Source organism: Hydra vulgaris, chromosome 11 (genome assembly GCF_038396675.1).
Source record: "Hydra vulgaris chromosome 11, alternate assembly HydraT2T_AEP".
NCBI lineage: Eukaryota > Metazoa > Cnidaria > Hydrozoa > Anthoathecata > Hydridae > Hydra > Hydra vulgaris.
In genome coordinates, this window is record NC_088930.1 from 1,545,259 (window position 1) to 1,617,347 (window position 72,089).

Here is a 72,089-nt window from a genome sequence, read left to right on the forward strand (position 1 = left end):
AATATTCTAGTTTTAATTTTTGTAGTAACAAATTCTTTGGTAAAAATTTGATCTATTGATGTTGCACTATTCTCAGTTACTCGCGTGGGTTTATTGATTACTAAAATTTATAAATTTCCTTATTAATGTTATAGTCAAAAATGCTTAGGGTAATGTCACTTTTAATGTGATCTTTGAATGCATTAATTGTTCTTGTTGGCGGTCTGTATAACGCACGCACAACTATATTTCTTGAGGTTTTGCTAACGATTTCCACAAATGTAAACAATACCTCTTACTAACAAGTTTAGATTTATTTTCAGATGTCTATCGAACGTGAAAACATTAGTTTACTCAATGTCAGTAAATCTGTGGTGTCTAAAGCAATTAAACGTTTCAAGGAGTTGGGCCACACTAAGGACCGTCTTTGTAGTGGAAGACCATGCACTGCCAACACTCCTGCCAACCGCAAATTGATCCGAGACCAAATTCGACGAAATTTTCGCCGTTCAATGAGACAAATGGCCAGAGAAATCGGCATTGATGAGCACAGTGTCCGTCATATTGTCAGAAAAGGACTTAAACTCAAGTCTTTAAAGCTTCAACAAGCCCAGCATCTTGATGACAAAAAATGCGAAATAAGAAAACAAAGATGTCAAAGGTTGTTACAGGAGTGCGATGCTCAATTTCAACGAAAAGTTCTTTTTTCAGAAAATTTCAGAAAATTTCAGAAAAATTTCAGAAAAATTCTTCAGCGTTGAGCAGGCCCACAATGTCCAAAATGATCGTGTACTTGCTTCAAGGTCTTATTTTTGTCGAAAATATCAACGCCAACAACTATGTCACCGACATTCTTTAAGCCGTAGTGATGCCTTGGACCCAACAAACCTATCCGAACCAAAATTGGATTTTTCAACAAGATTCTGCGCCAGCACATCGAGCAAGAACGACGCAAGAATTTTGTAAAAACAATTTTCCGGTATTTTGGTCGCCTCAGCAATGGCCGCCGTATTCACCCGACTTGAACCCACTCGACTACGCCATCTGGGGGATTCTAGAGGCAAAGGTTTGTTTTAACACAAGTCGGTGGAGTTGTTGAAGCGCGATTTGGTGAAAGCGTGGAGCAAAATTGACGAAAAAATTGATCAGTTCCCGCGGCGTCTCAATTTTTGAAAATGAACTTTTGTAATTAAAATTGTATATATTTTTTGATATTCTTAGGTTATTATATTTTTATCGACTAATAAAATTGTAATACAATCCTTTATAACAAAGTTTCCGAATTTTTCCCGCACCCTGTATATATATATATATATATATATATATATATATATATATATATATATATATATATATATATATATATATATATATATATATATATATATATATATATATATCTATATCTATATATGATAAAATTAATTCTCCCTCTCTCTCTCTCTCTCTCTATATATATATATATATATATATTTATATATATATATATATATATATATATATATATATATATATATATATATATATATATATATATATATATATATGATAAAATTAATTCTCTCTCTCTCTCTCTATATATATATATATATATATACATATATATATATATATATATATATAAATATATATATATATAAATATATATATATAAATATATATATATATATATATATATATATATATATATAAATATATATATATATAAATATATATATATAAATATATATATATATATATATATATATATATATATATATATATATATATATATATATATATATATATATATATATATAAAATATATTTCTTTTGAACAATATGCTAAATTTTAAATGTTTCTTTTAAATAATATAAACTGATATACAGAAATGGAAATTAAACAAATTAAATAATAAATACATATTAAAAAATTTTCATAAACTGAATACTATTTTTTTAGAGTTATTTTACAGATATTTTTTAGGGTATTGCTACCAAATATTCGAAAGCACTACATCCCGTTTGTTTCGTTTTTATCATTATTAACTTCCTTTAGTTTTCTTTCTCTTTATCTTTTCTTCTTAATATTTCTATAGAAACTTTATTGTTTTTGTCATTAATATTTATTACTTTCATTACTGCTGTTTTTATAATTACAATTATTATAAATACTATTATTTTTACTGTTTTGTTCTAAATACTAATAAATTAATGAATAAAAGTTATTGTTATTACTATTTTTTAAATTGTTATTATTAATATAACTATTTTGTGTCAGTCATTTGATCAAGATTCTGCATGAGCGACTTCTTTCTCAATCAATTATTCATATTTATTCTTAATAATTATATTTTGATTTTATTATTTATAATATTATAGATATGCTTATTATTTTTATTGTCGTTATTATGAATAATAATATATTATTGTAATTATATGATTGTAAATTTTGAGGAAAATAAATATCTTGTTCTGTTGTTCTTCTTAACCAAAAACTACTCCAGCTTCGCTTTTTTAATAAAGAATGTTTTCAACGTTTAGATTGTTTATTGAAAAAAGCTACAAATCTGTTTATGCTAGTATGAATGAAAACTGTTCATCATCTTTATTTGCGAATACAAAACTATTGATATTAAAAAAATACTTTACCGGATTAATTTTTCTTTTCTTAAAACAATAAAACGCGCCGTGTAGAAATAGGGTCAACCGGAATTGTAATTAATTCAACTGAGTTTTTATTTCAAAATTTTTACATTTAACCTATAAACAACTAAATGGCTATATATATGAGACTGGGACACTAAAAAGCTAAAGCAGTTGTAATAGTTCCAAATAAACTGAAACTGTTGGCATTAACTTATCTAAGTATTTGCTATACCCATTTTACTCAATTCTGGTTATTCAACTAATATTTAAAATTGTTTGGTTTTTCACATTCCTGTTAATTAAAAAGAAGAATTTTTCCTGCTTATAAATCCGCAACTTATGACAATGTATGTTATTAGCCAAATTCATTAGACGCGGTCCGCACACTTATGTTTACAATGTCGGGAAAAAAGTAAAAATGGAAGCTTTTAGTTCTATAAAAGACCAAACACTAAACACTTCGTCTTAATAATTTAATCACTTTCGTATATTTTTAAAATGGTTAAATGGTATTGCGCTTCTGCTTTATGCTTTAATAATTTTAAATCAAAAGATTCAAATGGCCTTTTTATTAAATACTATCGTTTACCGAAATCAGAAAGTGCAAAAAATCTATATGAGATTGTTTAAAACAAGTGGTATGAACTGGGAAAAAGGACACATATGTGGAGCTCATTCGAGCAAGAAAGAGAGAGAAAATCCTAACGATTTACCAGACATTATTATACCAGATGACCAATCTAAAAAAATATGCAAAAAACACTCACTAGCTAAAATAAAACTTGATTTATACAAAAATCCAAGTGATATGTTAAAAAAAAGATACAAATTAGCAAAGAAAAAACTTGAACTAGCCACACAGATAAGAAACAGCGTTTCTGAAAAGTTGTTGCGTAGCTCTCCAAAACGAGATTCTACAACACCAATTATTTACAAAAAAAAAAGCTTTATCTAAATTAGCATTGAATATAAAGCTTAACTCCACTGAAGTTAAGAATACTTTCAATACTTATGTGGTTTATCAATAAAACAATTTCAAATTATTTTAGAATGTGTTACTCCTTATACTCATTTAATACCATATCCAGAAAGTGAAGTTAATGCACTGAGCCGTAGAACTACTGATAAAGCAACAGAATTATTATCTGTTTTAACCATATGTAGGCATGGGCTACATCAAGGTGTAATGGCCTATATAATAGATAAGTCTAAGTCAACAATGCAAAGAATTTTTATTGGATGGGTAATATTTTTAGCTACTATATTTAATGAGATAGATTTGAAACCTGCATCTGGATTTTTGCTTAAAAATATGCCCAAAAGTTTCATTGAAACAGGACATGGTTTGACAGACCTTGTAGTAGATGCAACAGAGTTCAAATTTCAAAGTGCATCAAATTTCGAATTAAATTCTCTGATATTTTTCAATTATAAAAATACTCAAACTGGCATTTCTCCTCATGGTGGAGGATTTTTATTCAGTGAAATTTACCCAGGATCAATCTCAGACTCAGAAATTACTGAAAAGTCAAATGCTACTTTATATGTTGAAGAAGAACACGAAATTATGAGTGATCGTGGATTTTTAATTCAAGATTTTTGTGCAAAGAAAGGCATCTTGTTAAATAGACCAAAGCAAAAAGATAGCAATCAATTTTCTGAACAAGATATTGCTAAAAATTTTGATATTGCTGCAACACGCATTCACGTTGAGCGTTTTATAGGAAGAATACGTAACTGGGGTATCATGAACACTGTTTGGCCAATAAATCAAATTGATATTTTATCATCTACATGGTAAATGTTAGGCCATATTGTTAATTCAACTTTGATAACTTTTTTATAAATTTTCTAAATGGTTTTAACATAACAAAATCAGGTACATAACCAATTATATTTTTTCCAAAACTGAGTAGATCCTTGATTTCAAGATGATTCCATGTTTTTATTTTTTTCCTTTCGTATATTGCATCTACTATTTCTCTGATAATTAATAACAAGGTGTTATTTCGCTAAACTAAAAAACATTTTGATGTATTGGTCTCAGGATGGAAAGATTGTAAAACACAAAACTTTGCACCTTTTTTTTTTTTTTTAAAGTTATAGGTTTGCTGTTTAAAATAATTACAACTCTCGTATTGGTAAAATATACACATGGCGGGGGCAAGAAGAAGACATAATAGTCTTATCGCCAAGCTCCCAAGCACCTGTACACTCAATCTGCAGCTGACACTGAACATAATATTGAGGGATATTTGCTAATGTTGTTAATGGCCCAACACAACCTGCTGCTCGAGTTTTCACTTTTAATAAAATGCCTGATGGACCTAATCCATCAGGACTACAACCATATTTCTCGTCAATTAAACTATCAAAGTATCCACATTTTTCAATTTTTGCTTTTGAAAGAAATTCGAAATTTTTAATTGCCTCATTTTCAAATAATGTCTTTTTATATTTTTTATATTAATCTCTTTTATTTATATTAATCTCTTTTTATATTTTTTAAATGACCTAGGTCTGGTGTAGATGTCCCATTTTTAATAACATCCCAATATAATATAAAATTATGTTTTCCTAAAATCCCCAGTAAATAAGGTAATCAACTAGCTGTAATTTTATGCTTTCTGTATTCGTGCCACTCATTAGTGTTTTGTTTTAAGTTTATGTAATTAACACCTGATGGTTTTGGAGTCACACGGTTATTGATGTCAATATTTACAACACCATTAGCAATTTTCTCTCTAATGATAGTATAAAGTGTATTGTCTTTTAGGCCATCATAAACACTGAGTACATTAGTAGTTTCAATATAATTTGGGAAGATACTAGTGAGATTTTTTGTTTTACCTAAAACAATTTTTTTTCCTGAAGTATTATCATTTGAATTATTAGTGAGTTTATTGATGTAGAAGTTGTTGATTTTAATTTTAGTGTTATCAATGTGAATTATATTTTGATCAAATAATGGGGTTTTGCAATAAACGTGGTCTGATAAAGCAAATGCAGTTTTTTGCGTGTATTTATAGTGTAAGTGTTGACCCACAAATAACCTGCGTCCATATTTTGATTTCATTAATACAGAATAAATATGTTCCTCTACAGGTATTTCTTTTTTTAACTGTTCTTTCAAATTTTTAATAACTAATGGCACATTTCTTTCAAAATAACTTCGATCTGGATCTGCTGGTGATATAACTGTATTGCCATCTCTTTTTTTTGTTTTTGCAGAACTTGGTTTAATTTCATTCAATCGGACCATTAGAATAGATCCTTTTTTCAATCGACGGTGCCAGTTTTGTAACTGTTCTGTGCAGGATAAGGCCAAAATCTTTTCTTTTGTATCTTTTTAATGTTTCAAAAACAATAAAAGTGCAAAAATGTGGCAACACAAACCACTTGGACCAACTGGACAATCGCAATGTCCTTTTTCAGGATTAAACCCATTAAAAAGTAAAACAGCTGGTCTCAAATCTTCGCCAAATGATTTTTTAATCATTGCTTTAACGTATGTAAAATTTTCATATATTAATGTTTTAACTGAAGCTATTTTGCGACTTAGTAGCATTCTAAATGCTTTTTCTTGTTCTCCGCGGCTACCATACTTTTTATAGTCACAGTATCTGTAAAATATATCTTCATTAACAATAGGGTATAACATCTCGTTTGATGACCATTTAGCTGTAATTATAGGTATTTCAAGCGGATCAAGACTGCATTTAAAACGATAATACATGGTTGCTTTTGCTTTTAGTTTATTTGTTAGCTCTGGGTAACGTAAATACATTTTTATTTTGTTTCGTAGTTCCTCTAAAGTTCCTCCTGAAGAATGTCTTATTTCTTTTAACCATTTAACGCATCGCTCTTTATTAAAACTTTCTACCTTTTCAGACATAATAAATAAGGAAATGACAGAAGCAGTGGCAGTAGTTTTTTGCTAAAGTTTTTTATAAACAAAGTTTCCGTCTTTACTTGTTTCCCTACATCGAATTAATGTCGAGACCAGGCCTCTGAAATGAATTTGGCTAATATACATTACTTTTTACAACAAAGTTTTACCTGATAGTAAAAACACATGAAAACCAAACCCATAATGGCGGCACATCCTGCAGAGAAACAGCGCAGTAACCAAAATTTCCCGTAACAATTTTTTAAATAAAAATTATTTCATTTTATAAAAAAACTTAAACTTATTTCAATACATTAATAGTGCATTTGTAACAAAATTAATAAACTGTTCTACCCATTTTACCCCAGCTGACCCTACCCTCTTCAATTGTAAAACAAAATATGTAACGTTTGACACCCATTAAATTAAAAAAAGTAGAAAAAAATTACTTTAAAAATAAGATTATGCAAGATTGTACCACTTGTACGTACTTATGTACCAAGTACATAAATGTGATTTTTGAGGAAAACAAAAATAGAAACATTTTTGTCCGATAAAAATATTTATATAAATGTAATTTAAATAAATAACAAATTCAAAAAACAAACTACAATTTAGACTTGAACGTCGCCCTTCTTTTGAGTTTGTAACGTATGAATGTACATAAAAACTAAAAGCTTTGCATTAGTTCAATCCATTCGTGCTTTCAAAGTTTTTGTAGTAATTTTGTCTTTTTCACTAAAAAAAAGTAAAAATTTATTTTTATTTTGTTTCTCAAAATATTTTCTGTTATTAGAATTTACTAATCTATCCTTTTTACTTTGCAATTGATTGCAGTAGTTTTTAGGCTGTATAGGCTGCTACTTCTAGGTGTGGAAATAAAAAACTTGCCAAAACCTGCGACTTAATGTATATACACTTACCATAGCGTGGGGTAATCGAGCACTTCATGGGGTAATCGCGCACCCGTTAACATATTCATTTTAAAAGACAAATAAAACATTTAGTATTAATGCTTAGTTCATTTTCAAGCTAAAAATACATAAAGTAACTTTAAAAAAGTATAAGTTGTTAATTACAACTCTTTTGGAAGAAAATAAATAACCGATAACAAGTTAATCATATCACGGTGTAGATTCAAAGAATTACGCAAAAAACTATTAACTGGAAACACTAGGGGGTAAGCATTTGTAGTTAAAACTTTCTTAGCATTTTGAATTTTTCTCTAGTACCATACATATATTGAAGTAGACTGTTACAAGTTTTCAAGTCTTATAAATATAAATAAATTGTTTTATAAATTTTTATAAATGAATTGTTCATAAAATATAGGTGTTTAAAGGTGGGATAATTAGCCTAATTCATTAGACGCGGTCCGCACACTTATGTTTACGATGTAGAGAAAAAAATAAAAATGGTAGCTTTTCAGTTTGATAAAGTATCAACAAGTGTTCCACATCCTTAATATTTATACTTTTTCTGACTAGATTTTTATAACGCTTTAATTGTATTGTGCTTCTGCTTTATGCTTTATAAAAATTTTAAATCAAAAGATTCGAATGGTCTGCTCAAATACTATCGTTTACCAAAATCAGAAAGTGTACAAAAAACCTATATGAAGTTGTTTAAAACAAGTTTATAAAAAGAGAGATTTAATACAAACAATTTGCCAGAAATACAAACAATTTGCCAGACATTATTATTTCAGTTAAATAATAAGAAAAAAGATGCAAAAAAAAAACTGACTAGCTAAAATAAAACTTGAATCAATCATAAAAACAAAGTGATATGAAAAAACAAAAATAAAATTCAACAAAGAGAAAATTATAGTTATAAAAATTATAAAAGGAACCCTTTATATATACAAACTCAAAAATAAAACTTTCAAAATGTTAAAATTGCTTTTATCTCGAAAAAATTACAATGGCAAAAAACTTCAAGTTTTTTAACATAACAAAACCAGATTGTCAAATTTGACTTTTAACATAACAAAATTAGATTGCAAAACTTGATTTCAAGATAATTTCAGTTTTTCATTTTCTTTTAATCATATATTGAATTTACTGTTTCTTCAACAATTTCTAATAAGGTATTAATTTGTTTAATTTAAAAATGTTTGATGTATTGCATCTGTACACTCAATCTGTAGCTGGCATTGAACATAAAATTGAAGAAAATTTTCTAATTGTTTTTCATGGCCCAACACAATTACACAACACAATCTTGAGTTTTCTAGTCTAACAAACTTCTTGATAGATCTAATTTATCAGGGCTACAACCATATTTATTGTTGATTAGGCTAATAAAGTATAGGTATTTTTAAACTTTTGTTTTATAAGTCTTCAAATAATTTACCTTTTTGAATATTTTGTAAATGGCTAAGGCCTGGTGTAAAAAACATTCCAATATAACATAACTTTAAAAGTTTTCCAAAAAAACCAAGTAAATTAGATAGTCAAGCAGCTGTAACTTTATGTTTTCTGTAATTATGCTACTTTTTTGTATTTTGTTCTATGCCTGTGTAATTAATACCATATCATTTTGGAGCCATTACTAAGGTCAATATTCAAATTTATTATGCAGTTACTAAGGTAAATTTATTATGCAGTTACTAAGGTCAATATTCAAATTTCAATTTCATTTGTACAAAATAAACACGTTACAACTAAACAGCCATTTCTTAAAAGTGTTATTTCAATTTTTAAACAATGATACATCTGTTTAAAAATAGTTTAGTTCTGGATATGCTGATATAGCAATTGTTATTTTTTCAATTTAGGACTCAGTTAATTTAAAAAAATGATTACACTTTGTAACTGTTCTGTGCAAGAAAAAGCCTAAATCTTTTCTTTTATAGTTTTCATTGTATTTAGTATTTTAATATTATTGTGTTTTAAAAAACACAAAAGTGAAAATAAAGCCAGTACACAACCTACTAGAACTAACAGGACAACTTCAATGTTCTATTTTAGGAATAAATCAATCAAAAAGTAAAACAACTGATCTCAAATAGTCAATATATTATTTTATACTCATAGATTTAATGCATTAACTCATAGATTTAATGCATAACATTTAACCAGGTAACTATTTTATTTTGCAACTTTGTAGCATTTCTTATGTTTTTTCAGGAAGACACAGTTCCCTTCCTTTTTGTGGTCACAATATCTGTAAACGATATCTTCACTAATTTTCTTATTGTAAAATATCTTGTTTGATGACCATTCAGCTGTAATTTTCGGTATTTTAAGAGTTACTTCATTAAAAATACATATTTGCTATTTAATAACAATATTCAATAGCCTATTAGGCTTCCTTTTTTTCTTTTAGCTTTAAAAAACGTAAATACATTTGCATTTTCTTTCGCAATTCATCGAAAGTCGAAATCTTTTTAATCATTTAGGTTTTTAATCATGATGAATTAAGAGGTAATAGTGGCAACGACAGTATTGTTTAGTTGATTTTTTTTAATAACAAAGTAACCATCTTTTTTCCCTACATCGAATTAATTTCGAGACCAGGCCTCTGAAATGAATTTGGCTTTTTTGAATTTGGTTTTTATTCTTATAATATTTTTTGATAATATAATTAATATTTAAAAATACAAATAATTTGAGTTTTTAGCTCATATTTTTCACTTTTTTATAACAGATTTGTGGAAATGGTGAGAAACTATTTAAAATCAACTCAAAATCAGTCAAAAACTTACTCAGATAGTGAACTTAAAAAAGCTATCGAACTTGTTAATGATAGAGAACCTTGGAAACGTGCAACTTTTAGTAATTTTGGCTATGCATTTGATAAAATAGACCTTAAATTATTTGTATAAAAAATTTTTCTTAACAAATCTGGAAGAGACTGTCCATGTTTAAAAGAAAATTCGCCTGGTGATGATTGGGTAAGATCATTTTTAGAGCGGCATAAGTCTTTTGTCTTATCGAGCATGTTAAAATATTTGTAGAAAGCGTGCTACATTTCATGTGACTCTGTAAATAGATTTTTTAACAACTTAGAAGATACTATAAAAAATGTTCTACCACAAAACATAATAAACTATGATAAAACTAATCTTTCTGATGATCCAAAATCAAAACAAATAATATTCCTGAAAGGTATTAAACATCCTGAAAAAGTTATAAATACATCAAAGTCATCAGTGTCAATAATGTTTGTATGTACTGCTGATGGTGTTTTTTTTCCTCCATATACAGCATATAAAGCTGAGCGTCTGATGGACACTTGGATACTTGGAGGTTCAATTGGTACACGCTATAACCATACAAAATCTGTTTGGTTTGATGGCTACTGTTTTAAAGATAGTATGCAAACATTAGTAATACCTTACTTCAGACATGTTGACAACAACACACCATAACTTATTATAGGTATAATTTAGCATGCCATTTATCTTTTGATGTTATCGAAATTTGTGAAGCTAACAACATTAGGATGGCCTTCTTACCTCCTAATAGTACGCATTTGCTACAGCCTCTTGACCTTGCAGTTTATGGACCCATGAAATCAGCATAGAGAAAAGTAATTACTGAATGGAAAATTGGTAAAGGAAGATTTCATACATCCCTACTGAAAAATGTTTTCCTAAGATTGCACCTTAATCTCTTGACTAATATGAATCACATACAAAAGATTGCAGTAAATGGGTTCAAAACACCTGGAATTTACCTACTTAACAGAAAAAAAATTATTGACAAGATTTAAAGGATAGATATATTTAAATTTTCTCAAAACTCAGTATCCCCATTAGTTCTTGAACTTCTTGCAGAACTTATATATATTGCAACATAAATTCTTCACTTTTTATTTTTTCTTAAATCCAACATTCCTCTAAGAACTAATGTAGTACTAAAAAAACATCTCACTTATTAAAATTATCTACAAGTTTTTATTTTGAAAAAAATTATAAAAAAGGTGCTCTATTACTCCATGTTACGGTATGTATACATAACCCTGTGTCAGCCAATGAATGTTTTTTTTTTAAATACGACAAAACCTGTCAAAATTCTTATACATATATATACTCTTGATAAACGCGTTATAAACTCTTTTTATATATTATTTAGGGTAGGGTAAGTAAGGTAGATGGGGTAAGAGGCTAGTTGAGCATAGGAGCAAGTTGGGCAATTAAAATATCCTGAAAACTACACATGGTATGATAAAACATCAAATAAAATTTTATTAGAAGGAATTAGAAAGTTAGGAATTAAAAATGGCAATACAAAGCACAACAAATGTTGTTTTTTCTATTAGATGCTTAAAAAAAATTATATGGCATCAATCAAGTGTTGGTATTTCATCAACTTTTTAGACTTTCGATTATAACTTGCCATTTTTTTGCCAAGTGTACTGTGTCTAGTCAGGGTAAGTTACAAATTTACATTCCTTGTAATACTGCTTAATAAAAAAGAATTTTGTAGTTATGATAAATTTTGTTGCAGTGATTTTACTATTGGAAAAATTTTATCATCTTTTGTAACAGAAAATTCAGAAAGGTTTTGCATCTAATTTCGTGTATTTATTCAAAAATTTTCAAAAAAATTATCTGCAGCAAATTAGTCCATCTTTGTCTGATGATGGACTATTTTTTAAATGAAATTAAAAGTTACTTATAAGGAGAATTTAAAATAAGTAACAGCCTGGTTCTTTTTTGTTAAATGGAAAAAGTTTAGAAGGGTCTAAAAAGAACTTTAAAGACTCACTCTTTAAAACCAAAAAATGGAAAATTAAAGACTACGTAAACTAGTAAAAAGCCACTGAGTCAATCAGAGCTGCTAAAGTAGCAAACTATTTTTTGGAAATTTTAATAGAAAAAGTTTGAAGTCATTAGAAAAAATAAAATCAAGACTTCGTTTGTGATGGCAGTTAAATTGTGACAAGAATTTATTATTTTAGATTATTATGCTGATTCTAAATGCACTAGTCAAACTTTTAAACAAACAAGAAGTCATTAAAAGCTGGGAAATCTAGAGTTTTATACAAATAAAATGCAGAGAGCATCATGGGATGTATTGTTTCCAACTTATTACAGTCTTAACTTTTAAATGTGGTTGTGGTGTAGTGGTAGAGCCCTTGCTTCATAAGCCCAAAGTTCCGAGTTCGATCCCCATCACATCTCTGGAACACAACGCTCAACTTGTTACTAAATGCAATGGCCTTATTTGTCAAGGTTTGTGTTTGCAGAAAAATAATTGAAATAGGGTTGTGACCACAATAAAAAAAAACTTTCTCAATTGTAGAGACCCTTGGACTTAGGGAAGCAAACTTTCATTAAAAAAAAACAAAACAAAAAAACAAAAAAAAGAGGAAAAAGTTTCCTAATTATAAAAGTCCAAAAAGTTGTTAACCTTCAGATAAACATATTTCTATGACAGAAACCGAAGTTAACATACAGTTGTATGTTAAAATAACATAAAAATGAATACTTTATTGCTTACCAAAGCTTATTTTTAAATTAACAAATGAATTTACAAAAACTGAAATTAACTAAACTTTTAAAAGAATCTCAACTTTATATCTATAAGACTCAGACAACGTCAAATTACTGTTAAACATGACCTTATTCTCTCAATGTTAGATGGAAAGGTGTTTAAGGCTTTGAATAATACATATTCTTAACAAAAATGCTACATGTAAAAGTAATGTAAATGTGATGTACATGGTAACTCATTCTTAGGGCATCTAAAACCTAGATTAATATTTTCACAAGAACAAGAAAGCTCTTTGAAAAATTATTTACTGTAAATAGCATCAATATTTTATGGGTATACTCCTAAAGATGTTTGTTGTACATACATCTGTATATACTCTTTTAGGAGTATATACAGACCATATAGAACCATTAAAACTTTATTGGAGCTGGAAACTTCTTTTGAAGCAAGTTTAACATCATTACCTACAGATATAAGAAATAAAGTTAAAAAAATTTCTGATATATATTGCTGTCCAACCTTATACGAAAACATGTTTGAAAAAAATAAATTCAGCTGGAAGGAGAAAAAGCTGCTATTCTAAAAAATACTAGTTGATTAAAAAACGAGATGGAAGCTTGTACTTTGCAAGTTAGAGCAGGTACAACAACATTTATAATGTGATTTTAGAAAAAAGAGAGGTCTCATTAAAAGTACCATCCCAAATGTATAGTAACACTGCTCCATACAAAAACAAGAGGTTTATAGAGTTAGAATGGAATCAAGAATAAGAAATGGTAACCAAAAGGTGATAACTTTTTTTAAAACTGGAGTATATAGACAAGACATACTATACTTTAACAAAAGTCGTTTATAATTCAAGAGCATTAGCACTTGCCTCATTGCTTCTATTTAACAAATAACAAAACCTTTTTGTTTAGTGGTTTGAAGTCACCTTTAGAATAAGATGGTCAAAGTCTGTATTTTTTTTCTGATTTTCAGAAAGCTGTTAAAGACTAAAGATGAAATATTAGAAGTAAAATTAAAAATTAAAAGACTTTTCTAATAAGATTTGGCAAAAGTGAGAGGGTTAAGGGAGTTAGAGGGGTTAGATAAATCTTTAGAGGTTTTAAAAATTAGACTAAAAATTTTTAAAATTAGAGAGCCACATTAAAAAAAGTAGCTGCACAAAAAAACAAACCATCATGCTTCACTTTAAAGCAGAAGAGTAGGAATAAAGCTTCCATATCAACCTTAATCTATGAGATTATCAAGGAGGCACAATTTTTATAAGAGACAAAAGTAATCATTCTAAGAACCATCATAAACAAAACCATGAAAAGAATAAACAGTCTTAAAATGTTCTAGTAAAAAGTGTGATTATAGGGTAAACATAGAATAAGAGACAAAAGTAATCATTCTAAGAACCATCATAAACAAAACCATGAAAAGAACAAACAGTCTTAAAATGTTCTAGTAAAAAGTGTGATTACAGGGTAAACATAGAATAAGCATAAAAGTTTTAGTGAGACCATTCTTTAAACCACCTAAAAGAAAATAAGGCACAAGCTATGGTCAAAGAGAAGACAAAAAACCAAGGAGAAGCTAAGTAATTAGAATTGTCTGGAAAACAAAATTAACTATCTGAGTAAGAGATTGAGAAAGGAAAAAACTTAGAGCTTTAGAGCCAACAAGGTCAGTGGTTCCTGAGCCAAGTTATTGAGTGGAACTCATTAATAACAACATTATTCAGTAGAACTCATTATTAGCAACAATATTATTCAGTGGAACTCATTAATAACATTACTTGAGGAATAAAGAGGGCAATTAAAACAAAATCAAAAAGTCTTGGGAAGAAGAACAATAAAGAACAAAAACAATGATGATAGACTAAAAAAGTGCTAAACGAAAGCACATAAAATAAATAGTAACTAGATTCAAGCCTACACATAAGTTTAAGCCGAGACCAAGCATGTGTATTCGAGTCTTTTCCCCATATCTAGCCTTTACTCAAGGCAGGAATATTTTAAATCAAAGTTCTACAAACCTTAACCAAAAATGGCAAATCCTACATGGCAGTATGACATAAGACAAGATGTACTTAATTACATATTTTCAATAACAAGGTGACATTGGTACTATACTTGGACCTGACATAATTTTATTAAATAGACTTTTAACTTTTTGATGACTTAATATTTTAATGATAATAATGCTCCTATAATGGTAGACATAAGTTTTATTTTAAACATTTTTACATATAATTTTTGAACTATTTTAGGTCTGTGTGTGTCAAAAAAAATTTTGTTTACCGAGTGTTATTACAACTAAATATGATATTACTACTGTCTATTATTGTGTTATTACTACTGACTGTTAATAAGTATTATTACTGAGTGTTATTACAGTCTGTTACTGTTATCGTGTTATTACGACTGTCTGTTACCGAGTGTTATTACTACTAAATGAGTGTTATAACTACTGTCAGGTCAGGTTATCTTGCTACTGGTAACATGTAACCCAGTACAATCTGCTTCATGTCCAATTGCCTTGTAGGAAAAGCTTTTTAGGCAAAAGCTAGGAGATGCCAACTCAGACTTAAAACACCTGCCTTAAGGCTATTGGTTGAGTAAAGGCTAGAGATAGTGTCTCGATAAAGATACTAATCTTGGGCAGATGTTAAATGCATCTGGCTACTGTCTTGTAGAAGGCCTCCTAGGCAAAGACTTAAGGGGTAAACAGATTCTATCTATTAACCAGCCTTGCACCCCTTCTTCATCTATTAGGCTGGCACAGATGTATTTTTAATACATTTTTCAAGTTTAGGATGTAGAAGGCTGGATCTTCTTGAATCATTGCATGGGTTATGCTTATGTCTCTGTATTTATGGCTAGGCAACTCATTCTATTATCTCCTAATGAGGGTACAGCTCTAAAACTCAGTTTTATGGTTCTGAGGCCGGCTGGTAGTCAGGTTTCTCGAACTCTGTGGTAGCTCGCAGAGAGGCTGATTCCATCAACAGCTAAAAAATATAAAAGTATTAACAGTGCCGTGCGGCGCAAGGATGGTGTCCCTGTTTGTACTTTTGATGTGCATTGCAGAGGCCACATTTGGAGCCCTTTGTTACGGTTTAGGGTTTATTAATAGTAAAGCGGCAATTGCTTCGACTATTAAACAGTGTTCTGAGTACTGTCTATGCTTTGAATCAGGTTCTTCAATCAAATTTAAAAATGAATAATGTACCAAAAACTATAAAACACAAAAAACCATCATCATCACCAAGTTCTCTAAACCTGTCATTCACTAATATTCGTGGTCTTCGAAGTAACTTTTCTTCTGCTGAGTCTTATCTCTTGCAAAGCTTACCAGACCTACTTGCTCTTTGTGAGACTAAATTGAGTTCAGCAGTCTCATCTTGCAATCTTAGTGTTGATGGTTATCTTCCTTTAATTTGTAAAGACTCCAACAGTCACATACGTGGCCTGGGCATTTACATATGTAAGAATTCACCCATTTGTCATGAAACTAGGTTTGAATCCACAGACTATTTTTAATGTGCTTTCGTTTAGCACCACTTCACTCTATTGCCTTTCTCTTTGTTTCATATCGCTCTCCTTTATCTTAAGACTGCACTCTTTTTGATTTTATTTCTGATCATATTGACCAAGCCCTCTCTCTTTATCCATCAGCTAATATAGCTGTTGTCGGTGACTTTAATGCTCACCACTCTGAATGGCTTGGCTCTAGTGTCGGTGATTCTGCAGGCATTAAAGCCCACAATGTTTGTCTTTCTCAATCCCTAACTCAAATGGTCAACTTTCCAACTCGCTTTCCAGACAACCTGAATCATTTACCTTCTCTACTCGACTTGTGTTTTGTTTCAGATCAAAGTCAGAGCTCAGTTTCTCCACACTCACCCTTAGGTGTTTCTGATCACAGTTTGGTCTCTCTAAAACTAATAACTCATTCTTCTTTGTCACCTGAGTCCCCCTTTTATCGTACCTCTTACAACTACAATAAAGGTGACTGGGATTCTTTCCGTGATTTTTTTCGTGATGGCCCTTGGGTAGAAATCTTTCGTCTTCCTGTCAACAAATATGCTTCTTACATAACTTTGTGTACTCAGGCTGGCATGGAATCTTTTGTTCCCTCTCGACAATTCCAGGTAAAGCCTCAGTCTTCTCCATGATGTTCTTCACATTGTGCTGCTGTGATTGTCAATCGAAACCATTATTTCCATATCTATCACCAAATTAATTCTCCAGAAAACAGACATCTGTTTATTACTGCTAGAAACCATTGTAAAAAGCTTTTGTCTAACATCAAAGCCCACTATTATCAGGTCATGAAATCTCGCATCTCAAAAATTAGGCTCTCATGACTTCTGGAGAATTTTTTAAAGTATTAATAAAAAGCGCAAATCTTAAATTCCACCTCTCTTGTATGGTTTAGACTTAGTCACCTCACCTAAAGACAAAGCTGAATTGTTTGCAAAGAACTTTTCATCAATATCATCTCTTGATTCCACTAGCTGCGTTCTACCTGATATTGCCAACAAACAGGTTGATCCATTGCTTGACATTTGTATCACTCCAGCTTCAGTATCTAAAGTGACTTCCTGCTTAGATTCTTCTAAAGCTCGTGGCCCAGACAACATACCTGTTATTGTCTTGCAGAAGTGTTCTCCGGAGCTGTCGTCTATACTCTCAAAACTATTTAACAAGTGCTTACCAGAGTCTTGTTTTCCAGCCTGCTGGAAAGCGGTATCTGTTATCCCTATTTTCAAAAATTCTGGAGAGCAATCTGATTTATCTAACTATCGTCCCATTAGTCTTCTTCCTATCATGAGTAAAGTTTTTGAATCTTTAATTAACAAACACTTAATCTCTTATCTTGAACCTAATAACTTACTTTCTGATCATCAATACAGATTTCAATCTTCTAATTCTGCAGCTGATTTGCTAACAGTAATAACTGATAGGTTTTATCGTGAATTAGATAAAGGTGGAAAGGTTAAGACCATCACTCTTGACATTTCAAAAGCTTTTGATAAAGTTTGGCGTGCTGGTCTTCTCCATAAGCTTTCTTCTTATGGTGTATCTGGCAACATCTTTAAGATTATTAAATCCTTCCTTTCCAATTGTAGTATAAAAGTTGTCCTCGATGGACAGCACTCTTCTTCTTATTCTGTAACTTCAGGGGTTTCTCAAGGTTCTATCTTTGGCCCTATACTCTTTTTAATTTAGATAAACAATCTTCCAGACAAGTGGCTGGTAAACTTCAATACAGACAAAACTTTTTTCAGCCAATAGTTATCGCAATAATTTAGATCTTCCTATATTTACGAACGGTAATGTACTTGATGAGTCATCCATTCTTCATCCTCTAGGATTAACTCTTACTTCCGATTTTTCTTGGAAACCATATTTCAAATCTGTTGCAAAATTAGCATCTGCTAAGGTTGCATTTCTTTATTGAGCTCGACACTTTCTTACTTCAGATTCTATTCTCTATCTCTATAAATCTTAAATCTGGCCTTGTAAGGATTACTGTTGCCATATCTGAGGCATATCTTCTAATGATGCCCTTTCTCTTTTAGACAAGGTGCAAAAACAGATTGTAAACATAGTTGGACCTGCTCTTGCAGCCAACCTTTAACCATTATCACATCGTCGTAATGTTGTTTCTCTTTTTCTTTTCTACAAATACTATAATGGGCACTGCTCTAAAGAGCTAGTGTCTCTTGTGCCATCGACTAAAATTCATTCTTGTGTTACTCGTTATTCAATTAACTCTTGTCCTTTTTCTGTGACTGTTCCTAAGTGCTCCAAAAACGCTTATTCGTCTAGTTTTTTTCCTCGAACATCAGCTCTTTGGAATTCGCTTCCTTCATCTTGCTTTCCTGATTCATATAATTTCCAATCCTTTAAGTCATCTGTCAATCGTTATCTTGCTCAGGCTTATCAATCGTTATCTTGCTCAGGCTTGTCAATCGTTATCTTGCTCAGGCTTGTCAATCGTTATCTTGCTCAGGCTTGTCAATCGTTATCTTGCTCAGGCTTTGTAATCGTTATCTTTGGTTGCTTGCAACCTTGTTGGAAGCAAAGATATTTAAAAAAAAACAACCAATATACACACACACACACATATATATACATAGAAGCATAAAAAATAAAAATTAAAAAAAAGCATAATTTTGAGTCAAGCCCAGTATGTGTCTTTGATGAATATTAATGTTCATATACCTTTGAATTTTCAAAGAATTGTCTCATCAAGGGTAACTGAAAAATATTTTCCAATGCTCACTTAAGATGAGCTCTGGCATAAGAAATGACCTTGAAAGTGTTTTAAGGTCATTTCTCATGCCAGTTGCAAACTTTTTTACTGACTGGTTTGATTGTATGTGATTTTTTGGAAAATCATACCCTTTTTCACACATAGCAGATCAAATGAAAGAACTGTTAACAATGGCAGGAAACTAAATCCATTCAGTGCCATTAGTTTTAAAACAACCTTGCCAATTGGTTTGAACAAAAAAGTTGAAATCTAAGACTTTTTGATTCTGTTGCAGCTTTTGTTGTAAACTTCTCCAATGTTTCTTTTATATTCCATGCCTTTTGTCTAGATGACACACATTCCAGTAGTGGAACTTGAGTATTTACTAATATTTCCACATATTTTGCAATCAATATTTTTAGTTTGAAGTGTAGTGTTTCTAAATGTCTATCATTTGACCAAAAGCTAATCAAACTGATTGATAAATGTCACAATAAATATATCACATTAAAGTAATGATCATTCTTAAACTGTTCAGACAAAACTTAACCAACAGAATCAGTTTCCAAATGAAACAAACAACAGGTTAGTTGATAGAAAAGTGAATACTAAATTTTTAATTTATTCATCATGCTATTTCAAGCATTTTAAAATATTAAAAATATTTTTAAGGATTTTAGAGAATGATTCTAATCACCATCTTTGTTTTTTCAACTTTATAGATTTATTGTAAATTTTTTGGTAAAAGCTCAACCTGAATATATATATATATATATAAACAGCAGTGTACCCTCCGGTTTTTTCCCAGTTGCCCGCAGGAAGACTGAAACATTTTTTATTTTTTAGCGGTAATGGTGTAGTGGTAGAGTGTTTGCCTCATAAGCAAGAGGTTCCAAGTTTGATCCCCACCGTGTCCCTGGTAGTACTGCGCTCATCTTGTTTCTGCGCACAGCGGCCTTGTTTGTCAAGATTCCTGTTTCGGAGTTATAGAGTTGAGAGAGGGTTGTAACCACAGTTAATTAGCCTCCTTATCTGTAGTGGCCTTCTCGGCCTTGGAGAAGTGAATAAAAATAAATAAAAAAATTACATAGTTTTGCATCAACTAAAATTTTGAAGACCAGATATTTTTCCAGATTTTGCATTTTGCAATCGCTTAATTCAACCCTTGAACTACTCTAAATGTTTTTAAAGTTTTCTTTTAAATAATTGCAAGGAATAAAATCTTTATTTTAAACTTTGGTCGCCCTTGGAGAAAATGAGTTGTCCTGTGCCACTGGACAACCGTGATGGTACACCCTGATATACAGGGTTCAATTTAATTTTTTTAAATGTCCCGGAGAAAATGTCTGATCAAAACTTCTTTGAATTGGACAATGTCCAATCAAATTTTTAAAATATAATTCTTACGGTTTTATGGAACCGAGTTATGCAATTGAAACCTTTGTCATGTTATTAAGTTTATTTAACGTTAGTCTAGTGAAATTGTAGTTTCACTAGACTCACTAGATTTCATTGCAGATTTTTGTTTTTTAATAAAATAGTTTCAATTTAACATTGTATGTTTTTTTAAATTGATTTAAATTTTCACATTGTAACTGACAAAGCTTATTATTATTTTTCTTTTCAATTTGACAATTCGTTAGTTACGAATAACTTTTAATCATTGATCTTTTTTTAAGTTTATATTTTATGCAAAGACTTTAAATAAAATCAAAAATTGATTATAATGGTCGTTTAAAATAAACACATATGTAAATTAAATGTTATATTAAACTTTTTTTTCAAGTAGGTATGTATTTTTATGATAAATTTAAACGTCTGAAATTATTTTTCCATGTCTTCTTAAAATCTTTAAAAGATTATTTTTTAAGTTACTTTAACTTATGAATAAGTTGAATTAAGTCTTCCCATGATTTGATTAATGCGGTAGTGTAAAGTGTAATGTAGTGGTAAAGCGCTCGCTTCATAAGCGGGAGGTTCCAAGTTCGATCCCCACCACGTCCCTGGTAGTACCATGCTTAACTTGTTTCTCCACGCAGCGGCCTTGTCTGTCAAGGTTCGTGTTTCGGAGTTATAGAGTTGAGAAAGGGTTATAACCACTATTAAGTAGCCTCCTCATCTGTAGTGGCTTTATCGGCCTTGAGGAGGTGAATAACAAAAAAAAAAAAAAAAAATTGCTTTATTTTTTTTTATTTATATTTTTACAAAGAATTGTTTAAATGTTTTTTTTTTAAAGTTGACTTTATAAGACAAAAATTCTAAAATATTGTTTGACTAATTAAAGCATGAAATGATTAAAAATTACGTTTTTAAAAAGACTGCGTTGTTTTTTTAAACAATTTTTTTTGCAATTTTTCGAATGAAATATTTATGTAACTAAAAATATATATATATATATTCCTTTCTTTATAACATATGACATCTTCAGAAAAAAAGAAAAAAGAAAAACAATGATGAAAGAAAAGATTGCTGCTTCATGCAAAACCCTTAGCTGATGTAGTAGTACTCCTTTGCAGCAGCAAGCTATAAGATAGTTGATATATGTACTAAAACCCTCAACAGCAGGTTATATCAGTGTGACGTTAGAGATTTTATCTAAACACGCATTAATAGTTTGTAATGGCTGCTGAATATTAACACAAACAAAACTTGGTTATTTACTCTTAATAATTATTATAGTGTTGTTAACATTCTTATATTGACAAACAACAACATTCTTGCGCCTTTACCTTAAACCTTGTAGCATTATCATGTATTATTATGGAAAACATTAACACAATCCTTTTCAAAGTTAGTATCTGCTTTTCTTATTCAAGAATTCATTTTCTACTCCAGAGAATCTCTTGTCTGCCTTAGTATAAAATACAGTTGTTATTTTAGGGCTGGTTATTATATTGCCCTATCTCATTAAGACGAGGTTCAAAAATACATTTTAAATTTGACGAACCTGTTGTTGCTAGTAACCTCTGCCCAACCATCATAGGTTGCATCTCTTTCTCTAGCAAAAACTAAAATTAGCAAAATTTTCAAGCTTTCTGGTAGCAAATACTACCATGGTTGCTGCTCAAGCAAGCTATCATTTTATCTACTAAATCTCTATCTTGCATGACTCATTATTCATCTAATTCAATAGCACCCTTCTACTGTAACTGATCCTTTATGCTCAAAAATATTTGTCTAGTTTTGTTTAAGGAATATAAGTACTTAGAAATTCTCTTTTTTTTTAAACTCATAAATTATAGTTCTACTTTTCTTAAGTCTACTGTTTACCGCTTTCTTGCTTTGTCAAGTACTGCTTTAAATCAAATTTCTACTAAGTTTAAATGATTAGATACTTATGAATGACTCCGAGAATCCAGGAATGACAAATAAACAAACATGCAAGTTTTGGTTGTAAAAAAGACCAAACAGAGTTATGCCCCTTTTCTTGATTTAAATTTGACATTCCTTGAAAATTAATAAATTGAACTGATTTCTATTACACTTTTTTCAAGTTTTTTACAGCATATTTAATATTTTTTTAAATCTGTAAAATTGCAATTAAAAACTAAGCAAAAATATAAGTTATCATAATTTCTTTAATTTTAAAAAAAAGCGTACTAAAGATTATTTAATTAGCTTATTTAAATAAACAAAATAAATCAGGGTTCAATTTAACGGTCAGACCTCGGATGGAATTGAAAAAAAAACAAAAAACTTATAAACAATTCTTTGTAAAAAAAAAAGAAACAAAGAAAAAAAAGAAATTAAATCTTGGGAAGATTTAGTAATAATAAGCCTCAGTTACGTGAAAACTCGAAAATCTAAAATAACATATAATATTAAATTGAAACTATTTTATGTTAAAAAATGCAAAAATCTGCGATAAAATATTTTAAATAATAAGGAAAGAAACTACAACTTCACTAGACTAAAATTAAATAAACTAAATAACATGACAAAGATTTCGATTGCATAACTTGGCTCCGTAAAACCATAAAAACTATACTTTAAAAATTTGCTCGGACACGCCTGACCCAAATAAGTTTTGACCAGCAATTTTGTCCAGGATTTTATTAAATATTAAAATGAGCCCTGATAAATTAATATACAATTTTTAATGTTTTTTCAAAATATTTTATTTAAAAATTTAAATTCAGGTCAGGTCAGGATCTTATAAGGATAAAGCCAGGTTAGTATAAAGTCAAGTTAAAAATTTTTAAAATAGAAATTGTAAAAAAAACTGTTTATGTAAAACTGCAGGGGACTGCAGTGGAAACACCCAGAATTCTTACATAATATGAACAACTGCTCCCCATCCAGAAAGACAATCACGGTCTTGAGCGTTGAGTAGAGCTTGAGAAATCACCTCAAACAAGGCTTCAGGTTCCAATTCAGGTTCCCAAAGAGATTCACACATACCTAAACATTGTTAAAATTTAAAAAAATATATATTTTTAAATTAAAAAAAAATAATTAAAAATAAGATATATATTTACACATAAATTAAAAAATAATTTAAATTAAAAAGCAAAAACAAAGTTCTTGTTAACAAATTTAATAGCAAAAACAATTCAACCATAATTCTGTTACTATAGTAATATTATCCAATTATACAATTTTACTGAACTCTATTTAACTATCTAGGGTTTGAGAAACTGAATTATTTTATTTAGAATTTAAATAAAGGGTTCATTTTGCTATTTTTAATTTATTTGAAAAAGAAAATTAATGCTCACAGTAAACTATAAACAGTGAGGACTGTAGAATTTGCCATAATTTTGAATATTTAAATATATATTAATTTAAATATTTCATAAAAAAATATCTTCATAATGTATTTTTCATAAACAAACATTATTTAAGAAAACTTCTTAATTTTTAATTAAGAAAAGTATTAGTTTCACCACAATAACTTAAAAACTAGACTAGCAAATCTCAGTTGGAAAGGAAAACATAATTATTTGTTCAGAATTATACTGTGAACAATTGATTGTGTTTTCTGACTCAATCAATTTGTTTAGGTCATCAATTGTTTGCAAACCTAGATTTTATATTATGGTGAAAACATTACTTTTCTTAAACAATAATGCTTTTTTATACTTAATACTAAAACATACAACAGAATTGAAAAAATTCAACTTCCTGAATAAACAAATATTATTTACTGCCATAATAATCAGTCAGTACAATTAACAATATATTTTTTTTAAATAATTTTTTAGCACTCTTTCATTTTTTAAATATACATTTTTGACATCATAAAACTTATTCAAGTAGGAAAAACTGTTGGTAACATCAGCATTAGGCTAATAACTATTATCAGTATTTTTCGTTACGAAACTGAAACTCTTTACATTAGAGCAACAATTGTAGGCAGATGACAGTAGCAACATCAATTTTTAAAAAAATTGAAAAAAGTTCCCCCGCCTTTTTATTTTTTTTATGCACACATCGCACAGTTTGACTATCGGTTTCAATTTCACACTGACTTTTTACATGACGTTCTATACTGCTTTTAAGCACATTCCAGCCAGCTGTTTCCATTTGTTTATAAACAAGACATTTACAGATGGTTGTTAGTTTAGTAGTTTGTTAATAGATGCTGTTTATTATCTTTGTTTTGATCCCAGCTATACTGTGTGAAGTGTGAACTCGTTTGAATATTTTTGTTTTCAGTGCAAGATTGTCAATAAAATGTCTTATAGAAATTCCAGCAACAGTGTAAAGTCAAACAGGTATATTTGGATGAAGAATCTACCCTCCTTTTCTAAACAGAAAAGGGATCCAAGTATTCCATCTGTTGAAAAGCTAACCAATCTCACACGGATGCCGACAAACCGTCAAATTCTTAGAAAATTATGATTACGGATATAGAATTGCTCTGTAGGGAAATTCTAGACATTCCACTATTATCCAGCGCACTCATCAGAAAGAAGCTCAATAGTCTGATTGATCTATCTGACAAAAACAAAAAGAAAACATCTGATAAATTCTCTGCAACACTTTCTTAGTTATTTGATGTCAATAACCTTAATGGAGAATGAAAAAGCACGGAGGATAAAGAGCTCTACCAGAGGCAAGTTAAGAGTGGAGGAAAGATTGGTTATTCAATGGTCAAACAAGCCCCTTTGGAATCAATCCACCAAAGAAAACGAATCCGACTATCAACAACTCAACCTCAAGCCAGCTTTTCTCAATCCCAACCCACACAAACACATGAAAGTGACTCAGAATCTTCGGTTTCTGAAACCTCTGATTCTTCACCCGAGTTGCCAACCTCTTCTTCCACGTCATCTTCTCCTGAATGTAAACCGAAATACCAAAGATCAAGCACTACAACAGCGGGTTTACTAGTACTGAAAAATAACATTTCTACACATAAAGCACATGACGTTCTTGCAACCATTACTGAACATGGTAATGACGTGCCGGTTCCAAGTCAGGCGGGTGTCTGGAAACGAGTAATCTCTGAAGGACAGAAAATAAAAAAACAAAATTGTTTAAAAACTTCAAAGCAAAGATTCCTATTGCCTCCAGTTTGATAGTAAAAGAATGTAAGGGGAAGAGTACCTAGTCGTTTTGCTGAAAAATTTGACAACCAAAATCAAACTCGGTATTCTTAAATGTGAGAGTGGTTCTGCCACGGCCATTCACAAGGAACTACATCAGCTAATTGATGAATACGATGCTTGGGAAAATATTTGCATGATAATCTGCGACACGACCACAGTAAAAACTGGTCGTTTGCACGGGATTGTAAAGCTCATACAGGATGATGTCTTGAGCAAGGGCTTTCAGAAGCCACAATATATTGGCTGTCAGCACCATGTGCTCGACCTCCTTCTGAAGCATGTCATGGATTTTCTTATTCAAGAGCCAACGACCAAACCAGAACTCAACTATTCCTTCATTAACAAATTAACAGAAAAATGTCTCTCTTCAGGCTGATTACCATCTCTTTGCGACAGATGATGTTAACACAGGCAAGAACCCTGGATGGCAAGATGATTTTAAATTCTTATATGAACTATGTCAGGCATAACGTCATTACAAAACAACTTCACGTTGGCCTAGAATCAGCTGGAAGAAACTCCCAAATTTACACCAACTTTTTTAAAAAAAATCAAAAATGCAATTTATATTCTTCAGTTACTCATAAACTTTCCTCAATTGCAAGTGGTTTCATAAAGAAAATTTTTTTATTATCACACTAATCAGTATATGTTTTTCCTGTATTCCTGATTTTCCAACATCTTTTCCTCATTATTTTTAGCACAATCTGAAAAAACAAGACCTTATTTGCATTTTTTATATTTGTACTGTCAGCGACAACAGGTATTTCTTTTACCAAACAAAAAAAAATTCCATCAGCAATATTTTGATTCTTGAAGTAATTAAAACACGGAGAATTTGAACAGTTGTTTTTATTGTTGCCAGGGTAACATATTCCAAGATTAACTATTTGACAGAATTCAGAGTAAAATGAATTTCTTTTTCATAATAAAACCTTTTTAGTTTCTTTAAAAGTGAATTTAAAAAAGATAAAACTACTTGTAGTACCCAGCTCTCGCACTTGTAGTACCCAGCTCTCGCATTTGTAGTACCCATTAGATTTAAAATTTCACCAAAGTAAATTTTAATGCTCAAATAATACAATGTTGTCTTTTGAGCAATAAAGTTTAAAACCCCTCATTTTTTAAAGTTTCAGGGTTAAAAAATAGAGGCAAATTTCAATTTGCTTTTAAAGATATCTCTCGGGGCTACGAAGTGGTTAAAAAAAACCTGATGTAATTTAATTTCAACTAAAAACTTTATTTTTTAGTCACATGTTTCACCAGATTTTGATTTAGGGCAGTTAAATTAGAGTGGTTTAAAAGAATAATTTTTTTTATAAAAATTAATTTCTATGTAATAAAATGAGAATTAATTTTCAAAACTAGTTTATAAAAATTAATTTCAGGGGTTGTTCAAGATCATTAAACATTGTACAAGTATTAAAAGCATCTTGAAAAAACAACTTAAAAATTATTTTTCTTTCTATTATTTAAAAATTTTGATTTTAATATGAAATAGAATAATAATTTTACAATTTTCGAAATTTTTTTAATTTTTCATTTTTTTAAAGTTGACTTTTAAAGAAGTTTTGTTTTAATAAGCTAAAAGACTTTAAGTAAAAGTGCTTCAAAAATAACTCACATTTTATATATTAAAAATAATTTAAAAAACATGTCATTTTATACCATAAAGCTGATCTCCACAAGTGCCAGACACAACAAAATCTTCTGGCTCACAAGGACAACCAATTAGGTCACATGATGCTATATAAGGCTCATTGGTTTTTGGATGTAGACCAGCTATTAGAGGTTCAACAAAGTAAGGACCAAATCTGAAGATTGTTAGAAATAAATTTGAAAGCAGTGAATATTAAATTAAAAAATAAAATTTTGAACCAAAAAATTTCAGCAAAATTACCTTCTACCATACAGAATATTTGACATTATGGTCATAAATACTTTTGGAGATATTTTCCGGTTTTCACGCAATTCATATAAATTTGTTCGAAACTTTGCTAAATTCGATCTAAAAATATTTGTATTTAGAGGTTAATTTAGAGAATCCATTACAGTAAAAATTTGTTTTTCAAGATTTTCTGGGAATCAATTATTAGATCTAGAATCCCAAAATTTGAAATAATTTTTAAAAACTTTTCTATATCATATATAGTGAGTGTATGTATAAAAGATGCTTAACACTTTAGCTTAATATGAATTTGATGTCATAAAGTTCTCTTTGTCTTTTTAAACTACCTCAATATAATATGATTGTAAAATGAGTTCAATTGAAAAATGAACTCTTTTATGTAAAGTAGATTAGGGTAATATGAGCATCTTAAGCGAATTGGATTTTTTTCAAAAATAATTATGCTGAATCCAAAATTTTTGTGAATAAACAATTTTTAGGGATCCCTACTCGTGAACTACATAGATATTTGGGCACCCAAAATTTTTTCTTAAAAACACAGAGGTTTTAAAAAAGTAGCAAAAGTGCTCATATTATCGAAACCACTTGGTAATATGAGCACTTTTAATTAGCTCAAAAATAATAACATTAATTAAGTAAAAAAATACCAATCTGACAATTAGAACTAATTTTTGGAATATAATGATTCGTTATTAATAAAACTTATCAACAAAAGATCAAATTTTGAACCACTTTTTGTTGAAACAATACTACTATATTTTCCGCAAAAAAAAAAATTAATCTGATATTTTTCAACTTTATTGAAAACTGCATATAAATTTACACTAATTGTACTGATTCCTGTTATCACCACATAAAGTCAATTCAAAAAATACAAAGCAACTTTAACTTCACTGCTTACATCTAAGAAATCTTTAAGTATGCTCATATTACCTTAATCTACCCTAAATATAATATAGAATGTAACTTTTTAATAATAAATAACTAAATTAAATATTACATTTTTTTTCAAAACTTAATATCAAAAATTGCTACCAATGATTTTTTTTTAAAAGTTAGGCTTTAGTAGCTTAGTGGTTAAGTTATCAGTGCTTAAAGTATGCTGTTATCAGTGCATAAAGTAGGTTGTTACAGCCCTCAGAATTAGGGTTGGCATTTGGCAATACTGACCTAAAAGTGTTTAAGGTCAGCAAAAAATTGACAAACTCAATTTTATGTTTTATGGTCAAAACTTTGTATCAATTTTTATCCTGACCTGATGCCGACCTTATCAAGGTCAGTAATAAATTGCCAACTTCATTTTTCTTAATTCTGAGGGCTGTTGTTATCATTGCATAAAGTACGCTGTTATCAGTGCATAAAGTTCATGTTGTGTTTTTAAATTAATTTGGTCAGAATTTAAATAAAATGTTTGTTTTGTGGGTTTTTTTAAATTTTTTTCAGAATAAATCATTTTTGCTTTTTCGTTTTTATTTTAATTTATTTAGAATTTAAATAAAGTGTTCAATTTAAGCATTTGGCAACCTCTGATACTGTAAGGTCAAAAGATTTCGAAGGACTTTTGTTTACTGATGGTTGATCATAGTTTTACACACTTGATAATTCTTGGGGTTTCAAACAATTCAAACATTGAGATTATATTTTTTAAATTTAATTATGTTATAACTTTTTTAAATATTTTTCATTATTTGAAGGCATTTTGTTGGCAACAAGGCAGCAAATTTCAATAGTAGCAATTTTTGTATTTGTTAATTAAAAGAATAAATTTGTTTTCGTATTTGCAAATTTTGAACTTGTAAACTGAACTTGTATTTGTAAGATTAAAAAAAAAAAATTATAAAAATTGATGTAAACATAATCATTTTCATGTTTTATCCAAACAAAACCTAAATAATAAGTTTCATTACTAAGTATCATTTATTGATTTGTATTTATTGTAATTCTACCAACAACATTAGTTTACCAACAGTATTTTTAATTATCTAAATAAAAACATTCTTTTATAATCTTAAAGTATGTTCCATATGATATTTATCTACACAAATAACAATATAATTAATGCAATGAAAAAAGTAAACCAAAGAACAACTTCAATTAAAAAATAAAGTTTTTTGTTAGCTTTTGAATTGAATTAACTTGCTGGCTAAAATACTTTTTTAATATAAAGAAAACAATTGTTTACTATCAACTATGTAAAAGCTTCTACAAGGGATACGGATGTCATCAACGATGCAATAAGGGATTGGAGACTCATGAGTAAAAATAGCAATGACTTGATGGTGGATCTAAAAGGAGCATACCTACAAATTCATGTGCATAAATGACATAGGCCTTACCAAACTGTCATTTACAAAGATATAACGATATGCGGTTACATGTTTGGGCTTTTGGTTTGAACTTAGCACCTGTGATGAAGCTCAATACTGTGATATGTTCTCCAACAAAATTATGCACTTGCAAAATCAACAAGAGGATACATTGATGACACCTTAGCAACAAATGGAAATGGAAGAAAGCTGATGACACATAAAGAATTGGAGTCTTCACGCAAAACACCTGAATATTTTGGCGAAAACCCAGTTTGTGCACTAGGAGTGGAAGTAACAGTAAATCCATCTACAAAGTAAGATTAATAGGTTTTTCAAGAACATCATATAATTACTTAACTAATCTATTAGTTCAATAAACTTCTATTATTCAAAATCTAAAGTTCAAAATGAAATATTTTGAACAAATGTTAAAACTAACTACTTAACAATAAAGTGACATGTTTTTTTTAACAATTTAAAGGGATCCTAAAGTGGCAAGATAAGTTGTGTTCATATTAAAGAGAATGATAAAAAAAGGGGCAGTTTGGGCAGAATTTTTTTAAGTAAAACAAAATAATAAAAGTATACAAAGAGAAACAAACTTTTTTGTTTTACTTAAAGCTCGTTGCAGGTTTGGTCAGGAAGCGGGAGCGATCGCTCTCGATAACTGGCCTCAGGAATAATATTTATTTGCGAAAAATTGGCCAGATTTTTTAGTAGTTTTGAGAACATTTCAAAATACAAAAAAAAAAGTTTTCAAAAAAAAATTAATTGGACCGATGAGAGACAATTACAAGAAAAAAATAAACTAGAAAAAGAAAATAAGTTCTAACGCGAAAAAAATTAAAGCAAAATAAATAAAGTTTAGAACAAAAATTGTTGAAACATCGCCCTTTTAAAAATTCTTATAAAATTAAGCAACATTTTTTATATAAAGTAACATCTTACAATTGCTTAATAAGGAAACAAATGTTCTTTTATTTATTAAAGAGTTTAATAATTTTTATTTATATACTTGTGTCTTATTTCTAGTGCTGGATTAAGGAGGGTTGGGGTTCAAAGGGGGCTTTAGCCAAGGGCCCCGCAATATTAGGGGCCCCAAAATAGTCAAGAAGACTTTTTTTTTTAATCATTTTTACGCTGTGGCACATAAAAAGGCCTCCAATATAAAAATAACCGCCGGCCCCAAAATGTCTAACAAGGTTCTAATAAAACACTAGCTTTAGTTTTATTTAAGCTAAATTATTTTATAAATAAAAAGTTTAATTTTTTTTAATAACAATTTTATGTTTCATGTGAAAATTTTAACATATTTGAAACGATTTTTCTTAGTAAGATGAACAAATCAAATAATTAAATCATAGAGTTACTGTAGAAATTAAATTAATTAGATAGAAATCAACTAAAAAGGTTATAAATACTATAAAAGGTTATAAGAGAAAGCGGAACCGACTCACAATATCGCTGATCGTGTTTAGTGAGTAGGCTTTTTAATTTTAATTAGTATTTAAAACAGAAAAAAGTAACTTTAAGTTTAAGTATAATGAGTTTGTAAGAATGGCAACTGAAGCGAAAATATTTAACGCTAGTAAACCAATATCTAAGAACTTAAAAAATTTTCTTTATATTTAATAACTTTCTAAATATATCAGGGCTTGCGATGAAGCGAGCACGATCGCGCTCTGCTTGTAAAACGCGCCCGTAAACGGTATTTTTAAACGTTGTAGGCGCTATAAAAAATGCTCGTTCAGCTTATAACGAGCATATAAAATATGCTCGTTATAAATTTTTTTATTTTCATAAAATATTTAAAAAAGATTTTTTATTAAAGATATTCTGTTATCAAAGCACTGATATAAATATAAAAAGCACAACGTCGTTCTCTTTTGCACTAACGTAATGAATGAGCAGTTTAAAGTCGTAAATAGTCACTAATTTCAATAATGGAATGTGCACATGGAAACACAATGTGAATACAAAAATGCGCAAATAAAATAATAGAAAATTAGAAAACCATTGTAAGAAAATTGAAACTGCAGAGTATTTTTAATCTTGAGAAAATATCAAGTAAGATTTATTTGATTTATTGTTTGTAATAGTCCACACATCGTTTATAATAAAAATAAGTATTAATAATTGAGTAATTTTTAAAATTAGCTTTTGTTCATAGTATAGGTTTTTTATTAACTACTATTTATTTTAACTCAAATTTAAAACGATTCTGTTGTTTAGAATGTTCGCAATCAAGGACATTCGAAAAGGAAACAAAGTAATGATGTCAATATTTATTAAATGGAAAGTTATTATTCTTATTTATTATTATTTCAAATTATTCTTGTGTTATTTTTTTAAGATAAAAAAATGTAATTTAAAAAAGAAATTTTAGAAAAAAATTAAATAATTAATTTGAATAAAAAATATCAAGAAATATAAAAACCATCAACCGTTAATTAAGTTTACAGCGTAACATTTTATAATACATATATCAAAACAACGAAGCAAAACTAAGTCATGCTTCAATACTAAATCAATAAGAAGTTGCGTTTTTGTTTGATATTATTTTTTTATAACATAAATAGTTAAAAATAAAATCGCGATCTGACAATATACAAGAAGTTTGGAAGTATAAAAATCTACTTCATTGAAGTAGTTTCATGAGTTTGGTACTAATTCAAAGATTTTTTGACAAAAGAATTATGCAACAAATAAAAAGCTTTTTATGAGCATCGCCTTCAGCAATTTTCATGATCCTGCTCGCCGACGTTATCTCGAGCACACATAATCATGCTCGATGAAAACATATTCTAATTTTACGAGCGCGATATAACACACTTGAGGATTTTTTTCATCACAAGCCCTGTATATATATATATATATATATATATATATATATATATATATATATATATATATATATATATATATATATATATATATATATATATATATATATATATATATATAGCGCGAGTTACTTTGAATGCATGTTTGTGTTTAGTAACCAGAAACTTCATTATTTCATAATTAGTTTTATTAACTTCAATGATTATTAACTATTTCATTGAAAATGCAAATATTGTTTTTTTGTTTACAAAATAAATCAAATAAAAATAAATAAAAGTCTTTTTGTTTACAAAATAAATCGTAAAAAAATGCTTTAAAAGATTACATAAGAATAAAAAACAGATACACAAAATTACATTTACATAAAAAATACATACTTTTTAAATAAAAAATAAGAATATATTAATAAAAATCAATAATACATGATAAACTTTCAAAATTTTGACAATTTAAAAAGTATATATTTAAAACATTTATTTTTGTAAACAAATAATATTAGTTTAAAAGATTTACGACTTTGCAGGTGTGGCTCCAAGAATGAGCCTTAGTATTAAAGTAATAGTTCATTTGATAGTATATTCTTAACCCTTTGAGCCCACCCAAGCTTAACTATATAAAAAAAAATGATCAACTGTGTAAATACATGTTTGAGGTGCAAAATACAAAAACATAACTTTTTTTGATTTTTTTTTTGACAATGAACTTTTTTAAATTGTAACATATCTGCTACAACAGACTTTTAAGGGAAAAAAAAGGTTTTAAATGTTTTTTGTCTCTAATAGAGACAAAAAACATTTAAAACCTTTTTTTCTGGTAGTGCCAGTTCTTATAAATGAAAATCCTTGAAACAATTTCGTTCTCTTTGCATACCAAGTCAAACATTACATTTTTGGCATTGAATGTATGAAAACCCTGCAGGGCATTTTTTACATCGTTGTCTTTTCTCAGTGTATACTGGTAGATGGTTTACTCCGTCTTGTCTTATGTCTTGCGTTGCGTTGCTTTGAACCACAGTTTTTTTAGCCTTTGGTGATATCATTGCTTCAAGAGATGGTCTGCCAACCTTACATTTCTCTGCCTTTATTAGACTTTTTCAAGGGCATATGTTTTGTTTTTGGGTTTATTAATTTTAAATATCTACGGTATAGAAACCATGCATTTAATAGTGCGATCACTATTGTATGCGCCTAATGTAAATATACCAATGATGACACTTAAGATAAGCTTTGTAAAACGAGTACATCATATCAAGCTTATCGATTCCACCCATATACTTGTGGTATGTTTTAATAATATATAGTTGATTAACATTTATATACTTTTTATACTTTCGGTCATATCATTTAACAGTATGAACCGGTTCAATTCCAACATATGAAGATATGTTGGAATTACCAAAACTAAATTTGAATATGTGTCAGTACAATAATCATAGCTTCCACGGCCATCTTTATGTAAATCCGTTTCACATGGTAATGGACACTTGTTCAAATGGTTTGTACAAATGGTGCCTACAAACCAAATTGATCGTTCCTTGAGCATATCCAACAGAGTTAGCGATGTGAAAAAATTATCTGAAAATACTTTAAAGTTATGGTAAGCTGGATGACATATTAAGGACTACCGATTCCGGGATCTATATGTTGATGCTTTACTTGATTCGGTTTCTTTATCCTGGTAAACATCTAAATCATAAAGAAATCCACTAGATCCACTTCTACCCCTAAGTTTGAATCCCCATTTGGTTTGTTTGTTTGGTAGGTATTGCTTTATTAGAGAGCGTCCTTTAAAAACAATCATGATTTCATCCACACTATGAAATTCTTCTGGTGATACCTTCCAAAGGTATCACCAGAATGAATAGGGATAGTGACCACATTTTGCGCAACTTCCAAATGTGGTCACTATCCTTAGTTTCCTGTGTTACATTTATATTATCAACAAAATGTAAACTATGCAAAATAGATTTCAGACCAGAAACGATTTCTTGACTAAACAGAGCTAACACCATCATAGCTCATATATGCTTCCCAATATGATCTAATCGATGGCATCTTAACAAGCCCCATCCGTAAATAGACACTAAAAAAATTTTCAATCTCTTTTGGTGTTAAACTAATACTTGAACCAGTTGATTGAGTGCTGTATAAATTGCTTTGCTCTGTTTTAAGAAGCTCATCCGTGACAAACATTTTGAAGTACTGATAGGGAGTCCTGTCATCTGGTATGGGTTGCGGTGATAGCTCCTGAAATTTTGTATCACCAACATGTAAGTCAACCTTTTTCCAAAGTCGTTATACTGGATTGTTCTTATTTACCATATTAGACAAAGGTTGGTCATCATCACTACTATCATTATTATAATGAGGGACATTTTCTTCTTCACAATTTACATTCAGTTGCCGAACAGGTCCTTAATCACAAAAATCATTATTATCTACAATCTTATTGATATTCATGATCTGAATCTGAGTCATTCAGTCATCAAAGTCACTATCTCCATCAAGAATATAAGCAAGAGCCTCTTCTATGTTATAATTTTTGTTTTTATACATCTAAAATTAATTATAAGTTAAACAAAAATAATATGCATAAAATATCCCATTGTAGCATATCTGCTATATATAACCTAAGCATGCTATTTTATACATTTAAAATTATAAAAACTATAACAAACACTTGCAAGAACTTCTTTAAACTTCTTTATATTAAAAGAAAGATTAAATTCATATCTTAACTGTCATAAGATTATATAAAAGAAATTAATTTGGAGCCACATTATAGACAATATCGCTATTTTTTAAAAATAAGATTTGAGTGTTGGTGTTTGTCTTGATAACACAAACTTATAATATCCAAATTAATTATGTAATGAAACTGAGTTGCAAATATGCCACAATCGGTATTTTTGACATAAATAGATAAGCCATACTCAAATGCCAGGTTAATAAATATCTGTTGCAGATCTGCTACACGGGGCTCAAAAGGGTTAAACCAATTTATGCTAGAGATATCAAAACTCAACAAATTTCGAATAATACAATTTTTAAAACAATTCAACAAAAAACTCTAGAACTTTATTTCCCTTAGTCAGCATATTTTTTGAACCAATAGAAGTAGTTTGTTCGTAGATTTGGCGTGTTTTTAGTGTTCGTGAATATTCTTTTTATTCACAACAAGATGTTTTGAGAACATTCAAGTTTATGTATGTTTCCATGTATGCTCGAAAACAAATAATTTTTGTTTTACGGACATACGTAAACTTAAATGTTCTCAAAACAACTACAAAACCTGGCTAGTTTTTCGCAACTAAATATTATTTCTGTGGTCAGTAATCAAGAGCGATCGCTCCCGCTTCCTGACCAAGTCTGTCGTTGTCTCCATGTTACCCAGTTCCTGAAAGCCTTAAAAATATATGTTGCAATCTACAGACTTTATAATTTATTCAAGCGCGTTAAATTTCAAAGAGTTATAGTAAATGATGTCATCGTAGAATTTTTTTTTTTGAATCAATATTATTTGTTATATTGGTTTTTTAAAATAAACGTTTATTATCAATTGTATGACTTTCCTATAAATTTTATAGGAAACTAAACAAAAGAATGTTTTTTTATAGAGCACAAGAACCAAATAAAATTAAGATTTTTATGTTAAACCATAATAAATCTTAAATATAATAAATACTCAAAAAAGACATTGATAACTTTGATATATATTCTGAATCTTTTTTCTTTTCATGTAAACATCGTGAACTTTTTTTCTAGTTTATCTAAGCTGTTTATCATTAAGATGCTTTTGTTCTCCTATCGAAATTACATTTTATAAATTCTTAAATTTTTAATTAATAAAGAATTTTGGTAAACGACATCATTTATTAGAGATATTTGCCAAATTTTTAAATTTTTAGTTAAAAAATATTTATAGATTTTACACTTAACAAATTTACAGATAGCTTTTTATTAATTAAAACCAATAATGAATGTTTTATGACAATAATTCAAGACAGATGGCAAATAAAATTGTCAATGTGTTGCAATGCACGTTAAAAAACATATTTACTTAATATTTCCCTATTTATGTCATATTTGGCAAATATTTTACATTAAAAGCTGTCTCTTAAAATTGCAAATCAAAAAACTACCAAAATTGACAATAAAAAGTTTTTCATCAAATGATTTCAATTTTAAAATTGACTCGATAATGCTACACTTTTTTGCAACCTTGACCAATAATTGTTTAATTTTAGAAATAAAATAAGCAATACATGTTTTACAGAATAAACTTCATTAAATATATTCTCACATTATTAAGTAAGAATTTCAAAAATATTTGTACCCGATGAAAAGTTTAGCAAATAAATGCTGTTAAACTTTTATAAGGTTAACTCTTTCGCTACCAACCGTTTTAACAAAAATCTTTAAGCTGCAACCGCACATTTTTTTTTGAATAAAATTTGGATGGCATAACATTGACAACTAAATAAAATTTGAATAGCAAATTTCTTTAAATGCATAACAAACTATATATCAATAGAAAGCTAAACAAATGAATTTTTTTAATAAGTTTTTAACAGGCATCATTGAACAATAAAAAATGCAAAGTCCTTAAAGCCACTGATTTATATATAGTAACTAAAACATTAAGTCCAAAATGAAACTCATGTAATGTATAAAAAGAAGGTTTTTCTGCAAAAGACATTTGTAATTACTTTGCTAAATACTTATACATTTCCACAAGTTAAATTTTACAGTGCTAACGCTGCTTTACTTTAGATATAAATTTAAAGAAGTTTTTTTTATCAAGGATTGCTCAAGATTTTTAACTTTGTCAAGTGAACTTTTTATAATAACACAATATTGCTCTTATATGTTCATGATTATTTAGAGAATTGATTAAACCTTAAGAACATGCAAATTATGTATCTATAGTAAAAATTTATGTACAAAACAAGATTGTGAGGCATATTTGAAAGCTGCTACCAGCGGCTTGCGGTCAAAATTTGAATAAAATTAAAACTAGCTGTCAGTGGCTTGTGGTAGTGTTAAAGAATACAAAATAATTTTTTTAACAGAATCTTAATAAGGATAATAATCATTTAAAAACAATAAATATAACACAAAAACAATTTATAGCAATTAAACAAGCTTAGAATATCTGCAATACTTAAGTCATACTTTTGATGCGAACATCGGGAAATTTAGAAAATAAAATAACTAAAGAAATTCTATAGTAAATTATAATGAAAAAAAAAACTTTTATATAATAATAAGTAACTAAACAAATTCTTTAGTAATCTATAATAATAAGAAAAAAAAAATTCTATAATTTATATAAAAAAAGAATTTTTAGATTTCTTATCAAAATTCTACTATGACATCATTTACTAAAACTCTTTGGAATTAAAGGCATTTGAATAAATTATAAAGTCTGTGGCTTGCGGCATATATTTTAAAGACTTTGTGGAACTGGCTAGCATGGAGATGGCGATCTTCGAGTAAAACAAAAAAGTTTGTTTTTCTTGTTATACCTTTATTATTTTGTTTTACTTAAAAAAATTCTGCCCAAACACTTTTTTTTTTTTATCATTCTCTTTAATATGAACACAACTTTTCTCAGCAATTTGGGATCCCTTTAAGGATCAGAATCAAATAAGGACAACATATTTTTAAACAAAATTCTTATCTATATTACTCTTAAATTCTTTAATACTAAAGTTCAACTAATACTAAAATAGCTAACACTGAAAATCTAATCTTTGAAAATTTAGAAATTTTGATAAATAAATAAAATATATAATAAAATTGTTAACATAACACATAAAAACAAGAAAAAATTTTGCTTCTTACACAGTTTGTATATCTGTTGCTAATCCTGATAAACCTAAAAACAGTTTATCTCCCATTTGAAATGTTTTTTCAAAATCACATGCAATCGTTTGAAACTGTACACCATATCTTCTATCTGCGGCGATTGCAACACAATTTTTTCCTTTCATTGCTACTAGAGCAGACCCATTAATACTCATAACACTCTAAAATTTAAGGAAAGCTAAAGTGTGAAATTATTAAAATATAATAAGCTACATCGACTATTTTATAGCCTGCTGCTACAAGGCTACTACATTGACTGAAGGTTTGGTTTGGGCAAGCAATGTATCATTTAATAAAAAAAAAATTTTTTATTTAACTTTTTTTGGTTTGGTTTATTAGTGCTCTCTTTAAAACTACAGTTTATGGAAGAAACTTATAGACCACCATGCAAAACTATATATTTATAAGTATTATATATTTAAAGTTTATAAATATAAAGTTTATATTTAATATAGAGTAAGATGGGGGAATTTTGCCACTAATTCTTTCAATTTAATTTGAAAGAATTAGTGAAAATTTATCAAAATCAAATTTTTTTTTAAAGTTAATATAAAAAAATTTAATTTTCATTTCTTTTTAAATAATTAGAGCAGAAAAAATGGGGTGGCAAAATTACCCCAATAAAATCTAGTTTGGGGGAATTTCGCCACCTTAGTTATTTACAACATAAACTTTTTATTTTAAATTATAAATCTTAAAAACACATTTACAATCAGTTAAATAAAAAAAATCTAACAATATTCAATAACTGGAGGCATGGTCATCAATACTGAGAGGTATCAGGCATGTCCCCCTCAACCTTTTTTACCTATTTTTTTTCTTCAGTCACATAGCTAAGATTTTTCAGTCACATAGCTAAGATTTGTTCATGTACCAGCTCCAGCTATCCTTTCTAGATATTGAATTCTTCCTTCTAGTGTCCTTCAAGGTATACAGTATAATTCTGCAGCTCGCTTGCAAATCAGCTTGCCAGCTTTAACTTTTGCAATGGCTTTTTTTTTTTTTTTTTTTACCAAAAACTTTTATTAAAATGTTTTCTATAAAAGGATTATTACTTTAAATTTTTTTTATAAAAGTCACTTCTTTTGAGACCCAAAATGAAATACATTTAAAGAACTTTTCTTTTTTTTGATAAAATTAGGAACTTGATGTTTAAGAGACTTGAGTTACCCCTGAAAAAATTTTTTTTCAAATTTTTTTTAATCTTTTAACACATTTAGAGAGTGAGAGCAGACATTTTTGATAAAAGATGTCTGCTTTCACTCTCAAAATATATATATATATATATATATATTTTGTATCAGTGCATGTGATGAATAAAATTGCCCAGTGCGATATTTCGTGCTTGTAACACTAAAATATTTTATCAACAAGCGCAATTATGCTCACTCGGCATCAAGTCTTTGAGAGCAATATTCAGTGTTGGAAATTGGTAGCTATGGGGTCATCCATAAATTACGTACACAAGTATAGGGAGGGGGTCACTCAAAAGCGTACCAGTGCGTACAAGAAAAGAGTGGACAACTTTTTGTTTGAATTTTTTTATGTGAAGTCCAGGAAATGAGACAAAGAAAGCTTTGGTTTTTTAGTTAATGCATTTGTCTATCTACCGAAAAAAATATGTTACTGCAGCTTTGATATTAAATAAAAATAATGAAGTATTGACATTTACTAAAAGACTACTACATAACTTTTGATTTTTCAAAATTCAATCAAGTTTTAATTTTTTAATTTAAATTTCCTATTCTAATTGGGGCGAAATGTTTTGAAAATAGTTAACATTCTATTTTATCTGTTAGCAGTAATGACTTCATAACTTTTCATTCATTGTTTGTACAAAATAGAAAACTGCTTTCTAATTTAAACTGAATGTGCTATTTAATTATTATCAAGTGAATAATATTTTATAGTGATTATATACTTAATAAATGTATAATAGACTTATACTTATATATATATATATATATATATATATATATATATATATATATATATATATATATATATATCAGTGTAAGTATATATATACTTATACAAATATAATATATAAATAACATATATACTGACAAATATATTTTGAGAAATGCACTGAAACTAGAGACGTAACAATTTTTCTTTTGTTTGTGAGCACGTTTCCAAAAGTTTTAATTCAAAGTTATATAACAAATATATTTACTAAACATATTGTTCATTGGAACTTTTTTTTTTAATTTTAAGTTGTGTTTAGCTTTATAATATAAGCTTAACTGATTCAAAGATACCAGTGAAATATTTAGTTTATTAACTTATATTTGACAAAAAATAATTGATATTCCAATGTTTGATATTTTTGAATTTTAAATAAAATAGTCATTAATTAATAGAATGTGATCAAACCTGTACAAAATTGAAGTTTTAGTTTGATAAACTTTTCAAGCTAGATATTTATTCATAAGATATTTATAAATACTACCCAAGATATTTATAAATATCAAGCAAGATATTTAATTTTTTAACATTTAAGTTTGGAATTTCATTGAAGTGTTGCAAGTTTTGATATTTTATTACATGGACTTTTATGCAATTCAAAGTAAAAGTTCTAGTTAAGCAAATTTTTTTGTCAAAAGGATCCTAAAAAAGTATACGAGTTAGCTAATGGTTCGACTTAATCAGGGTACGATTAAGTGGATAATATGATAAAGTTTAACTTAAATTAAAAAAAAAAACATGCTGGATTTAGAAGAAATAAATCATTTTTAATTTGAACTTATACCGCAAATATAAAATTTGAAGTACATCACGCATAAATTATGCTTGTTGTTCTTTATTATGAATACAACTGCTTTACTTAACAATATGCAAACTCTACTATTTAAACATATTTTCACTTCAGCAAAAAAATTTTACAAGAAATATTTTCTATAAAATCAACTTATAATTTTCTCCCTCGCAAGTTCTTTATATGAGTGCAATTTTTTACTCTTGTAATAAAACTAGCGAGCGCTATTTGTTGTGCCTGGAAGGTTGTTTGCGGGTGTGTTTTATGTGCATGAAGCAATCGCTCCTGCATCATTACAAGGCCTGATATATATGTGCATATATATATATATATATATATATATATATATATATATATATATATATATATATATATATATATATATATATATATATATATATATATATATATATATATATATATATATATACCAAGCCTTCCCAGGAAGCGTGTGCGGTCGCACGCCTTGTATGTCCATGCTTAAAGTAATTTTTTTAAACAACTTGACCACGTTTTGATATAGTAAGTGTTTTAGGAATTCGCGGCAAAATAAAGCTATAAGAAAATAGAGAATAAATCAGCAATACTCAAAGAAAAGAACCAAAGACTATACGAAATAGAAAATCTAAATAAAATAAGCTAAAAAAAATTATTATTAAAAAAAAGAAAATTATTGTCAAAAAAATAATATACCTCAGTAGTAAATACTTAGTTTTTGTCTTCTTATTTTTAGAGCGTTTATTATTTTACACTACCAAAATTGATACAAGCCAAGGAAAAAAGTAGATAAGAATATAACGAAAATAAAAATATTTTTTGATTTACAATTTTTTCGCAACTTTTTTCAGTCAGTATTTGAAATACTTTATAAATTGCGCTAAAAACACGAACAGTTTTTAAATTTGTTTTTCAAATGTCTTTGCTAAACTTTACTGTTTTTATCAATGGACAGGAAAGCGAGGAAACTAATTGCTATTTATTTTTTTTAAACTAGTTTTTCATGTAAAAAAAAAATGAAACAATGCTGCAAAATTTTGTGTGCTAGTGCATTGTTAATTTACTGAACTTTCTTAAGGAAATTTTTAGGAGCCTTTTTAAAACTTTTGTTTAGGTTTTTAAATACATTTTTTTTTAACAGAGAAATCGTTACGTTGATTATCTCTAGTAATTTGTATTAATATTGGCAATTTCATACATGCATCAAATGCGGTAAATACATTTATTAAAGAAGTTATTCTGTTAATTAACTTATTCCGTCATTAACAAAATTTGTTAATTAAATATTTTTTAAAGGAACGAAAATAAATAACATTTTATTTTCTTATTTTCCTATTGTATAAGTATCCAGAAAAAGAAAAAACTTTCAATTGTTGTTAAATCGTTATAAAAGATTTTTTTCAAGAACGACTGTAAAAAAAAAGTATTAAAATTATATAAAAAAACTTTTTTTTAATTTACTTTCTTTAACTAATAAATTTTTTAGTTTATTTAATTAAACTTCATATTTCGTTACAATTTTGTTTCCTTATTTAAGAATTATTTTTTTCTAAGTAAATAAGTTTAGCTTTTTGGCGTGAATTATTGAAACGCTTTATAAGTTGCGAACTGCCATGGTTAGTTAGTCTAAAAAAATTACTTTAAACATGGACGAACAAGGCGTGCAACCACACATGCTTCCTGGGATCCTTGATATACAGCACTCAGAATTAGAAAAAGTGAGGTCAGCAATAAATTGCCGACCTCAAACTGTTAGAGGTTGGTATTAGGTTGGAAAAAAAAACTTGACACAAAGAGATTACTATAAATCATAGAAACGAAGTCAGCAATTTTTTGCTGACCTCAAACACTTTTAGGTCGGCAGTTAGGTCAGCATAACTGAATGCCAAACCTAATTCTGAGGATTAAATATATATCAACACTTGGAATTAGGGTCGGTATTCGGCAATGCCGACCTCAAAGTGTTGGAGGTCGGCAAAATTTGCCAACCTCATTTCTATGCTTTATGGTCAGACCTTTGTATCGAATAATTTTTGCCGCCCTGATGCCACCTCAAAAAGATTAAGATCGGCACATAATTGCCTACCTTATTTTTCCTAATTCTGAGGGTTGATTGATATATATATATATATATATATATATATATATATATATATATATATATATATATATATATATATATATATATATATAATATATATATATATATATATATATATATATATATATATATATATATATATATATATATATATATATATATATATATATATATATATATATATATATATATATATATATATATATATATATATGTAGACCACACGGGTAAAACCACAGATGTCACATTTTTCTCATTTTGAGAAAAATGAAATTTAGTGTTTAGTGACATTAGATAGTCTAAATACAAGAATTATTTATTCACAGTATTCTTTTAAAAACAAGACACTCATTTTGGACATTCATTCTGTGATTTTTCCGTCGTAAATGAACCACATTAGCTTGTAAGATTTTAGAGCACTTATTTTTTTAAAAGTAGATGGTAACACATTGTAATATATAACCACAACGTATTAAGTGTGTGATAGGACCACACACTTAATACGTTGTATATAACCACAACGTATTAAGTGTGCCTTACCCCTCACCCCCACCATTTTTGATAAAAAAAACTCAAATAAAAAACTATATAAAAGTTTTTTTTTTAACTTTACACAAAATAGCATTGCAACCTTATCTCTTCCCCTACTTCATCTATTTAGATGATTCCATGCTGTCTGTGTTCCATCACTTTATATCAAGTTTGTATAAACCATACAAAACTAAATATGAACAAACCGTTAATAAAAATGTGTTTTTCTAATTTCAAAGAAAAACAAAATAAATTTTTTGAAAATAAGATAAAATAATATCAAATAATGCCTTATTTTGTCCACTTAGAAAATGTTTAGCTTCAATAAGTCTTTAAATTTTTAACAAAAAAAAGGCAACAGAACTTTGATCTAAACATATGGGATATAACACATAAAAATAAAAATTTCCAGTTCTTCATATAATTTAATTTAATTTTAAATTCTCTAGGTGAACATATATTAAATGAATAAACAACCAAGAAGTTTGGCTTTGAAACTCTGCAAATTTTAGAAATTTTTTTTCTATCATGTTTATATATAATATTGAATTGTTATGGTTTTTTATGAGATCGTCTAGTGTTTCTGCTAGAAACATTTGATTTGCAATGTCCATGTGTCTGTCACATTCTATAGTGGTGTCATACCTATACAGGTATGACACCTAATACCATATAGGGTGTCATACCTATACCGAATGTGATAGAGTTCTAATTGGTAATGAAATGGTTATGCTGTCAAGTTTTTCAGTTTTATGAACTAGATAATAAAATCAATGTAAAACTTTTTATTTTATATTTTGCCTAGCATATAAATTGCAAATCAATTTGATATCCTTTACATTTGAGATAATTGATAATCTAAAATCGTGCAGCATAGAACATTTATCATCAGACCATTTGTCTCCAACAGTTTCATCATAGCAATAAAAATATAAAACCAGAAAAACAATTGCAATAAAAATAAGCTAATCTTTTTTTAAGAAATAGCAAAATTTAAATATTGAACAATATTCAGTAATATTTTAAAATAAATTTGATAGTTAAGTTAAACCCAATCATCAACAATAATTTTAATAAACTTAAATATACTTTTTTAATCAGAAATAAATTATATATACTTTTAAATCAAATTTAAACTATATATTTTTTTATCAGAATAAAATTACATATTTTTATTAGATTAGTTATAAATTAAATCGTATATTTTTTATAAGAATTAAATTATATTATTATGATCTTTGCTTCAAGCTTAAAGTAATACCATTTTTCAAGCGAAAAAATCAATCATAATAACAAAATAAAAATAATAATAATAATAATAAAATTTTGTTATTAACTATAAACAATTTTGTTTTTTGTTACTAAATATTTCGATATAAAAATTAGCTTAAAAGGATCCCAAACTGCCAAGACATGTTGTGTTCATACTAAAGAGAATGATTTTTAAAAAAATGATTTATTCCTATGAGTTTTAATACATGACGCCATTGATTTTTTTGTTTGTTTACAGAATCAATATTTTAAACAAATAAAAAAATCAATGAAGTCATATACTCTTAGGAACAAACACGCTTGAATAAATTACTAAGTCTGTAGATTATGGCGTAATTAAGAAGACTATATGGTCTACAAAAAAACGGAGAAGGCGAGCTTTGACTAAAACAAAAAAGTTAGTCTTTCTTGGATCGCATTTATTATTTTGTTTTAATCAAAAGAATTAAGTCCAAACATTTTTTTTTTAAATCTTTCTCTTTAATATGAACACAACATGTCTCGACTGTTTGGGATCCCTTTAACAGAGGTTAAGTTTTCTGAGTTTTTTTTCAAATTATGTAAATTGCAATTATATCTAACATAACTGCTATACAAACTCTTATAACATATTTTTTACATAGGGGTCGTCCATTAATTATGTCATGCAATTTTTGACCATTTTCGACCTACCCCCTCGTCACATAATCATAACACTTCAGTAGCAAGATGTGTATGAGTCGTCACAAAACCACTACCTCCCCTCCCCCAAAGAGCATGACGTAATTTACGGACAACCCCATAATTATCATTCAAAATTGGTTTTTTATAAAATTAATTACTTCTTTTATCTTACTGATTATAGAATAATTTAAGAGTTAAAAAATGATAAGGTGTACATAAAATAGCTTTAGGCATACGTAAATTGCCGGCAGCTTAACGCTTTAAAACAAGGCCTGATGTAGTATATTGGCTTGGGAGGCTGAATGAGCGTGAATTTCATAAGTGCGAAGCAGTTGCAAAAATGAAATATGTGCGAATTGGCATAAGTGTGCAGAATAAATTTGCAAACATTGGTATAAGTGAGAATTGGCATCAGTGCAAACTGACATAAGTTTCTTTTTTTATCATTCTGATTCACCAATAAGGCTGCAAGCAACCACTATTAAGTTGTGAGTTACTTGAAAAAAAGAATATTACATTTATTATATAGTTTAGAAAAAATTAAAGAGAGTTCTGGAGAACAACACAAAATGCACCAAAAGAACTTGTTGAAATTGGCATCAGTGCGAACTGGCATAAGTGCAAATTGGCGAAATGTCAATTCGCATTTATGTCAATTTGCACTTATGCCAGGTAATATTTGCAATTTTATTTGGAACACCTGTGTCATTTCACACTTATGCCAGTTTTAGTAACTACTTGGCACTTATGTCAATTCGCACTTATGCCAATGTTTTCAAATTCTTTTGGTGCACTTATGCCAATTTGCATTTATGCCAGTTTGCACCTGTGCCAGTTTGAACTTGTGCCAGTTTATGCAACTACTTCGTACTTACGCTAGTTTGCACTTATGCCAATTCACACTTACTTTAACATTTGCAAGTACTTTTGGTGTACTTATGCCAGTTCAAACTTCTATCAGTTTTTGCAACTGCTTTGCACTTATGCGAGTTTGCACTTACACCATTTGCACTTAGTTATATCAGTTTAAGTTATATCAATTTAAGTCCAGAAAAACTAAATTTTGACTGCAGTTTTTCAACAAACCCATATATATCAAAAATATAGCTCTTTAAAACCTCACAAATTTTGATTGGTTTGTTAGATTTTATTAATATTTTGATCTTTAAAAAACAGTACTTAAGACCTTTTTAATGATGCATAGCATTCTAGTTTTTATTTAGTTTAAAAATTTCATAAAACCTAATATAATATGCTTATAATTGTGCATGTTTAAGAAAATTACAAAATATATAAGCAAGAAAGTTTGATATTTGATAATATCAAATAATGCATTTATGTAAAAGGTTTATGACACAAATATATTTAAGAAAATATTCATATTATTTATTGTATTGGGTCTTACAGTTGTCTTGCTTCTATTAAAAAAACAAAAAGATCAACCTTTAGATTATAAATGGATGGAAGTAGACTATTTGGAGTTAAGGTTAATGAATAATAGACACATAAGATGAAGAACTTGGTAATAAGAGGATAAAAATAAATATATTAAAATAATAATAACAATAAACAAAAGCTGTTTTTAAAACAGTTGTGAAGTGCAATAACAATAGATATTGCACTGTATCAGCTTTTGACTAAATAGGTGTTTACTGTTATGCTTTTGAATAGACTTATTGACTGAGCTTCTATTATATCATTCGGCAGATTATTCCACGTGCGGTCTATATGATTTGCAAAAAAAATTGTATCTATGAGCATTTTAGCAGAATAGCTTTTTCAATTTAAATTTGTGTTGTCTCAGACAAGGGCTCTCTTGTGACTCGGTGTAATTGTACTGGGAAACTCAATTGATTTTATTGTAGCCATATTGAATAGCAATATAAAAATATTGCAGGATTATATCACCATATATTTGACGCTCAGAGTTGTTAGTTGCATGACCTCTAATCTTCTTTCATATAGTAATTTCTTTAACACTGTGCTATCTTAGTGGCTCTTCTTTGGACTTTTTCAATTTTAATAATGTCAAATTGTTAACAGCTAATTCCAGATGTGGGCGAACAAAAGTTGTAAATAACTTTTTTACCATATTGCTATCAAAATATTTAAATGTCTGTTTTATAATGCCTAGCATCATATTTGCTTTACTAACAGCTGAGTTAACTTGAGTTAGCCATTTTAGATCTGATTGTATTACTACGCCTAGGTCTCTTTCATCTTCCATACTAGATATGGTATGGTTGTGTCTGGTGTCAATATCATGCATTAAATACACTCTATTTGGATTATTTTTGCCCATATGTATAACCTTACATTTTAAACAGAAAAGATTTTTCGATACTTATTAAACGCATTCAAAAGACTATAAAATTTTTGAACTTTATTATTTATTCAGTTATTAATGTAGCGGATCATAAAATTTAGACTAGTATATATGAGATGAGATCTTACTATTGCTAAGTTAGTTACTGATTGCCAGTTTTAAATTGTGAGATATTGTAAACATTTTATAAATGTTTCCTAAAACCTTTAGCACAACTTTTTTTGACATCTATATAAACACAAAAAATTTGAAATTAATAATTACATTTTATGGACAACATTATCTTTTTGACTCAATATGATATCTCATTTAACCTAGATGTATCATATTAAACAACAAATAATAATACATACCATATTGATAACAGTTGATGGAATATGAGCACCTTCTTAATTTCTGACACACAACCGTATAAAAATGACGAGGCTACGGCTAACCCCCGTTAAGTTCAACTTATTAGGCCGGGTGAACAAAAACTAGCAATTGCCTTTACTTAGTAATTGGTCAGCTTTACGTAAACAAAAATTTAAGCTATTTTATTTAAGTTTCTATTTGCATAAACCTGACCATTTACTAAGTAAATTGCTTAACTTTACGTAAATAATAACTTAAGAAATTTTTTTACAGTTTTTATTCACGTAAAGCTGACCAATTACTGAGTAAAAGCAATTGCTTTATTTTATTCCACGGCCTATTATTTAATTATTATTATTTTATTAAACACCCTCTGTAAATGTGATTACAAGGTAAAAATACATAAAAATGGTTTAAGATATATAAAGAGAGAATAAAGTAGATCACTTAGGAATGTTTTCTTCAAGAGTATTTTTGAACATTGTTCGCTGTTGCTTTGCATTCCAACATTGAATTGCCTGTACTAAAATTTGATAAGTATCTTCAGGAATTATATTTTCTGAAATATTAATTTTCACTTTCTTCTTATCCTAAATTAAGTTTTTCATATTTATTTTATGGATCTTACATAATTCCTATCATTTAAAAATGAATATTTTAATGAACAATAGTTAAGCTGAGAGTTGATGATTTCAAAAGTTACTTTATCATTTAATAGACGGATAAATAGATTTATTTTATTTTGTTGTATGTAAGTTGATATATCCCGAACTTTAAATAGAGAGTTTATTAGTTTTTGCTATACTTGGAGATATTAAAAAATGACTTTACTGCATTTCTTCCAAGTTTATTAAGTCTTTGCATCGTTGACTCTCTATTTTCACAGAGTTCCAGACCATGCATTAGCCTCGGAACTGCTAAAGATGTATATAATTGAATAATTGAAAGATGTACAAACCGGATACCAGATTGAATCCAGAGTTTGCACTGTTGTTTGGAAATTTGATACCCTATTGTTAATATTTGTTCTATTGAGTGAGGCAAAGTTGTTGACTGATAATTTATGGCAGATTTCACTAAAATTGGATTCTAATACTTTTAACGACATTCCTAGCTAAGTTCTATACATAAAAACTAAAATTTTATGTATATTAATTTGTAAATATTTAAAGCTCCAAATAAACACAATAAAGGCTCACAGGGTTCTGCTCTATTTGCTCCAAATATAATTCGACTTGCATGTTTTCGTTTACTGTAAAGCTTTTTTAATTTTGTATGATTGGTACTTTCCTAGGCGATATTACAGTATGTTAGGTAACTTTGGATAAAAGCAAAGTAAAAAACTTTTAGCGATTTAAAATTAAGAAATGGTTTAGCTCTATAAATCACTCCTATATTTCTATACATTTTTTTTTCAAGACTGTTTATATAAAAATTCCATCTTAAATTTTGGCGATCGAAAAGTTATAACAATATATAAAAGTTATAAAAATCGCAACATATCAGAAGTTATTAAGAATAATCTTTCTGATAAACAAAAGCAAGAGACGTGGAATCAGGTTTTTAATTGTGATAATACAAATAAAGCATTTATTATTTTCTTAAAAACATTTCTTGATATTTTTAACGAAACGTGCCTATATGAATTAAAAATAACTAAAAAAAATCCTTGGATGGATAAAACTCTTATAAAATATTCAAAAAACAAACAAAAACTTTACAATAAATTTTTAAAAGCAGAACTGAAGATAATAAAAAAAGTTACAAAAAAAAAAAAACGCTTTTACGAAAAATATTATAGTAAAGAAGTTACAAAAAACAAATTTGATGTGAAAAAAACATGGGATTTAATTAACGATATAATGGGAACAAAGAAAACAAATACGGCTATACTACCTCAAAGAATAAATATCAATAAATCTGATATTTATTGTCCATTACATATCTCGAATGAGTTAAATAAATACTTTACAAACATCGGCCCGAACCTTGTTAAAAAAATCATAACTACACTAAATTCTTTTCAAAAATATCTTAAGGTGGTAGAGCACAATACAAATTTTTGATCGAAATATGAAAAAAAAAAAAATTTTATTTTATCTTGTTCAAAAATTTATCCTCTTTCTTTTGATGTATGTATGGAACAGGAACTATTTTTGTAAATGTGATAAAATCTACATTTGCAATATAATTTACCTTAGCAACGCCGTAGCAACCATAACCATACCTTCGTTTATTATATATGTTGAGCAAAATTGCAAAATCGCAAGCTAATTTGCCTTTTTGTTGTGTCTATCATGCTTTTAATTGTTTATTTATCAGCTTTGCTTTTAAAGAAATTCGAATGTTGAGAATTTTGCGGAAGCAAAACCAACGTTTTTGATTTAAAGATTCATGCTGTTATTGTTGTATTAGACCTTATTGTTGTTAGTATTGTATTAGAGATTTATTGTTAATTAGTAATAAATTATAAGATCTATCATAAATAACAAATAAGAAAAAAAATTAACTCTAAAAAAACAAATAAACAAAATATTAGCAGAAGAAAAAAGAGAGCATGGAATGGCGTAGTTCCAAAAAATGTTGAAATTTTAAAAAAATTTTTTTAAAAAACTTTAAATTATTAAGCGTTCTGTTTTAAAGAACACTCTTATTTATAAAGAATACTTAGGAGATGGTGATACAATTTCTTTTATGGATGTAGTAAAAGCCATCCCATATAGTGAATATAATATAACGGCAATAAAGTTAATATAATATAACGCCAATAAAGTATTGCTCATGTCCAAAAACGATTAGGTACTCGATTGCGTAGCATTGTTAAGTTTCATAAAGGCACTAAAACACCTCTCCCAGGAAAAGGAAAACTTACTGAAAGTTGTATTAACTTAATGCAGAACTATTTTGGTTATGCCATTAGAAATAACCTTGATAATCTGTATGCAACTGTTTTTTCAATAGTTTTTCATTTTAAAGATATGCCAAATCCTGAACGACATCAGTTTTATCCACGAAATGATTCATCTTAGTGCAAATATTGGACTCTAAGTAAAACTTAAAAACCAAATACATCTATTCCTCTAACAATCAAAAATCTCATTACATCCATTTTTATAGACTTACAGAAAGATGACTTATTGTTAAAATGATTGCATGGTCTAACACAAAACTCAAATGAATCGCTCAACTCACTCATATGGTCCAAAGTACCTAAAACCACATTTGTTAGTAAGGATGTTATGGAAATTGGTGGAAACTTTGTCATTTTACATTTCAATGATGGTAGAAATGGTGTATTTAAAGTATTACACCATTTTGATATACAAGGAAATGTTACACAACAAGTTTAGCAGGCAATCTTAGAGTAAAACAAATGAAACGTAGGACTACTATTACGGTAAAGAAACAGAGAAAAAAACTGAGAGTAATAAAAAAAGGATTCAGTAAGAACCTTAAAGCAAAGCAACCTCAAGATATGTTTCAGGAGGATTTTAACATGATTTTACTGCTTAAGTGTGATTTTTTTTATTTATTTTGTACTTTTTTTTGTTTTTTCATTAAGTTGAGTTTTTCATATTTTATCAAGATTTCAAAACATGATTTTTTCTGATTGAATTAAGCTTTTGTTCTGAAATTTTCAGGACCTATTCCTAACAATATTAGAATTCATTTGACAAATAGATTTTATTTAATTATTTTTAAAACTTATTATTTTTAGTTTTAACTTCTTTAAACTGCTTGTAAATCGTACAAAATTTAACTTATCTTAAAAAAAAGGACATATCTTTACATGTAAAAAGACTAATTAAAATTCCATCTGTTAAATGGAGTAAAATAAGGTCATCAAAAGATCTGCAAAGTTTTATTAATGGTTCTTAAGTCTAACTCAAGATAACGTGTTTTAAAAACATAAGATTAAGGTCTTTATTTACACTGTTCTTGCGTTATTATGGATTTTTGGTAAAGTTTTTCACATTTTTTTTTTTTGCAAAAACATTTCATTTTTCTTAGTGAAGCAGTTCTGCATATTTTTAAAACTTTTTTTTATGTGCTCAACCATCTTTAAATGGCGCGATCCTGCGAGATCGCGACTTTTTTCATAAAGAGTATGAAATTGCTTTTTCTTTTTTAAAAAAAATAAATCACCTGGTTTAGATGACGTTTCTAGTAATATAGTTATTTTAAACAAAAACTACATTTCCAGACCTTTGTTCCATATTATAAAACTTTCAATAAAAGAAGGGATTTTTCCTGAGCACTAAAGTTGTTCTTTCAATAAAAGAAGGGTTTTTCCCTGAAGCACTATAATTGTTCTTTCAATAAAAGAAGGGATTTTTCCTGAAGCACTAAAGTTGGCAAAAGTATATCCAATTTACAAAAATAATCTGAAATCTCTAATTAAAATAATGAACAATCTGAAATCTCTAATTTTAGACCTGTATCTGTACTTTCTGTATTTTCAAAAACATTTGAACGTGTAATTTATATTAGAATCTATAACCATTTTGGTTTTTGGAAAAACCATTCAACAGAACACGCAATAATTGCAATAGTAGACCAAATTACTAAAGGGTTTGAAAATAATACCTTCAGTCAAGAGTTATTCATTGACCTTTCGAAAGCATTTGATACGGTTGATCACCTCATTCTTTTAAAAAAAATTAAACACCACGGAGTGATAAATAAAACCCATGATTGGTTAAAAAGCTACCTCACGGAAAGTAAACATTATGTTATTAGTAAGGAATCAGGATAACTTAAAATTTTATGTTGAGTTCAATAAGGTTCAATTTTTGGTCCATTGCTTTTCTTGATGATTTAAATGATTTAAACCATGTAAATGATTTAAATAATGCATCAGCAAAGCTTAACTTAATAATGCTCGCTGACGACACAAATCTCTTCCTTTCAAACTGTGAAATTAATCAACTGTATTCTGACATAAACTCTGAACTAATGAATGTCGATGAATGGTTGAAGGCTAATAAACTTTCACTCAATGTAGATAAAACAAAATATACTTTATTTCATAAAAAATCACAAGATGAAAAACTTCCTTCAGAGTTACCTGATTTGATTTTAAATGATGCACTAGTTAGTAAAAATGATTCGATAAAATTCTTAGAATTCTTATTGATGAAAATTAATTTGTAATGGTTTCCCCATATAAACTATATTCAATCAAAAATTAGTAAAACAATTAGTTTGATTTACCGAATTTGTACCGAAAACACCAGAAAACCTGAAACTAGTATATTTTGGCCTAATAATATATATATATATATATATATATATATATATATATATATATATATATATATATATATATATATATATATATATATATATATATAATATATGAACATGCAAAACCATTAATGGAAGACATGCAAATGATGAATATATGTGCAATCAATATTTACCAACACCTTATTTTTATGTATAAATGTTACCACATCTTGATTCCAAAAAACTTTAATGATAAATTTACAAAAAATGTAAACAAAAAGTGTTCTCTTAGAATAAACCAATGGAATACTTTTAAATTGCTAAGTATTAGTAGTAAGTATTCTGAATATCATACCACGGACCAAAACTATGAAACACTTTTCAAAAAACAAAAAATTTAAATTCGGTAAAATCGTTAAATTCCTATAAGTTTGTATTAAAAAATGTAATTTTTAAATTAGATAAATAATTTTCTTGATTTTTGAAATGAAATTCGAATTCTATTATTCGTAGTTTTTTACTTGTTTAATTGGCTCTTATTTTGATATTTAACAGAGTTGCCAGTATATTTGAATGACTATTGCTAAAACTATCGATTGTTCCGGGTTACATCATAACTTATGATAATTATGCGAAACAAACTACGGCTGTCCTGTTGGTTTACAAACAAATTAGCAAAACAAAGTCATGTCTTTAAGCAAAAGCAAATATTTTACTTGTCTTTCAGTTGAAAGCAAACAAAGATATCTTGATAAAATTTCTAAAATAGATAATTTAGATCCATATAATCTATTGAAATCTGACTTGATTTTTTCAGTAGATTTTTATCCAAAAATTAGTTATCCTGATATTGTAAACTATTTAATGTTCGCTTTATCCCCTATACCCGCTGATGAACTTAAATGTTATAAAAGTTTAGAATCTTATAATTTTTTTCTCTCTGGTTGGGTCAAAGAAATTGGTTTAAAGTTATTCGATGAACGGTTTATCATTCTCAAAAGCATAATGAAACAGCAACTTTTACATGGATCATTTCTGAAAAGAATGGTAAAATATTGAGTGCTCATTGTAACTGCATGGCTGGTCTTGGAGAGGCATGTTCTCACAATGGAGCAATTTTATTTTATATTGATGCTGCTGTCGAAATTCGCGACTCTAAGACAGTCACAGAAGAAAAAGCATATTGGATGCTTCCATCGTCATCTAAAGATATTTCGTATTCAGAATGTGTCAATATAAATTTTACCTCTCCAAGTACTTTCAAAAGAAAATATGATGATATGATACTAAAAGGATCTACTTGTAGTCTTCTAAAGAACAATAGTGATGCATTTACAAATAATAAATTAAATAGTAATAATCAGACACCTCCAACTCAAAAAGAACTTGATACATTTTTCAATGAGTTGAGCCTTTGCAAGTCGAAGCCAGCCATTTTATCTGTTATATCTCCCTACAGTGCAGAATATCAACCCTCATTATTAAAATTGCATTTTCCAAAAATGTTACGGGACCTATATGATTCCTCAACTTTACCTCTTAGTTACATAGATTTATGTAAACAATGTGAGCGTTTAAACTTGTCTGTATCCGAAGTTGAGCAGTGTAATGTCGAGAAAGCTACAAGAGAGCAAGTTTTTTCAAGCAAGTGGTTTTATTTTCGAGCAGGGAGAATCACAACATCGAACATGTATAGTGTATTTCACACACTTGATGACATGCCTGCCCTATCATTAATTAAAAAAATTTGTTATCCTGAAAGTTACCAAATTAATACATGGCAAACTAAATGGGGACTAGAAAATGAAAAGGTTGCTTTAGCAAAATATTTTAATCTTATAAAACAGCATCATGTTAATTTCAAAGTGATAAAATGTGGGTTTTTTATATCTACAGAGTTTCTTTTCATTGGCGCTTCTCCAGATGCTTTAATATCTTGTGAATGTTGTGGAGAAGGATGTGTTGAAATTAAAAATCCTGCTAACCATAAAGATGAATTCATATTTGAAGCTATCAGTAACGATAAAACATTTTGCATCCAAATTATGAACACTGAAAAAAAGCTCAAACAAACACATCCATTTTACTTTCAAATTCAAACTCAATTACATGTATGTAAAAAAAACTTTTGTGATTTATTTGTAAATACTTCTAAAGATTATCACTTAGAACGAATTTATCCGGAAAGTGCCATGTGGACAGCTTGTGTTGCAAAATGTCAAAAAGTATTCATTAGCTCTATCTTACCAGAATTAGTTGGTAAATATTTTACAAGAGATACCAAAAAAAAAGATTCGGTTTCCATTGCTGATCATGATTTGTATTGTTATTGTAAAGGTAATGGAAATGGTGAGTTGTTTCCTTGTGCTGGAAAGAGTTGCAAAATTAAACTTTTCCACTTGGTATGTTTAAAATAGAATAGTAAACCAAAAAAGAATTGGATGTGTCCAGATTGTCGTAAAAATTGTTAAACACTTTATAAACTGTAATTTTATTTAGGGGTAGAAAAATTTTTTTTATGTTTAGGTAAGCACATTTAGGCATTTATAAAATCAATATTATCCAAATATAAATTTGGAGTTTTGAAAATGATAAGTTTGAAGATAAAGTGAAATCCTGATATCTCTAACCCCAGATAACTCTTACTTCCAGTAACTCGAAGTACTTTAAGTTCCCCTTGAAACCTCACTAATACTTTCTTATAAAAATCACTAGATAATTTGATCCCCTGATTACTTTGTCCCTGTGGCTGATATTTTGCCGATAACTCGAACTTTAGAAGAAAAATAACAACAAAATCTTATTAACAGTTATTAATTTTCATTCATTAAACTAAATTTTTTCAATTTTCGAAATATCAATCAAGTAAAATATTACTTCAAAACTAAGAAGAGTGACGTTAGTATATGTTATATTTTATGATGTATTTTATTTATCATTTCATGTTGAATAAAAGAAAAATAATGAGATTTTTTCCTTTATCACTTTCTTTACCCCTCGGCACTTAATAGAGACTTAAGAGCAACTATTTTATATTTTAAAAAATGTGTTTCAATTTGCTTCTGTTTTTAAAACATTGTTTATTGATGTTGAATTGCATGGCTTAATTATTAAAATTACATAAATATGTTAACTACAAAAAACTATGACTTGGATGATAATAAAATTAAGCCAACAGTTATTAGTACAAAATCAGAATACAAAATCATAACAAACACTAGTTCCGTATTTGTTTGTGAACCATCATGGCGGCTAATTACTTATTAAAGGATAGTGAGGCCAGGCCGGAACACTGGATATGATATTATTTACTTTCTTGATTTAATGTAAATATTTATGCAAGCTTTAACCTTTTTATTATATTAGAGATTTCATTTTATTTTAACTTGTAAATCCCACATAGGGGCTCTATGAAAAGATTGCGGTGACTTTATTCATCCGTATCTTCTTTGAGCCCCTGTCTGTTTTTTATAAATCCACTTTTTTTTGTATTTAAACGTTTCTGTGTAATTATATTTCTTATTATATAAACAGCAAATAAATAATAATAATAAAAAATTTCGTCCAATTCAACGCCTAAAAAGTTTATTGATGATTCTCTTTTAATTTTAGCTTTATTTATAATAAGGTTTGGTAATTTTAATGGGACGTATCAATTTTATTCACTTTTTGGAACAAATGAATTCAGTATACAAATAGAATAAAATTTATAAGGTTTGATTATAAATAAAGATCATTTATGTACAAATGCAGGGGCTAGTCTATTATTTTTTGGTTTTTGAGATAACTTCCAAACATTTATATGTTTATCCTTACGGCAATTTTTTTTTGTAGTTATTAAGGTGCTCCCAGAAGTCCTTACAGTCTTATCTCAGATCACCGCGGAAGAGCATTTAACTAGGAAGATCACGCCTCCTTCCTTGTTAATGTCGCTTTTTTGTGCTAGAACCGGCGTCAAACCTCGGAGCTCTTGGGTTCTGAGGCAGAACAGCGTGTAATTATAAAAAAGGATGCTTTGCAAAAAATTGCAATTTATAGAGTCTGGGAAAAAAAGCCCCAATGATTAAAGCCTGAGAAAAAAAACCTTAACATCTTTGCCCCCCTGCCTTAAACGTGAGCAACAAGTTTAAACCCCTTTCGATTTGAGAGGGTTTCAAGTTCTATATGGCCATAATTTTTGAACGCTGAGAGATTACACTATGAAACTTAAAATTTATCGATAATAAGATAAGTCTAGTGGAGAATAGAAAAAAAATATTTTATTAACTTGTTGCTCTCACGATTAAAAAGCAGGGGGACGAAAATTTTAGGGCCTAATTGTTCCCAGACTCCAATCATTGAAACTTTTTGCAAAGAATCCTTATTTGACGTAAGAATAAACATTATAATTTTTGAAGATTGCTCTATGCCTGTAAGTTAGCTATCTCAAAAAACAAAAAATGCTGGATACACCCCTGACCTGGTGCTTACTAAGTAATAGCACTTAGTACTATTACTTACTAAGTAATAGTACTGTTTTTGTTTTGTTTTATTTAATCTTTATTTTCAATTTTTTGGATAATCTTTAAAACCTAAAACATAATAACTCTATAAATAGAATAGAACATTTGACTAGAAATTTTGAGATTGATTTTATACTTCGGATGACCTATAGAACTTAAATAGTTATAACATAACACTAGATATCTGATGAAAATCAAAAAGGAATTTATACTTTCTATACTTTTCTATCCTTTACTACACTTTATACTTTAGACGCAATCTATACTTTCAGCTTTTATTATTAAATATCACAGCACAGACAAATTAAAACATTCAGATTCGATATAAAAGCTTTATTCAAAATCTGAATCTATTATCTAAATCCGTATTTTTTTTAAATTCATAACAAATTTTTATTTTTTTAAATATTAATTAAAGTTTGTTTTTTTTAATTTAGAAAATTTTAAATTAAAAGACTAGAATTATTTCATAGTGATGCAACTTTAAAGGTCTTTAAAGTTTAAATAAACAGTTTGGATTTCGCAACAAGCATTCCACGGAACATGCAGTAATTGATCTTGCCAACCAAATTTTAAATGGTTTTGATAACGACAGTAACACACACTCGGAATTTTTCTAGATCTATCAAAAGCATTTGATACTGTCAACCACAAGATTCTAATTTATAAACTACACAATTATGGAGTAGTTCACTCCAATTTAAAGTGGCTGTCATGTTATTTACAAAATCGTAAACAAGGAGTACCATATGACTTAACATGTTCCCCATTTGAATCAATAAATTGCGGAGTTCCCCAAGGATCAATACTTGGAACCCTGCTGTTTTTAATTTATATTAATGATATTTATTTGTCTTCAAAAATACTTAATTATATTATTTTTGCTGATGACACAAATGTTTTCTTTTCTGACTCAAATTTAAAAAATATTTTTTATATTGTATACACAGAATTAATATATCTTAATGAGTGGTTTGAAGCAAATAAACTTTCTTTAAATATTGAAAAAAACGAAATATATATTTTGTTTGCAAAGTCATCTAAATCCGAGAACCTTCCACTCAAATTACCTGAACTAACAACAAACAATATTAAAATAAAAAGAGTTTGTTCAATGAAAATACTAGGAATAATTTTCGATGAGAATTTAAATTGGAAAAGCCAAATAAAGCTAGTCGAGAACAAAGTTTCAAAGACCCTGGGGATTATGTACAAGACAAAACATCTTTTAAATAATTTATGGTTAAAAAACTTTTCATTTATACATAGTCATATTAACTATTGTAATATTGCCTGGGCAAACAATCATTTATCTTTCCTAAAAATTATTTATACAAAACAAAAGCAAGCAAGTAGATTAGTTTTGGGCGCAAGTAGATACGAAAGTGCCGAGCCGTTACTCAAGGAAATAAATGCTCTAAATGTATACAAACTAAATATATACCATAACTTGTTATTTATGTTTAAACTTCAAAATGAAATGATTCCAAAATATTTTTTTAAAAGTTTCACTCGAATTAATCATAAATATGAAACAAAAAATTCAATGAGTAATTACTACATCCCACTAACATCACTCAAAAAATCTGACTTTTCGACTATATGCCGGGGACCACGCTTTTTTTCGGTTCTTGACGAAAATATGAAAAAAATAAAATCTATTGCTACATTTAAAAAAACTATAAAAAAAAACTTACTAAATTTAAACATTACGTACATTCTCTCATTTTTTTAAAAAAATTGAAGTAATTTGTATTTTTAATTTTTTATGTACTTTATTTAATTTTAATATTGTATCGAATATGTAAATGCATATGAAGCGAATTAAATTTTTTTTTGTTTTGTTTATTGTCTTTAATATGTATACGAATATGTACAGATTTGTAATTTTTTATTTGTTATTTTATATTTTAACTTTATCTTAAATTTCTTCTTTTTTTAACTTTAAGTTCTTTTTTTAACTTTAAGTTCTTTTTTAACCTTCTAAAATTTCTAACCAAATTTTTATTTTTTTTTAAACTTATTAATTTCACTCTTTTATATAATATTGGAAGATGTAAAATTTAATTGTATTTTTTTGTATTTCACAAACGGGCTTGATTAGAGATGTGACGCGTTTTTTTGGTTCTTGTTTTTTTGTTTTTTTTGGTCGTTTTTTTGGAAAAAAAACGCAGGGGTCCGTTTTTTTGGTTTTTTTGGGAAATATTCAAAAATTCATTATTTATGCTACTAAATTTAATTTTAATGACAATATCTTATTTCATATTTTAACTTCTGATTTAAATAGGACAAATAGTTCTGAAATTATTTTTATTTTGGTATGCTTGAAGGTTAACACAGTTGAAGCAGTCCTGCATCTTCTTAGATAATTTTATCTTCATCAATTTTATCTTTATTGGTTTTTAGTGTTATATATTGACACAATAAACATTGTTTATTTACATTTATTATATTTATTTAGATTTAACAATTGATACATATATATATATATATATATATATATATATATATATATATATATATATATATATATATATATATATATATATATATATATATATTTATATATATGCATATATATATATATATATATATATATATATATATATATATATATATATATATATATATATATATATATTTATTTATTCTGATTCACTCCCAACAAGACTGTAATAAACAACTATTAAGTTGAGAGTTACTAGGAAGAAAAAAAAAGAGTTATAGAGCTAGGAAACAGTTGACATAAGACTTAAAGAGTAGTAGGTTGCACGAATCAAGAAAGCATGATGAAAGAGTGTTTCAAAGGGTTAAAATGTGGCTAAAAGAACTAGACAAATAAAAGAGCATGCAGGGACAGATACAGTAAATGAATGAGACTTAGCTGAATCACAAGTCAAGTGAGTATGATTTTTTGTTGATGGAACTAGAGATGATAAGTCCTTTGAGCAGCAACCATGATAGAGTTTGAAGAAAAGAGAAAGAGATGCAACTTTACGACTACGGGAAAGAGGCTTAAGCTTAGCAGATAGAGTGGTTACAACTATGTTTACAATGCATTTTTGGACTTTGTGGAAAATGACAATAATAGTAAAGGGATGCTAATTTAGCAATCGATTATATATTTTGTTTACATGAAAGGTCAGTATTGAATGATAATCCAAGAAGATGTAAAAAAGAGAACTCAGTGAGAGGGTTGCTATTTAATAATATTGAAATGTCAACAGTATTGTGGTAGTTGTTTGCAGAAAATAAGTGAGTTCTTTTGGAGTTAAAATTTATAAGCCAAAATTTGTGAGCCCCAACCTGTTACAGAAATGAGATCAGATTCAAGATAAGTTGCCTGTTCTAATCGATCAAAAAAAAAAAGACTTTTTGTCAAGACAAGAGTAAAAAATTGAATCATCAGCAAAAAGAGCTACTTTAAATGTAAGGTTGTTGGTAAGATCATTAATGTAGATAAGAAACAAAACAGGACTAAGAATAGAACCTTGAGGTACCCCAGAAGTTACTAGAAATAAATAAAACTGTTGGCCTTTGAGGATGACTTTAATAAAGCAGTTAGAAAGAAACATTTTGATAATCTCAAAAACTTTCCCAGATACTTAATATGAGTCATGGGGAAGACCAGCATGCCAAACTGTGTTAAAAGCTACATATATATATATATATATATATATATATATATATATATATATATATATATATATATATATATATATATATATATATAGAGAGAGAGAGAGAGAGAGAGAGAGAGAGAGAGAGAGAGAGAGAGAGATAAAAATCAGAACTCAGTTATTTTTATGTGCTGTGGTTATCTTTTGTGAATAATTTAAGTTTATTTGTCCAATATCTAGTTCATGCTTAAGCTCATTTTCTATTCAACAGGTCCCTAATATTGTTTAAAAAATGTTTATACAGTACAATCTCTCTAATTCGAATCTCCTTAATTTGAAAACCTCCATAATTCGATTAAATGTAAATTTACCGTGAAATGCGTTTAAGAGAAATTAACTTTCTATAATTCGAAAATCTCTTTAATTTGAACTTTTATTTTTCCCCATCGAATTCGAATTAGAGAGATTCTACTGTATTAAAAAGGTTAACTTAGTACTCAAATGAAGTGAAATTTTATATAAACCTGTTAAAATTTTTTTTTTAAATAAAGATATCAAAAAAATTATAGAAACTCATATTTCTTATTTTTGATATAAAAATTGTAGTTTTTCTACAATATGGTCTAAAAATAGACACAAAATTACACAAAATAGACACAAATTAACACAAAAGATAACCACACCATATTATAAACATTGAGTTGTGATTTTTTATCTAAAGGGGTTTTAAAGCACCATAATGTCTATATATATATATATATATATATATATATATATATATATATATATATATATATATATATATATATATATATATATATATATATATATATATATATATATATACAGAGGCGTAGAAAGAATTTTTTGGTGTTCCAGATAGGTAACTTCAAGACATAGAGCAAACTCCAAACATTTATATGTTTATACTTATGTCAAATAATGAGTGTTTGCAAAAAATTGCGATGATTGGAGGCTGGGAACAAAAATGCCCCAAAATTTTCGCCCCCCTGCCCCAAACGTGAGAGCAACAAGTTGATGAAGTATTATTTGTACTATTCTTAACTAGACTTATATTCATCGATAAATTTTAGATTTCATTTAAAAATATTTTATATATATATATATATATATATATATATATATATATATATATATATATATATATATATATATATATATATATATATATATATATATAGAACCCTTAGATGTTGTCCGAAAGTTTTTTCCATATTTTGTTGACAAAAAGTAAAAATTAAAATGCAAGACCGGAATTTTTTTTTTTAATAATGATAGACTGCCTGCCCCAACCAAACCCTCAGTCGATGTAGCAGCACTCCCTTGCGGGTCAGGCTATTTGTCAGTCGATGTAGCAGCACTCCCTTGCGAGTCAGGCTATTTGTCAGTCGATGTAGCAGCACTCCCTTGCGAGTCAGGCTATTTGTCAGTCGATGTAGCAGCACTCCCTTGCGAGTCAGGCTTTAAGATAGTCGATGTAGCAACACTCCGCGCATGATTTACAGTAAAAAAAATAAAAATAAAAACATTTTATTAAAAAAAATAAAAATAAAAACATTTTATTAAAAAAAATTAAAATAAAAACATTGTTTATATTGTTAAAAACATTGAAAATGTTTTAAAAACATTCAGAATGTTTTTAAAAACATTCTGGTCAATTAAATTTGCGTTTTTGTGGTTTTTTTAAAAAGCGATTAATTTGTAATTAAATTAATGGTTTTTACTTTCGTCCAACACGGAAATGTTGGACGAAAGTCAAAAGTAATTAAAAGTGACGTATGTGTTGGCGTAAGAATCACTTTTTTCCTTCCGCTCTTCCTAAAGCCAACAAACTATAGAACTATATATATATATATATATATATATATATATATATATATATATATATATATATATATATATATATATATATATATATATATATATATATATATATATATATATATATATAAAGAGAAAGGATATCTTTAAATTATTGAGTAATTTCTTTTTGTTCTTCTTGTTGGTAATCAATTATGATTAAGCTCTCCATACAGGAGACAGAAAAAAAACCTTAGTCGCCCATTTATTTAAACCTCTGAACCAAATTAGCAAAATGGAAAAAGTTAAACATTCCTTTTGCTATAAGATTATGTCTAAAAATTGAACTTGAAAAACAAAGCATGTTAAAAAATTCTGCAAGTGTTCTGATATAGTACTATATGAAAATGTCCAGATAAAAAAATAATTTAGTTGAAAAAAAATCCAGATAAAAAATAAATTATAAACAAATCACGAACCATCAGATGAAGGTGGTCTGGGAAACTCTGTAAATAATAATAATTTAAAATTTTTAAATTTTTTTGAAATTAAGTTCAGTATAGGGGTTTTTTTTATAAGGGCCTACTAGCAATATATATTTTTTGACAAATATAACAAACAAACAATGTAAGACTAAATTACTACACAATATACAAATGCTCAAATAAGTAAACAACCTCGATAGATTCTGATATTAAATTTGCATGCTATTATATACTAATATATTTATATTATCAGAATTAAAATGGTAACTTTCTTATTGGATAAGAATAGTTTTTATATATAATAAGAGTTACAATCACAATTGTTAGTACAACATGACAAATTAACGTTTCCATACAGTATGAATTGATATATAACTAAATCAAAGATAGTTTAATTTTTTATTAAAAATTTATTTTAAATTGGTGTTTATACATCTAATTGTGCTTTTAATGGTCATATACTAAAAATATAGTAGAATAAAGGAAAACTGTTCCAAAATTTATGCCAAATAAAAACTGAAAAATTGTTACAAAAATCAAAACAACACCAAAAAAACCAAAAAAACGCCAAAAAAACCAAAAAAACACGTTTTTTTGACCCAAAAAAACATCAAAGGAAAAAAACGCGTTTTTTTGCAACTCTAGGCTTGATGATAAGTCATTTTGACTTCTACTTGCCCCAGTCAGCTTGTAATTATATATATTTGTTTAAATTTTATAGATAACATTGTAAAATGTGTGAAATGACGAAAAAAAATTAACAAAAAAAAAAATATATATATATAACTTTGTGAGAAAAGTCTTACAAAGAATTCATAAAACAAAATTGTTTGTTCAAATTTCTGATCCTATATAGTTTAAGTAAAAGTGACCGACTTAAAAAAAGTGACCGAAAATACACTAACTTATTATAAATAATAATAATTTAAATACTTCTATTCATTCAAATTATTAGATGTTAAGATAAAAGTCATGTAACAAGACAATATTCATGATGAAACAAAGAATGCTTTCATAACACTTGTTAAAGTACGCATGCGCAGCTTGTTAAGCGCCTAAATGCTGTTGCCAGTATCTTGGGGTTTATTTCTTTCTTTTGTTATATACAATATAAATTTGCATATTATTAGAAGAAAGTTCAGTACATTTTATTGAATTATAATTTAAAAAATTGCTTTGTTGGTTTTTGATTGACGAAACCGTAACTAAAGTAATATTTTAATCACAAAGTAATTTAGCAAAAAGTTATACTCAGCAAGTTATTAGGCAATGTAAACGAATAGTTTCTTTTCCCTTCAATGTAATAGTAGTTTTTAATTTATGAATACTATTATTGATAGGTTGAAGTTACGTGTAAATGCTTAAAAATAGCTTTCTTTGTAAATGATTACTGGTTTTACTGATTAACTAAGTTTTTTTCGTAACTCTTTTGTAACGCAGGCTTTATAATAGAAAATGGTAGGAGAAAAAGAAGAGGATGAAAATCAAGCCCATAGCGATGATGACGAAGAAGAATATGTTGTTGAAAAAATCCTAAAACATAAAGTAAATAAAAATAACGAGATATTATACTTTTTAAAATGGAAAGGTTATCCTCTTGAAGATAATACTTGGGAACCTGCTTCAAATCTTAATTGTCCTGAATTAATAGCTGAATATGAAAGAGAATTAAATGAAAAAAAGAGAAAATCTTCAAATAGGGTAAGCTTTGATGTTGAACGCAAAGAACAAAAAGCAGACAAGAAAACTGAAAAGCCAGTACCAGATGAAAAAAAGAAACAAACTAAAAGAAAACAGACTGATGAAGGGTATGTTTCTCTCTCTCTCTCTCTCTCTCTCTCTCTCTCTATATATATATATATATATATATATATATATATATATATATATATATATATATATATATATATATATATATATATATATATATATATATAGTATTTAGATAACAAATTGTTACCTTATTTTTGTTACATTATTTTATGCAGCGTTTTAAAATTGAAAAGATTTAATAAATTAATAAAAAGATAAAATTAATTATTTAATAAAATAAATGAATTGTACAAGTTTTTCATACAGACAATTTTTTTTTGTTTATATTGAATAGTATTGTTATATCAAGCAAGCTTTGTAATCATACATTAATTTGAAATTCATTTTGATTTAAAAATTAGGACTTACTTATGTTTTAAGAATAATAAATGGCTAAGATTAAAATTTAATACAAAGTTAAGATCAAATATGATTTATAATTTATTATTCAATATTAAATTTTGTAACCAAAAATTGTATATAGATAAGTATACATTTTTTTATTAGTATATCTGTTTTTTCTTATCTGCTAGTAATATCTGTTTGTACTTAACATTTGATCACAGTCTGCTTTATGTGTAAAACAGATATTAAATGTATCAATGTCAATGTATACAAGAATTTAATTTTAAGAATTTAATTTATTTAACAAATTATTAAATTGTTATGCAAAACAATATCAGGCCTTGTTATGGGATTTTATTGTGTAACAAAAACATGTAACAAAATTTAACTTTAACACTTCTTTGATATTTACATTGTTAAGAGTTAATTTACATTGTTAAGAGTTAATTGCATTATTGACATATTTTAAAGTACTGAATTGTAATTAAATATAATTTTTGACCGCTTTAAAAGTCATTTAAATTAATAAAACAAAAGTTTTTTTTTTGTTATAATTCACCTCCCCAAGGCCGAGAAGACCACTACAGATGAGGAGGCTACTTGTGGTTATAACCCTCTCTCAACTCTATAACTCCAAAACATGAACCTTGACAAACAAGGCCACTGCGCTGAGAAACAAGTTGAGCGCGGTACTACCAGAGACATGGTGGGAATTGAACTCGGAATCTCTCACTTATGAAGCGAGCGCTCTACCACCACACCACTACCGCATAAATTACTTATGAAATCTAAATTGGGTATTTGAAAAAGATTATATATTTTTATAATTAATTTCTTAAAACAATCTTATTCTTAACATAATTTTTTGTTTCTTCATCACAACTTTTTATTGCTTTATTTTTAACTTATTATCTCAAAGTTTATTGCTTTGCAAATTATTACAAATTTATAGAGAGATTTTTGTTACCAATAAGATATTTGTAAACAAAATTTATGTTCATAAATAAATTCAAAAGAACTTTAATTATATTGAATTAATAAGAAACAAAAAATTTTAAATACATTTGTGAAAAAAATTCTTTTAAACAAAAACACTTCTCCCTTTTTTAAAAGAAAAAAAAACTATATAATATTATTAAATATATTCAAAGTATATATACTATTAAAATATATTAAAGTATATATTAACTTGCTTTCACATATTTTAATCTACAATAAAGAAGAGGGAAAAAAATTTATGTTTTGCGTAATAAATTAGTTAGCAAGAAAAATATTTCTTTTTATGATAAATATGTTGAAACTATTTTACATTCCTTCAAAACTAAATTAAAATTTTTAAAATCATATTTAATACAAAGTTTTTTTAAAAAAAATTATTTAAAATAATCGCAGTTGTGATTAAATGCTTTTTTTTCCTGATAAATGTCATTAAAATGATATTAAAAGATAAATCCCCTCTATAATTAAATCCCCTCTTTTGTACTAACACAACCCCTCCCCAGAGGGGTTGCGTTATTACAAAAGAAGGAGTTTCAAATTTAAAAGTCCAAGGAAACAAGATCACCACTTTTAATTTGTGGGTTGTAAAAAATAAAATATTCACATATCTTATTTAGTATTCATTGGCTAACTGTAAACCAATTGTTTCAAAATCTAATCAATTCATCTAATCATTCATCAAATCAAGCTTTCAAAATTTAATAATCAATTGATAACTAAAACGCTAGTATAATGTATGCTTAAAGATAACATTTTTGAACTTTCTAACTCTTAATGGAAAGCATAAGTAGTTAAAAGTAGAACATTCTATGAAAAGGTAAAATAATCAATAATGTTATAATTAAACTGTTTCAAAATAAATGATAACTAAATACTGTTAAAAAAGCAAATGTTCAAATGTTTTGATAAATTTCTTAATAATCTTTTGGATTTATATTAACAAAAATTACAAAGTTATTGTGTTACTAAACTTTTTAAAATATGATCTTTAGAGTGTATAGTGTGAATACATAACTTCTCTCACTGAAACATTTTTAGCATTGAAAAAAGCATAAGTTACCTTAACTTGAACTAATATCTCATATTAGCTAAAGTTCGACATAACAGGGATTCACTTTGGGCAAACATTCATTAAGTCAAATCATTTTCCTTGGTTCCTTGGAGGTTTGAATTATTGGTAACAGTACTTTTAATTATTTCTTTATGTAAATATTATCAATTGGTCACATTTCAGATTACTTATTTCTCAAATTTTTGTAATATTTGAAACAAGTGTTTTTTATAATACTTTTTTTGTTGTTGCAGTAAGTTGGTTATTTTTTCGAAAAAATATTTTGCAATCTGATTTTTTTTTTTTTTTGCCTTTTATAATAAATAGAAAAAGACCCTTCTAAGATTCTAACCAAAGGATTCTTTCGTAGCCTAAAGGACTAGCATGTCCATAGTAAATTTCATTTGATAGCTTTACGCAAATGGGTTGTAATTCTTGTATAGCTGATTCTGCATTTTTTTATCTCAAAAACTTAAGGTGCTCCTTAGTTTTTCAAGTTTTCCAGCTTGTTTTGTTTTTAAGGGATTTATCAAAGTAATACCCAAATGTTTTAAACCAATGTTTTGATAATTTTGATAAGACAAATTTTTATTTTTTTAAGAAATCAAATTAAAAAGTAGTCTGATGCTAAGCTACAATATTCTTAGTTTACTAAATCTCATTTTTTTATCTCAGAGGTTAGGTTCTAGGGACTTTTGGAAAATTTTCAATAGTGTCATTAACAAAGGTCTTACATTCTCTAATACATGGGTCTGATTTTATTACCACTCTTAAGGATAAAGCAGAATTATTTGCAAAGAACTTTTTCTGTCCCTTTGTCAATTTGTCCTTTGAATCAAATGGTTGCACTCTGTTTAACTAGAATAACTCCTATCATTCTAGCTAAACAGGTTAACCATTTGTAAGACATCTAAATCTCTGGAAAATATGAGTAGTAAAGCTTGTTTTTATATACAGAACATTAAATATATTAATTGTATTTAAGTATTAAAATAATATTGATTGATGAATTATAACAGTAATACTGATATAAAACAGTTTATTCAAGTGAAATGCCTAATGTTTTTTTTTTTTAATTGAAAAAGTTGACTTAACACAGCTTAAAAATAAGAGTTTAAATCAAAAAAAACATTTAAAAAAAAAAGTTTATTTTTCAATCCTGGCTTGTGGTCCAGACAACATTCCTGTCATAGTCTTACAAAAGTGTTATCCAGAACTCTCTTCAATTATCTTTAAACTGTTTAATTTGTGCTTAACTGAATCTTGTTTTCCTGCCTGATTAAACATTAAATTGAAGCAGCGAGGCAAGGGTATTTGCTCTCGGCATATTATAGGATTTTAATAACTTTTGGCATGATGGTCTACTTCATAAGGTTGCTTCATATGTTGTATCTGGTAAAGTTTCTGAGATATTAAATTATTTCTTTCTAACCGAAGTGTCAAAGCCCAACGCTCTTCTTTGCAGCAACTTCTGGGGTCTCAAAGTTTTATCCTTGGTTCTGTATTGTCTTTTATTTATATTAATGATCTTTCTGAAAATATTAAATTCAAAGTGGATTTATTTGCTTATCTAATCTCTTGTCTCGACTGAAAATCTTCATATATACAGTCTATTGCAAAGTTAGTATCTGCTAAGGTTTCCTTTCTTTATTGTATTTGTCATTTCTTTACTTCCAATTTAATTCTCTACATATATCTTATAGACTTCTCATACTCTATCTTTTCAAAACATGATCATAAAATGTATTGTAAATGTAGTTGTACCTGCTCTATCTGCAAAGCTCGAGCCACTGTTATTGTTGTTAGGTTGTGTCTCTTGCTCTTTTCTGCAAGTACTATCATGGTCGCTGCTCAAATGAGATACCTCTAGTTCCATCAACCAAACTCATTTCTCGCTTGACTCAACAAAAGCAAATTTACTCCCTTTTACTGTTTCTATCTTTTTGTATAAAAACTTTTATTCGTAAAATTTCTTCCTTCTCCATAAATGCTTTGGAACCTATTTGAATCCCATTTTTATGTTTTTCTGGCCATAAACAACTATACCTTCTTAAGTCTTTTGTTGACCATTTTTATATTCTCTTTAACAATAATCTTTGTTTTCCAGTAACTCCCAACTCTATTGTATTTGCTTGCAGCCTTGTTGGGAGTGAGTATTTTTTTTTAATGTTTGCCTGTACTAACGGTTATAAACAAAGTCTTTTTTTATAAGACATTACATAATTTATGTCTTGCTACGTGGTTAGTCAGGGTTATTCAAAACTAATTTCCAATTTCTATATATTGAACTATATAATATAGTATTTAGTTATAAATATTTAATATTATTAAATTTGTGGTTATTTATGTAATAAATTACATCTATATAAGATTGTATTAATCTAGTTTTACTAGTTGTGTACAAAGACTGATAGTCTGCAGAGAGTCAAAGTTTGCAAGTTGCATAAATGGTCTGTATATATATAGGTAGCGCCAAAATATTATCCATTAATTCAATCACTGTTGATGTATACAGTGCAGGTAGTATTTTAGTATGATATCATCAGTAACATTTTACGTACAGCTAAATCTGTATTTATTGTTATATGTGTGTGTATTTGTAAATATGATACTCTCTCATATATGTATATTGTGTGTGTGTGTGTGTGTGTGTGTGTGTGTGTGTGTGTGTGTGTGTCTATATATATATATATATATATATATATATATATATATATATATATATATATTAGGGGCTATTCTAGATCGTTTTTGACAGGTGCCCAAAATAAAAAACGTTTTTATGGCAAATATTACTTTTTCCGTGATAAAACGCTGATTTTCCACTAAATTTCGCCGGAACTAGGAATTACCACTGCCCAAATTTTTATCATTGAATAGTCTCTCTCTCTCTCTCTCTCTCTCTCTCTCTCTCTCTCTCTCTCTCTCTCTCTCTCTCTCTCTCTCTCTCTATATAATATATATATATATATATATATATATATATATATATATATATATATATATATATATATATATATATATATATATATATATATATATATATATATATATATATATATATATATATATATATATATATATATATATATATATATATATATATATATATATAAATATAAATTGTTTTTTAAATCCCAGACATAGTTTGATAGAACGGTTGAATTTTTGTATTTAATATTGTTGAATGATGATTTGTGGTTGTTGTATCTGGTTTTCCACTCACCTTCCGTTAATCCTATATAAACTTTGCTGGGTTGGTTTTTTGCTGCGATGATGCATTTATATATAATATTTTTTGATTTGCACTTACCATTCAGGGATTTAAAAAACATATATATATATATATATATATATATATATATATATATATATATATATATATATATATATATATATATATATATATATATATATATATATATATATATATATACATATACACACACACACGCGCACACCCTATATAAAATTTTTGTATACAATATGTACAAAATATATTTAAAACTTTTAACTTTTATTTACAGTTCATCAAAGAAA

The 72,089-nt window shown here is 27.8% G+C and overlaps 2 protein-coding genes across 2 annotated transcripts in view; one reads left to right on the top strand and one right to left on the bottom strand.

Moving 5' to 3' along the window:
• Window positions 1-7,039: 7,039 nt before the first annotated feature.
• LOC100209400 (proteasome subunit beta type-3) lies at window positions 7,040-48,814 on the bottom strand. The gene is made up of 6 exons (XM_065809773.1): window positions 48,685-48,814; window positions 38,660-38,844; window positions 27,652-27,759; window positions 27,420-27,565; window positions 23,472-23,598; window positions 7,040-7,234 (listed from the first exon to the last, which is right to left on the bottom strand). Exons 1-6 carry the CDS (start codon window positions 48,685-48,687, stop codon window positions 7,186-7,188), a joined length of 618 nt encoding a protein of 205 aa, XP_065665845.1. The 5' UTR covers window positions 48,688-48,814; the 3' UTR covers window positions 7,040-7,185.
• Window positions 48,815-65,406: 16,592 nt separating this feature from the next.
• Window positions 65,407-72,089, top strand: part of LOC100212878 (chromobox protein homolog 1) — a 17,376-nt gene continuing 10,693 nt past the window's right edge. The window contains exons 1-3 of the mRNA XM_065809774.1: window positions 65,407-65,608; window positions 65,783-66,150; window positions 72,077-72,089. The exon at window positions 72,077-72,089 is cut by the window's right edge and continues 107 nt beyond it. Coding sequence (XP_065665846.1) covers window positions 65,798-66,150; window positions 72,077-72,089 — 366 coding nt within the window. The 5' untranslated portion in view covers window positions 65,407-65,608; window positions 65,783-65,797. The remainder of the gene's footprint in view (window positions 65,609-65,782; window positions 66,151-72,076) is intronic.

Bases quoted from the DNA above. Each gene is read 5' to 3' on its own strand.
- LOC100209400 (XM_065809773.1), bottom strand. The intron at 23,599-27,419 runs GTATAAAATGAC...AACAATGTTTAG, and splicing joins TTGTGGAGATCAGCTTTATG to GTATGTGTGAATCTCTTTGG. The intron at 7,235-23,471 runs GTAAGAATTCTG...ACTTTTTTTTAG, and splicing joins GGAGCAGTTGTTCATATTAT to TGAAAAAGACAAAATTACTA.